Source organism: Nicotiana tabacum, chromosome 19 (assembly GCF_000715075.1).
Source record: "Nicotiana tabacum cultivar K326 chromosome 19, ASM71507v2, whole genome shotgun sequence".
Classification (NCBI taxonomy): Eukaryota; Viridiplantae; Streptophyta; class Magnoliopsida; order Solanales; family Solanaceae; genus Nicotiana; species Nicotiana tabacum.
In genome coordinates this window covers 111477015-111549103 of record NC_134098.1, presented here as the reverse complement: position 1 = coordinate 111549103, position 72089 = coordinate 111477015, and the positions used below count along the sequence as shown (strand labels likewise).

The window sequence follows — 72089 nt, the reverse complement described above, 5'->3', positions numbered from 1 at the left end:
CTCTGTACGAGCACTGCCCGAGGTTCATCTGAAACCCTTGGGAACTCTGACGCACTGAGATTTTGGGGTTCTACTGTTCGTTCTGCTACTGACGTTCAAGATATTGCTGAATTTGTTCTTTGTTTATTCATTTGTCAATTAGTAACTGGTAATTACCTATGACCCTTGCAATTTCATTCTCTTTCATTTGAATTCCTGTTTTGCATGTCTATGTTTCTGAGATTCTTTTTATGAATCAACATACTATTGTATGCTCTGAAGTTCTTCTTGAGGCTATATACCTTCTAGTATTCGAATTTGCCTATTTGTTGCCTTAATTCTGTTTGCTTAGGATTGTTTGCTCTACTGTATGTGTTCGAATGCTTATTATTGTTGCTCATTCTGAGTTTAACTTCTTGCTTTGTTCTGTATCATGCCCATAACCTGTTCTAATTCCTGTTAAATCATTCATGTGCAATTTAATACTTTTCTAGAGCTAACCCCTGATCATGTTATTAGCCTAAACGTCATACTCATAAAATAATATGTGTTCCCCACCTTGTCATGTATCTCTGTGATAAATCAATGCATGTGTTTCAGACCTTGTTGAGTTATTCTTGTCCAACATGCTAAGTTTCTGAGGCTGTATTGATTAGCTAAGGCATGTTTCCATGCTATTTAAGTTCTAATGTATGTTTGATTTGTTGTCTTAGGCATTTCTTCTAGGGCAAATTTCTATGTTAGCTTCTTCTCTTATGTCTGGGTAATTGGTATGAGTTATTATGCTTACCTGTCCTATTCCTCTTACGTTGATATGCTTTCATGAGTCTTTTGGATTTTGGCACTGTTGTGGTCTGCTGTAGACCATGCTATTAGGTTGTTGTACTGATTGTGATCATGTTAGGCTCCCATGTTAGAAATCTTCATGTGAAATTGCTATCCCTATGACTATAACTACTATGATTAAGGCTCATATGTCTAGAGTCTTTTTCGACTAATTCTGGTGAATACCTTATGCTAAACTTGATTTATGAAAACTTAGCATGTGTGTGTGTGTGTGTGTGTTTAACCTGTTAACCCAATAGACCTACTTCTTAAGTCCTCCTAATGTGTGACTGTGTCCAACATACTATACCCTATCCTTTGTTGAATGATTGCTCAATATGGTGTTAGTTTTTCTATGTCAACTTGCTATGTTAAAGCTGGTTCTCGCTGGTCCACCTAGTTGTCATGTTCAAGCCCTCTTGTTTGATCAATCTTGTTCCCTTAGCTTCTAAAAAATAAGCGCCTATATGTTTATGTAATCGTGTCCCTATGAGGTAATATAGACTTCAGAGTTGTCAATTGGTTGCCATGTATAGTTCCTCCATCTAAGCCTGGTATGAGCTCATGTGTGGCTTCGAGTTGTGCAATTGATACACTCTCCTGTTTGAGGTGTGCTTGGATCTAGGTTTACTATTCGCGTGAAAAGTAAGCTTGCTGAAGGCCCAGGCAGTACTGGGTTATTTCTCTTTGGGGCCTGCTCTGTTTATTGGGCATGTAGTCCTTCAATATGTAATATTTGCACTTGTATTCATTGTTTTGGGCCTATAATAATTTATAAACAGAACATATGGGAAATTAGTTAAAAAGGGGGATATGGCACTTTAATTCTTACATGAACGGGTAGAAAGCATTCCTATAGGGTTTAATTGCTTTACTTGTTATTTTGTTTGACATTCCCTATTTTCTATACACTGATAGAAAGTATGCCTATAAGAACTTAAATGTGTTACCTGCTAACATCAGAAACATGTCTAAAATATAAGTATTTCCCTTGTTCGCATGCTTTATTTCTATACAATATTAGATAGCATGCCTATAGAATTCAAATATCATGGATTATTTCCCCAGCTTGTGCTATTGTTATGTGATTGTTAGATAACATGCATGTAGGATCGTGTGAAATAATTAAGATCGACTTCCATCGATATTCATCTAGATACCATGTCTATAGGGCCTTAATTGTCTAATCAAATTGTTATTTTGTTGTTCTTGTCATACTGCCCACCTAGACAACATGCATATAGGAATAAGCATGATGAGTATGTGTTCGAATATCAACTACTAGAGAGAATGCCTATAGGATATTGCTACTCGCTTAGAAAACATACCAATAGGATCAAAATGAGTAATTCTCAGTTTTTTTCCAATGTCTTCATTGCGCATGCGCGTACCACCTAAAGATCATGTCTATAGACTTTAATAACACTTATAATTTGTAATTTCGATAATCTGAGTAGTAGCACTGCCCATGAGATTTTATTAAGCCATGTGATCACATAGAAGCCATGCCTATTGGTTTAAACGACTTTCATACATCTTAATTCTAAAATTGCTCACGACTCTTCACTGCATAATCTGAAATCTGTTTGCGTGCCTTTGTTGCTATGTGTGGAGGTTAACATGAGCCACTCGTTGCTATTATGTGCAGTCCTACTTGTTTTGAATGTGCGACTAGTTTTATCATTTTGAGCAACTTAAGTAAAGTCTAGAACCACCTAAATAGTAGGTCCAAATCCTCCTGGACCATAGGCATGGGACGGGTAGTGCACACATAGGGCACGACTTAGAATTGAATTAGAGTGCTTTTAAGTAAACAATTTCAACATAGTAATTGGGTAGCAGGAGATGATAGTTTGTGCCCGCTGAATAATTTGAGCAACTCCTACTTAAAGGGAGTTGCGAAGTATTATTTATGTTGCACGGGGTGATCCTTTAGGCTAAAAAATTTAGAACCCCCCACCTTGTCTCCCCTTCCTTACATGCTTGCTAAAGGATTGAGTCATTAAATATAGATCGACACTTTTGTAATCCTTAGTGATCCTTATATTTGTACCAATTATTCATATAGTTTATTTTTCCTTACGCTGGTTTATGCTATAATAGGACCTTCAACTTTGATATCTTTCTTTATGTGCTCGCCTAGTTTAATCATATAATCCACATATTTTGAAATTCGGTCGGGACCTACAGTTGTGGACCTCGAAGCTAACACCTTCTCTTTGAGGTAACTTGAGCCCTTACCCGATCTTTGGTGGCGTTGACTAGTTAAAACAAAGTTATTTGCAAATAGGTGCCCTAATGTACCTTAAACCGTTAGGTGGCGACTTTTATCTTTTAATACCCATTTAAAAGAGTTGTCACACATCGAAACCCGCTTTTGCGAGAAAACGGGGCGCGACAGGGAATGCCAAGTTCTTTCACAGTGTGAATTGGCAAGATGTTCACTAAGGATCCTCCATCAACCAAAATTCGATTTACCCTTTCATTGCGCATATAGCCAACCAGGTATAATGGGCGGTTATGAGGAGTGTCACCTAGTAGAAGATCGTCATTTGTGAACGTAACGTTTTCCTGACAAGCATTAACTTCTTGGGGAGTGGACTCGATGAGCTTTTACGAAGATTGTGTCGATGGTAGGTCATCACACTTTTCTTCCCTTTGTCATCATGGAAACAAAAGGCACCAATACACTCATGGGAAATCTTCGTGCGGAACCAACTTGGTAAGAACTCCTCCAAGGTCACTGGATGTCATGGCTTTTGAGGATGGTGCACCTCCATTTTTGCTTTCTTCAAATGCTTAACTGGATTCCATCTCCTTGGTATTTTCACCGTCATTTTCCTTGTTGGTTGTTCTATTGATTATTTTCGTGGGCTCCTTTTGTGGCGCCTACGGCGAGTCACCAACGTCCAACCTCCATCATCATCATGGTGGTCTACTTCGACTTTGTTATTCTTCAGTAATTCTTCATCTTTGATTTCATTTAAACTGCATAGCTCATCTAGACTGAATGAGCCAAAGGTGATAGAGACTTGGTTCGCACTTGCCTTCTCATCTTCAAGCACGATCATCTTTTCACGGGCCAAGTCCATAACTTTGTCCTTGAAAACAAAGCACTTCTCTAGAGGGTGGCTTACAAGTCAGTGATATTTGTAGTAACTTGGGTTATTCATTTTCCCAGCTTCATTTGATCGCTTCATCTCCGGAAGCTCAATAAGATTTAACTCGAGGAGTTCTTCAAAAATGGTTGGCACATCAGAATCCAGAAATGGTTACTCCTTCTCTTGCATTTCTTTTAGAGACAACTTTTCAATTGGCTTATCTTGAAAAGAAGTGGATTTTGTACTCTGGTTCTTGCTCACCTTCGTTGTGAACTTCACAGGTGATGTGTTTGTTGATACGCAATTTTGCTCACATATTTTCCAAAATACATATACACTTTCAAAATAGCATATTTGCATCAATATTTAGTTTACAAACCTATACAAGCATATTTTATAAATTTCCATAATTCTTTAGAGCTTTAAATTATTTTTCTTGCATTTAAATTATATAAATATTTAGTAATTATCCCTTTTAATTATTTTGTGATGACTTAGTTACCTAAAATTATTATTTTTCCACATATAATATATGTTTCAAATATTTTATTTCATTTCATATAATTACATTACCATTTTTAGATTATTTATCTAATTTTGTAATAATGGCCTATAATCATACATAAAGGCTCTTTATTCTATATTATTTATGTCAAAATAGCAAATTTATAATTTTATAATAAAAAGTTATTATTTTAATAATTTCAGTGCATAAATAATATTTGCATTCATTTATTAAGCATTTTCCATAAATTATTTTGATAAATTTTGGGATATTTAATTAATAGCCCAATTTCTTACCTATTTTTCGGACCCAATACTACCCAGACCTTAGCCCAATCTACCCAAACCTTAGCCCAATTACCCTAAGCCCAAAACTAAAATACCCAGTAACCCACTACCCATACCCGTTTAAATAACCCGCCCAACCCCATTCTCTCATCTTGGTCGTTGATCTCACATGATCAACGACCCCTAATAAACCAACCCCTTTTAATTAACCCCAACCCAAAAATCCTAACCCTATTTCCCTTAAGACGCTGCCCCTATTCTCTTTGCCTATCTCATCTCTTTTCTTCTCTGATTAAACCCTAGCCGTCGTAACCCTTAATCCTCTCCGATTCCGACTCAAACATGGAATCAATCCATGATCTTCTTACCTATTTTGTGATACTCTATCATTATACGCGTGTTTATGGTGTTACTTAGTTCTTGCCCTATTTTTGGCAAGAAATACTTCTCAAGAACAGACCGATTTACTTTGATTCTGTGAAGATCTAGACGATATTTCGTCTATATACATGTTATATTGAACGATTCTTGCATTATTAGTTCGATTCAAGTCGTCAGTCCCAACTAGGGTTTGAGACTTTTTTTTTTCCTTTACTGATTTTCGACTGATACACTTTCCTTTTCGTGTTTGACCGATATTTTCCTTATTCTCTGTTCAATCTATTGTATTCCCTTATTTTAAGTGTTATTTGCATGTTATTTTTCCTTATTCTCCGTTTAATTTACTGAACTTCCTATTCTATGTATTATTTGCCCTAAATTGACTCTAATTGATTCTAGCATGCCATATTTTTCTTATTCTGTGTTTAATTTACCGTGTTTCTCTATTTTATGTGATAAATTTGCTACTATATAAAGCCCTCCCCTAAAACCCCTTGGAGAGACCGGGGGGAATCACCTAATCACTGCTATTATTCTCATTTTTCTCCTCTTTCACTTACTCATTCACTCTGTTGCACTTGAATATTTTGTGAAACTGTTGAATTCTGGGCCGGCTGAAAACCAAGGCCATTAAACGACCTCCTCCGGTGCAAGCACTGCTATGAGCCCTTCTAGAGGCTCTTGTGAACTCTGAAGCATCGGAGATCTTGGGTTCTTGCTATTAACTCTTTACTATTCTTTTGCTCTTATAATTTTGCTACTGGTTAGTGCTTTTAACCTTTGCAATGTTAATTTTCTTTCTTTCCATCTGCGTGCCTATATGTGTTTGCACTATATGAATATGATTTAGTTGTGAATCCCTGATATTGCACAGTTATGATAATGCCCAATACACTTTTGTCATCCTATGATAGTTGAATGCATGAGATAGTTTACTGCTTTGTCCTTAGTTTGTGTTAGGCTGGTATGTGTTCTTCACTATGGTCTGCACTTCTATGTTGGTTCTTTGTTTTCTTGTGGAATCAGTTCTGTACCTCTAGCATCCGAATATGTTTCAGTTTTGAGTTTCAATGCATGCCTATTTTGATCTGAATCTAACTGTTGTGACTATATGTTGTTAGTTATAGAATTTCTTCATACCTTGATTTGGATACTACTACAACTATATGGAAACCTCCCTTTACTTTGAATGAATCATTTAGTGCTGAGTCTTATGTCTGATTGACTGTTCTTTGTGTACTAGCCACAACTATATGGAACACTGCTTTGAGGTTTACTCTAAACATGTTTTCCTTGCTATCCAGATCCCTAGCATCACTTAGGATTTTAAGATAAACATTCCATTTTTCCTCAACTATGATCTTGCTTCCATGCTAATATGTTTTCCAGTCTGTTTTTATTCATTTGATATCTTGCCTCTTCCAGTGTTTATCACAATGTCTAAATACTGATTAGTATGACCCTAAGATGTATGCTTAGCTTAATCCAAACCTTTTAGGTCTCGATTGGTTGAATGATAATCTATGTATATCTTGCAAACCTGTTGCTTCCCCAATTTCTTTCAATATGAGACTATCTATGTGGTGCTTTGTTGTCTTGCTGAACCTACTGGCGTGCTTAGTTGCTCTGTATGCTTAACTTGGTGTAGTACTTATAAATTTCTGCCCCTCTACCACTATCCACTCTCCTTATTTGCTACTCATGCTATTCTGAATTCTCATTCTTAGCCGGCTGAAAGCCAAGTCTATATAGGTTCTATTGTCGACCTCCCTAGTGTGAGCACTGCTCGGGGTCCAATTGAGGACCTTGTTAACTTTGACACATGAGGGCTTGGTCCTAGTCATTCTCTCAACCTCCAAAACTATCCCTAATACTCTATTTCCCTGTCATGTACTGTATATCTATATTGGTTATTCCAAGTGGTGCAACACTTAGTGTTATGGCTCATTGAAAGGGGTCTGAACTCCCCTACGGACCTGTGATCGTGTGGTTCTTTGTTGAAGGCCTAAGTCTGCTATGCCAGAAGTTTTGAAAGCCCAGTAAGGCTGGGTATTTAGTTATTCTATTTGGGCCTGCTATAGGTCTGTCTATTGCCATGTAATATTACTACTTTATTATTAATTTGGGTCTGTAATAATAATCTTTGTATAAACAATTGGGGTGTTAGTAAAAGGGAATGGGAAATATTCTGATACTAACATGCAAAATGGGTAGATAACATGCCTATAGGACTTGGTAATATGTTTGCTATATGTGTTGTTCGATTATATGAGCACTGTTGGGATCATGACATTAGGGGGAGCACACACACACATTACTTGTTTACTATTAAACATGAGTTCAAATGCTATGTCTACTGCTACGTGTTTATAGACAGCATGCCTATAGGAAGTGAGCACTCTTTCAATTTGCATGACTGCCTTCAACCGCATTAGAAACCTGCCTATAGGAACAAATGAATTTTCCTGCAATTTACTTCAGTTATTCACTAGAAATCATGCTTATAGGATTTTAAGCACTTCATTTGCTATTGTACCACATTGATCATTAGAAATCTTGTTTATAGGACTAAGTATAAATAAAACAAGCTCTGAATTACTATGCATTAGAGATCCTTCCTATAGGAAATAACAGCTCGTTATAATTGGTTAATGCTAGACCATTCAAACACTGCTTCATGCACGTCGTACGAATAATTCTGGGACTCTTTCCCTAGCAGATTCTGTTATACCCAATTGCGTAGATTACTTAGGCATATATCCTGCATTCGAAATTACTTGCATACTTTGATCGCCTAGAAAGCATGTCTATAGGATTCTGCAGATTCCTGATTGGCATATGTGTTTGCGTGCATTTACTGCTTAAGTGCAGAGGCAAACTTGAGCCCCCTTTATTGCCATATTTGAAGTCCAATGTGTTTTGTATGTCGCCTAATTTTATCATTTTGAGAAGCCTAAGTTTAAGTCTAGAACCACCCTAAATAGAGGTCGAATTCCCTCTTATACCATAGATATAGTACGGGTAGTGCACGCATAAGGTACGACTTATAATTGAATTAGTGCGCTTTAGGTAATAACTTTAACATAGTAATCGGGTAGCAGGAGATGATAGTCTGTGCCCGCTGAATAATATGAGTAACACCACATCTTGAGGGAGTTACGAAGTATTATTTATGTTACACAGGGTGATCCTTTAGGCTAAAAAACTTAGGGACTCCCCCCCTTCTTTATATGTTATTAGATCTAAATAGTTGTATCCATATACACGCACTAAGATCTTATGTTGTAATAAAGTTCTTTAACTTCTGAATTTTCTTTGTTTATTTGATCACCTAGCTTAATCGTAATCCACATAATCTTAAGTTCGGCCGGGACCTACAGTTGTAGACCTCGAGTAGTGCCTAACACCTTCTCTTTGAGGTAACTTGAGCCCTTACCCAATCTTTGGTGACACGGACTAGTTAAAACAGAGTTATCTGCATAATAGGTGCCCTAACACACCTTAAAAATCGTTAGGTGGTGACTCTCCTCTTTTAATTACCTTCCTTTAAAAGAGTTGTCACACGTCGAGGCCCGCTCTCTCGCGAGGAAAATGGGGCGCGACAGCATGGCGACTCTACTGGGGATTTACACTTAGGCTCTTACCATAATGAACTTGGCTTATGTGGATTAATTTTCTTTGTTATAAAACGCATATTCCTTTTTCATCTTTATTTGTTAGATTTGCTATTACATGCACATCCCTTTCCCGTTCACCTTTGCTTGTTTAAAATCATTATAACATGCACGTCCCTTCCTTTCTCCGCTTTTATTTGCTTAAATTTGTTATAACATGCACATCCCTTTCCCTATTCGCCCTTAGTTGCTCTAACTGCTATTTATTAGCTATATCATGTCTCTCCCACCCCTACTCCCCTGCTTACTTTATTATATTCCCTATGTTCCACGAACTAACTTCTTTTTTTGTCTTTCTTTTTACGTCCTTTATGATTTATCTTAATACTGCATTTATTGCTTTCACATATTTATCATGCAAATACTTGACAACGTGTTATTATTGCTGCATAAAGAATGCTCCACATCATATTCCACTCGTGCCCAACTAATACCATAGCGGCACTTGATGAGTGTCCGCGCTCTTCCAAAATTACCCTTTAAATTGAAAAGGCTTATTTGCGGTAATGTAGTCGATCAGCGATGCAGTCGACGGTTCAGTGCCTTTCCCTCTCAAGTTGTCCACTTGAGGGTACCGGTCTAGACCCTTCTAGAAACCTCACTCCAATATCAACTGTGCATGCATCATGTCAAACCTAGTATGGGTTAGAACGTTGTCCACATGATAATCCACTAAGATAAGCCTTGTCCAAAGTCCGACGGGATTTGCATAATCTCAATGGAAACCATCACATTATGTGAACTACTTGGAGAAAACATGCCGATATGTTGACCATTAATGTGTAAATAGTCAGACCCGGAGGGGGAAAGGGCAAACTCTATTTGTTTTGCAGAAAATGAGGCACGAAGTTCCCAGGTTCGGCATGGTTCAAAACATCCCATCTTTGCTGCTTGATTGGTAGAACAACATCTTACCTAGTGACAAGAATCATGTGAAAAGGGTCCTCGGAAATTTACCTTCCCTATTGGACATTCGGCCAAATAACGCATTGATTGAGTCTGCCACTATGTTTTGGGATGAGAAAAGAGTTGTCTTCCGCTTTGGTGATATAGAAATGACCCCTCCCTTAGAGGAAATAGGAGGCTTTGCTAGGCTTCCATGGGATAGTCCAGGTTTATTAGTACAAGAAAATCGCACTCCCCGCGGTTTTTTGAAAATGATGGGTTTCAAGAAAAATGATGAATTACTCTGTCTAAAGGAGTCCTACATCCCATTTGAATTCTTTTATGAACGTTATGGGCATATCAAGTCATATAGCCTTCACCGTGATGAACTTGCCATTACTTCTTTGGGTTGGACACACCACCCAGTATTTGTGGTCATTATCTATTTCTTGGGTTGCTGATATTTCCAATGAAAGGGGGGAGGTTCCACACTCGTTTAGCCATGGTCACTAGGACTCTAATTGAAGGAATTGAAGGGTAAACTCACACTATCATCCCCATGATCTTTGGCCGAAATGTATCGCGCTTTAGATCGATGCAAGCAGGGGTATGGACACTTCGAGGGCTATAATCTGTTGCTGCAGGTTTGGTTATTAGAATATTTCCAGAGAGGTGAATATCGCCAAGAGCCATTGAATGACTACATAGCTTACCATCATCCAAAGAGAATGACATTTATCCCAAATAGGTTTGCGCAACCTGGAAGTGTTGTGAGTTGGGTGTGTTTCTTCAGCAATCTAACTGACGAAAAGGTACATTGGATGTTTGAATGGTTCCCTGGCAGTGAGTTCATCATCAGATCAAGAGAAACTACTTATCTAGTGTTGATCGGGTTAAGAGGGATCTATCTTTATGCTCCTATAAGGGTAATGAGGCAAGCGGGAAGAAAATAGGTTATACCTCGGGTTTCCAACATGGTCCAATACAAAGCAGATTTTGAAAGGAACATCAATCCGTTCAAGTTCGAGGTAGAGCATATGTGGAATCAAAAGGTCATTATGGAGAAAGATACCATAGAGCCAGACAGGTATCATGCCGGCCATTTGTACTTCTACCCATCATGGTTGGTAGACGATATAGCGGGGGATGTCAAGCCAGGAATTAATCTAAAAAATAGGGTTATAGATGACGCTGTTGAAGCACAAGTCAAGTATAGGATGTTGCGCAAGAGGGTTTTCGAGTCTGAAGCTAGGCATTTGGAACAACACAAAGTGGATATGGAAGCAATCAACGAATGGAGGGAAACCGCCACTAAATCAACAGAAAGATTAGAATATTTGGAGCAAGGGTTGATGGAGCTTGAGGGAAAGATGAGAAATAGGCTTTCAGATTGTCAGAACACGGATGGCAACGAAGAGGGGCATCTAGCAAAGGCTTATCTATTGTTGGATATGCGCGACCTGAGGAATCTGATTGATGGAGTCAAGATAGCCAAGCACGGGGAAGGTCCTTCTGGGACCAAGTAGATTAGGAAATGATGTTATTTACTACTTTTTAGCTTAGTTTTAGATTTCGAATAAGGCAAATGCCATTAGTAACCACCTTATTATTGTCGTTTTAGTAAGGATTTGATTTATTTTTGCATTAATGAAATGACACAATTATTGGCATCAATTTTCTCCAAGTCTATGTGTCGCTTAGGCCTACCTCGGGCACAATGAGGTCCCCCAAATTAGGACGCGATTCTGTTACACGATTTTGCAGAGCATGTTCAATATTGTAAGCATTCTTTCAATATCCCTTACTAACTTGGTTACCTTTTGTTTTTCTTTCTTTTGATTATTACCCTTCCCCAAGGTTGATTCGTGCATACTAGCATCATCCACATATCATACTAGATCCAGAGGTCCTCCCCCTCCTCCTCCACCAAGTGATCCTAAAGTCAAAGGCAAAGGGAAAGGAAAAATGGACAATTTAAGTGGTATCAAAAAAGACAACGCAGAGAACGTTGAAACTTCGGACGGTCAGAGTACTCCAGCACAGAATGAATTGGTCCTACGTCTAGAACAGAAAATATTAGAGCTACAAGGGGAACTTGAGCAGGTCCGAAACTTGACAAACCTTTCCCTCACCCTAAACGTTCCTGACATCAACCAACAAAACACAAACGCCCTAAACCCGACACCTCCCCAAAACACGCAGAATCAAAACCCACCACCAAATCCTCCCGCACCGCATTAATATGCCACACCTCCTCAGAACCACAACCCTCCACCGGTACCTATTCCTCAATAACACTATCACCACCCAACTCAATACCCACAAACAACCATATACCACACCCCTCAGAATGCACCATAGCCTACTCCTGACCCGCAAAACTCAACCAATGACCACCATTAGGCCCAGATTCCTAGAGTCTACCAAAATAATCCCATATATGTGGAAACTTTACCCCACACTCCACAACAGACCCTATACATACCCGAATCCGCCGAAAAGAACCTGCTCATCAAGAACTTGGCAGAAGAACTCAAGAAACTTACTGGCAGAGTTCAAAGTGTAGAAGGGGCAAATGCATTGAGGGTTTGAATTATGAAGATTTGTGTATTCAACCTGATGTAGAACTGCCAGAAGTTTACAAACCTCCTAAGTTCGAAATGTTCGACGAGACTAGTGATCTGAAGGTGCACTTGAGAACGTATTGTGACAAGCTTGTAGGAGTTGGCAAGGATGAAAGAATCCACATGAAGTTGTTCATGATGAGCCTCACTAGAGACGCTCTGTCTTGGTACATCAGTCCGAATCCAAATAAATGGGTTAATTGGGTGAGCATGGCATCAGATTTCATGGATCAGTTCAGGTTTAACACAGAAAATGCACCAGACGTTTTCTACATTTAGAATCTCAAGAAGAAGCCAACGTAAACTTTCTGCGAGTATGCTACTTGGTGGAGGTCTGAAGGTGCAAAAGTAAGGCCAGCACTGGAAGAAGAACAGATGAATAAGTTCTTCATCAGAGCTCAGGATCCGCAATACTACGAAAAACTAATGGTTATTGAAAACCATAAATTTTCTGACATCATCAAATTGGGAGAAAGAATAGAAGAAGGGATCAAAAGCGGAATGGTGACAAACTTTGAAGCACTCCAAGCCACAAATAAAGCCTTACAGTCGGGAAGTATCTCCAAGAAGAAAGAAGTAGGTGCGGTGATGGTAGCCCGAGGTCCAAAGTCCCCTCTTACATAACAAACACCCCCCACCCATATATCAGCCTTCACCTCCTAGATACCAATAACTTGCCGCCACTTACCATGCTTAAACACCCAACCAGCATACTACCACTCACCACCAGCCCGCCAAAACTACCAAAAACCTAGATCAAATTTTGACCGCAGACCACCCAGACAATACACCCCAATTGCTGAACCCATAGACCAAATATATGAGAGATTGAAAGCCGTTGGTTGTATCACTCCCATTCCCGTTGTTGCTATGGAAAACTCCTCATAGTGGATTAACCCAAATAAGACATGTGTCTATCACTCAGGCATGAAAGGTCATACTATTGATGAGTGTCGTACTTTGAAGGATAAGATTCAGACATTAATTGACACCAAAGTCATACAGGCAAAGGAGGTTGCACTCAATATCCGTAACAATCCTCTCCCGGATTACAAGGGTGGAGGGGTAAACATGATAGAGACCGATGAAGAATGGGACTCAGAGGGATCAATCAGACTCATTCGAGAAGGGGATAATCCTGAAACATCTCCAGTCACTCTCACACCTATCATAGTACACACTCAGGCACCAATTGAAGTTGAGATAGTTGCACCAACTCTGTTTAAGCTTGAAGAAACAACGCCCTTCACCGTGATGGTAGCACCCACGCCACATTATAAGTCCAATGCTATACCATGGGATTATGTTGCGAAAGCAAGAAGGAAAGAAAATGAAAAAATGGATAAAACAGGCACAGCGCAAGGCATGACCAGAACTAGTAGGATTTATACACTCGAGCATTTGGGAGGAACGAGCAAAGAAACGACATCTAAATCGCCTGTCATTGAGACTAGCCCAGGCGACCTTTGGAGAAAGGTGCATACAAGAGAATATTCTGTGGTCGATCATCTGAACAAAACCCCTGTTCAAATATCCATTTTATCACTACTGCAAAACTCCGAGGCACATAGGAGTGCCTTGATGAAGGTGTTAAATGAAGCTTATGTACCAAATAACATCACCAGTGGAGAGATGGCCAACATGGTAGGGCAAGTGTTAGAAAGCCACAAGATCACTTTTCATAAAGACGAGCTGCCACCGGAAGGACTAAGTCATAACAGGGCACTACATATCACCGTGTAGTTTGAGGACAAATTCATTGCTAGGGTCCTGATAGATGGGGGTCCGAGTCTCAACATATGTCCACTAACTACTTTGAAAAGGTTGGGTAAAGGTCTGCACAAGATACGAGCATAGAGTATGAATGTGAAAGCATTTGATGGCTCTCAAAGGGCCACAATTGAGGAGACCAACCTTAGCTTACAGATGGGCCCAACCTGGTCTGATGTTGAGTTTTAAGTATTGGATATATCTGCTACATATAATTTGTTGTTGGGACGACCGTGGATACATGTCGCTGGGGCCGTGGCTTCTACACTACATCAGGTCATAAAGTTTGAGTGGAACCATCAGGAAGTGATCATCCATGGGGACGGAAGTAATCCCATTTACACCAATCAAAACATTCCGGTCGTCGAGAATAGAAGGAAGTTGGGTGGAGAAACATTCCATCGCATCGAGTGCGTCAACGCAATTGAAAAGGACAAATGGTGGAGCAATAAGATAAAAGGCATATTAGCATGGACAGGTTATGAACCTGGCAAGGGTCTCGGTACGAATCTCCAGGGGATCACCAAACTAATACATCTAAAGCGTCACGACATAACTTTTGGGCTTGGGTATGAATACACCTGGCACGAGTATCAGAATTGGTCACCACCGCAGCGTGGTCCTTATTACCCTTTAGAACAACCGGTAGCACATTTGCACCAACCATTTCATCAAGCTGACATGAAGTGGGGGTCCGAAGAAGATGAAGTTTTGGTTGGCATAAGGAATTTGTTTCTGGATGATGAAGACATGGATTGCAGTGCGATAGTTGAGGAGGAGGAGGAGGAGGAGGAGAAGGAGGAAGGCCTTATTATTCAGACAATAGAGAAGGGAGCTGTTCTCAAGAATTGGACTGATGCGCCATCAAGGGCCCGTCGAGTTCCTGGGTAGCCTGGCAATTAGCATCATTTATTTTGAAAGCAATTTTATGAGCATCTAAGACATTTTCAATATTTTGTGTCAAGCATATTTTGTTTTGAAATAATTGCTCGAGTCATCGAGCCATACTTGTTTGATGTTTTCAAGATTTATCTAATGCATTGTTATTTTTAGTATTTATTATTACTCTTCACATTTTTTCTCTACAGCATTATTATTATCTATCTCGATGAACCTACGACTGTGACATGTAATGAGACAATGCAACATAAGGATAATGATTCAGAGGATCTGGAAGAGGATATAATACTCGAGAAAATTGTCAAAGAAGTGGAAAACTTTGAAAACAAGCCTAAGTCCAATTTGGATTAGACTGAAACCACTAATTTGGGAGACTCTGAAACATTCAAGGAAACTCGTGTAAGCATTCACCTATCGTCGTCAGAGAAGGAAAAGTACGTTCGGTTCTTGAAGTAGTATGAGGATATTTTGAATTTTCCTATGATGATATGACCGGTTTGAGCACGTCCATAGTGGCTCATAAACTAGTTATCAACCCTATGTGTTCGCCTGTAAAGCAGAAGCTCAGAAAGTTCAAACCATATATGAGTCTAAAAATAAAGGAGGAAGTCACCAAGAAGATCAAAGCCAAGGTTCTCAGAGTGGTTAAATATCTGACCTGGTTGGATAACATTGTGCCGGTTCCAAAGAAAGATGGGAAGGTCAGAGTGTGTGTCGACTATCGGGATTTAAACAGAGCGAGTCCCAAAGATGATTTCCCTTTGCCCAATATACACATACTGATTGACAACTGTGCCAAGCATGAACTTCAATCCTTTGTGGATTGCTTCGCAGGATATCATCAGATCTGGATGGATGAAGAGGATGCCGAAAAGACAGCCTTTATTACACCATGGGGAGTATATTGTTACAAGATGATGTCGTTTGGCCTAAAGAATACTGGAGTCACCTATATGAGGGCCATAACAACCATTTTTCATGACATGATACACAAGGAGATAGAGGTGTACGTGGATGACATCATCATCAAATCCAAGAGAAGCACAGATCATATAGCAGATTTGAGGAAATTTTTTGATCGACTTAGAAGGTACAACTTTAAACTGAATCCCGTAAAATTTGCCTTCGGAGTCCCTACTAGAAAGTTGTTAGGGTTCATCGTCAGCCGCCGAGGAATTGAGCTAGACCCGTCAAAGGTCAAGGCTATCCAAGATTTTTCACCTCCGAAGAACAAGAAAGATGTGATGAGTTTCTTGGGGCATCTCAATTACATCAGTCGTTTCATAGCACAATCAACTGTGATTTGTGAACCGATTTTCAAAATGTTGAAGAAAGACGCTGCAACAAATTGGACTAAAGAATGCCAGAAAGCCTTTGACAAGATCAAGGAATATTTATCCAAACCATCTGTTCTGGTCCCACCAGAACCTGAGAGTCCTCTGCTACTCTATTTATCTATACTTTATGGGGCTTTTGGTCGTGTCTTGGGACAACACGATGAGACAGGAAGAAAAGAACAGGCCATATACTATCTGAGTAAGAAGTTCACACCCTACGAAGCACGGTATTCTTTGCTAGAACGGACCTGTTGCGCTTTGACGTGGATAGCTCAAACGTTGAGGCACTACTTCTGTGCCTACACCACATATCTCATATCAAGAATGGATCCCCTAAAATACATCTTCCAGAAACTCATGCCTACGAGAAAGTTAGGCAAAATGGCAGATACTACTGAGTGAGTTCGACATTATCTATGTAACTCAGAAAGTGGTCAAGGGACAAACGTTGGCGAATCATTTGGCAGAAAATCCTGTGGATGGAGAATACAAACCACTGAAAACGTATTTTCCCATTGAAGAGGTACCATTCGTATGAGAAGATATCACTGAAACCTACGACGGTTGGAGAATGTTCTTCGTTGGAGCTGCAAACTTCAAAGGAGTAGGTATTGGAGCAGTTTTGGTATCAGAGATTGGTCAACACTATTCGGTATCCATAAAACTTAGATTTCCGTATACCAATAATATGGCAGAATACGAGGCTTGCATCTTGGGGCTCAAGTTGGCCATTGACATGAACATTCAGGAATTACTGGTAATTGGTGACTCGGACCTTTTGGTACATCAGGTCCTAAGAGAATGGGCTACAAAGAATACCAAAATACTGTCGTATTTGTACTATGTACAAGAATTAATGAAGAGATTCACAAAGATAGAGTTCAAACATGTTCCGAGAATCCAGAATGAGTTCGTAGATGCATTGACCACTCTATCTTCCATGATACAACACCTAGACAAGAATTTCATCGACCCTATCCCGACAGGGATTCATAATCAGCTAGCTTATTATGCTCATGTTGAAGAAGAAGTTGATGGAAATCCGTGGTTTCATGACATCAAAGAATACTTGGAAAAAGGAGAATACCCGGAGCACGCAAATCATACTCAGAAACGCACACTCCGAAGATTATCTAACCATTTCTTCCAAAGTAGAGGAATTCTGTACAGAAGGACTCTAGATCTGGGGTTATTACGGTGTGTCGACGCTAAGGAATCATCCAAATTGCTTGAAGAGATACATGCTGGAACTTGCGGACCACACATGAATGGCTTCGTCTTAGCTAAGAAGATATTAAGAGCAGGATATTTTTGGATGACTATGGAAACAGACTGCATCAGGTATGTCCAAAAGTGTCATCAATGCCAAGTACATGCTGATATGATACGAGTGCCACCCAATGAACTTAATGGAACAAGTGCACCTTGGCCTTTCTCCGCTTGGGGGATGGATGTCATCGGTCCAATCGAACCCGCCTCTTTAAATGGGCACCAGTTCATTCTAGTGGCCATAGATTATTTCACAAAATGGGTTGAAGCCGCATCTTACAAGGCTGTAACTAAGAAGGTCGTAGCGGACTTCGTTAGGGATCGTATTGTTTGTCGATTTGGGGTACCAGAATCAATCATCACCGACAACGCCGCCAACCTTAACAGTGATTTGATGAAATCTATATGTGAAACCTTCAAGATCAAGCATAAGAATTCCATAGCATATAGGCCACAAATGAATGGAGCTGTGGAAGCCGCCAATAAGAACATCAAGAATATATTAAGGAAGATAGTAGATAATCACAAACAATGGCACGAGAATTTACCATTTGTCCTACTTGGATATCGTACCACGGTTCACACATCAACTGGAGCAACTCCTTATTTGCTGGTCTATGGCACTGAAGTCGTCATTCCCGCCGAAGTAGAAATTCCTTCTTTGAAAATCATACAAGAGGCTGAACTCATTGATGCATAATGGATACAAAGTCTCTATGAACAACTGGCTCTCATTGACGGGAAAAGAATGAATGTGGTATGTCACGGTCAACTTTACCAGAACAGAATGTCCAGAGCTTTCAACAAAAGGGTCAGGCCTAGATAACTCACGCCTGGGCAGCTAGTGCTGAAGCAGATCTTTCCGCATCAAGATGAAGCCAATGGAAAATTTTCACCCAGTTGGCAAGGGCCCTACATGGTTCACAGAGTACTAACAGGAGGAGCACTCATACTCGCAGAGATGGACGGAGAAGTTTGGCCAAAACCTATCAACTCAGACGCAATCAAGAGATACTATGTTTAAATTGTTTACATTTCTTCATCTGATATAACTGAACTATGCTTGACCTGATTCCCGTTTAAGAGGGGATCCGTAGGCAGCCCTGTGGTTTCGGTCACATCTCAATAAAATCTTCACTTTTGCCATGGTCAGAAACTGGGGCAGAATTTTGAGGAGAACCCTCAAAATTCTAAAGCAAATCCAGCCAATTTCATCATACGCAGAACAATCAAAGAATTGCTTTTAAACTGGGGCAGAATTTTGAGGAGGACCCTCAAAATTCTAAAGCAAGGAGGTCGCAATGTCTCTAAAATATGCCACGGTCATTGGTTCATCTAACTTAGTTGATATTGCATACTACTATATTTTAAATAACTACATTCATCAAATACACGCATATAAACAGCTAGATGTTACCCAGGGTGACTCAAACAGGATTTCAAGACAGGAACACAGGCTAAGCAGAAGACAAAAGTGCGAACCAACCTTCCCCTACAAAACTCACAATTTTTCTTTGGATGCAGGCATAGTAAGACAATAATATCTGCAGACACATCAAGTCACTACCTTCAAGATAGCAGATTATCTATCCCAAGCATCTCCAGCTAAGAAACATTTTACTATCACTCATCGTTTTCTTTGCATGGGGCTAAGCCATGCCTCCCTAATTAAATAAGGCTAAGCGCTACCTTTACTTACATCGAGACTAAGCATTGTCTCCTATTTTTCATGAGGCTAATCCCTGCCTCCCTAATTGAATAAGGCTAAGCACTACCTTTCCTTGCATGAGGCTAAGCCCTGCCTCCCTAATTGCATAAGTCTAAGCACTACCTTTCCTTGCATGAGGCTAAGCACTGCCTTCCTTTGCAAAAGACTAAGCATTGTCTCCTTTCTTTGCATCGAGACTAAGAATTGTCTCCTATTTGCATGAGGCTAAGCATTGTCTCCAATTTTGCATGAGGATAAGTCATGCCTCCCTAATTGCATAAGGCTAAGCGATGCCTTCCTTTGCATCGAGACTAAGCATTGTCTCATATCTGCATGAGACTAAGCATTGTCTCCTATTTTGCACGAGGCTAAGCCCTGCCTCCCTAATTGCATAAGGCTAAGCACTGTCTTTTCTTGCATAAGGCTAAGCACTGCCTTCCTTTGCAAAAAACTAAGCATTGTCTCCTATTTGCATGAGGCTAAGACTTGCCTCCCTTTTTTTTATAAGGCTAAGCACTGCCTTTTCCTCAAGACTAAAATGCTATCTTCATTACGCCATCTAAAACCTGGCATTATCCTCTACTCATCCAGGGCTAAGCACTGCCCTCACATTACCCAAGACTAAGCTTTGTCTTGTTGTATCTTCACATATGACCAAACATCATGTCTTTGCATTCCATGGGCTGAAACATTTCCATTTTATCCAAAGGCGTCATAATCCGAAGGCATCATCCTCATAGCCGGAAGACACCATTCCATGGCCTGAGGACCTCTTAATATTGCACATCATTATTACAAGGCGTCATGGTTCAGAGGCACCATTTTCATGGCCCCAGGACATCATTTCATGGCCTGTGAATCCCTTATCACATGATTCATGGCCCAGGACGTCATGGTCTAAGGACATCATCCTCACCGTCCAAAGACAACTTTCATGGTCCAAAGGGAATTTGCATCATGTTTAAATTCTCGCAATAATTCATATATACTTGCGTGCATCGTGTTTTAAGTTTTGCAGGTAATCCAGGAAGTAATCATTCTCCTAACGGGAGAAATATTCGCTCCGGTTTTTGTTCAACGTTCACATCCTGCAATTATTTCAAGCGTAACCAACCGCCATAAAATTACCCGCCTTTTACTCTACGACCGTTCAGATATTTGCTCAGTGATACATCCATAATGTTTCAAATTCGCATTCATGACTTCGTATAAATTCATCCGATACTATCCTACCCAAAGGAACCTTTCAAAATACACGACCATTCCTACAACGACTCCTTCGGTTCAGTTCACCGTTGGATCCAAAACTACACACTGCCTGACTCTCGTAACACCACGAATATGTAGGCAACTCAGGAACCAGGGTTCGGCCTCCATTTTTTAAATCAACTCATTCGTTCAAAATCGGTCATCATTTTCTTTACCCGACAACTCTTTCATCATTCCCGGGTAAAGAGGGGCAGCTGTTGATACCCAATTTTGCCCTCATATTTTCCAAAATACATATACACTTTAAAAATAGCATATTTGCATCAATATTTAGTTTACAAACCTATACAAGCATTTTCTATAATTTTTCATAATTCTTTAGAGCTTTAAATTAATTTTCTTGCATTTAAATTATATAAATATTTAGTAATTATCCCTTTAAATTATTTTGTGATGACTTAGTTACCTAAAATTATTATTTTGGCACATAAAATATATGTTTCAAATATTTTATTTCATTTCATATAATTACATTAGCATTTTTACACTATTTATCTAATTTTGCAATAATTGCCTATATTCATACATAAAGGCTCTTTATTCTATATTATTTATGTCAAAATAGCAAATTTATATTTTTATAATACAAAGTTATTATTTTAATCATTTCAGTGCATAAATAATATTTGCATTCATTTATTAAGCATTTTCCATAAATTATTTTGATAACTTTTGGGGTATTTAATTAATAGCCCAATTTCTTACCTATTTTTCGGACCCAATACTACCCAGACCTTAGCCCAATCTACCCAAACCTTAGCCCAATTACCCTAAGCCCAAAACTAAAATACCCCTTTTAAAATACCCAGCAACCCACTACCCATACCCGTTTAAATAACCCGCCCAACCCCATTCTCTCATCTTGTCCGTTGATCTCACATGATCAACGGCCCCTAATAAACCAACCCCTTTTAATTAACCCTAACGCAAAAACCCTAACCCCATTTCCCCTGAGACGTCGCCCCTATTCTCTCTGCCTCTCTCATCTCTCTTCTTCTCTGATTAAACCCTAGCCGTCGTAACCCTTAATCCTCTCTGATTCCGACTCAAACATGGAATCAATCCATGATCTACTTACCTATTTTGTGATACTCTATCATTATATGCGTGTTTATGGTGTTACTTAGTTCTTGCCCTATTTTTGGCAAGAACTACTTCTCAAGAACGGACCGATTTACTTTGATTCTGTGAAGATCTGGACGATTTTTCGTCTATATACATGTTATATTGAACGATTCTTGCATTATTGATTCGATTCAAGTCGTCGGTCCCAACTAGGGTTTGAGACTTTCTTTTTTTTCCTTTACTGATTTTCGACTGATACTCTTCCCTTTCTCGTGTGTGACCAACATTTTCCTTATTCTCTGTTCAATCTATTGCATTCCCTTATTTTAAGTGTTATTCGCATGTTATTTTTCCTTATTCTCCGTTAATTTACTGAACTTCCTATTCTATGTATTATTTGCCCTAAATTGACTCTAATTGATCTAGCATGCCATATTTTCCTTATTCTATGTTTAATTTATCGTGTTCCCTATTTTATGTGTTAAATCTGCTATTATATAAACCCCTCCCCTAAAACCCCTTGGAGAGACCGGGGGGAATCACCTAATCACTGCTATTATTCTCATTTTTCTCCTCTTTCACTTACTCATTCACTCTGTTACACTTGAATATTTTGTGAAACTGTTGAATTCTGGGCCGGCTGAAAACCAAGGCCATTAAACGACCTCCTCCGGTGCAAGCACTGCTATGAGCCCTTCTCGAGGCTCTTGTGAACTCTGAAGCATCGGAGATCTGGGGTTCTTGCTATTAAACTCTTTACTATTCTTTTGCTCGTATAATTTTGCTACTGGTTAGTGTTTTTAACCCTTGCAATGTTAATTTTCTTTCTTTCCTTTTGCGTGCCTATATGTGTTTGCACTATATAAGTATGACTTAGTTGTGAATCCCTGATATTGCACTGTTATGATAATGTCCAATACTCTTTTGTCATCCTATGATAGTTGAATACATAAGATAGTTTACTGCTTTGTCCTTAGTTTGTGTTAGGCTGGTATGTGTTCTTCACTATGGTCTGCACTTCTATGTTGGTTCTTTGTTTTCTTGTGGAATCAGTTCTGTACCTCTAGCATCCGAATATGTTTCAGTTTTGAGTTTCAATGCATGCGTATTTTGATCTGAATCTTACTGTTGTGACTATATGTTGTTAGTTATAGAATTTCTTCATACCTTGCTTTGGATACTACTACAACTCTATGGAAACCTCCATTTACTTTGAATGAATCATTTAGTACTGAGTCTTGTGTCTGATTGACTGTTCTTTGTGTACTAGCCGCAACTATATGGAACACTGCTTTGAGGTTTACTCTAAACATGTTTTCCTTGCTATCCTGATCCCTAGCATCACTTGGGATTTTAAGATAAACATTCCATTTTGCCTCAACTATGATCTTGCTTCCATGTTAATATGTTTTCTAGTCTGTTTTTATTCATTTGATATCTTGCCTCTTCCAGTGTTTATCACAATGTCTAAATACTGATTAGTATGACCCTAAGATGCATGCTTAGCTTAATCCAAACCTTTTTGGTCTCGATTGGTTGAATGATAATCTATGTATATCTTGCAAACCTATTGCTTCCCAAATTTTTTTCAATATGAGACTATCTATGTGGTGCTTTGTTGTCTTGCTGAACCTATTGGCCTGCTTAGTTGCTCTGTATGCTTAACTTGGTGTAGTACTTATAAATTTCTGCCCCTCTATCACTATCCACTCTCCTTATTTGCTACTCATGCTATTCTGAATTCTCATTCTTAGCCGGTTGAAAGCCAAGTCTATATAGGTTCTATTGTCGACCTCCCTAGTGTGAGCACTGCTTGGGGTCCAATTGAGGACCTTGTGAACTCTGACACACTAGGGCTTGGTCCTAGTCATTCTCTCAACCTCCAAAACTATCCCTAATACTCTATTTCCCTGTCATGTACTGTATATCTATATTGGTTGTTCCAAGTGGTGCAACACTTAGTGTTATGGCTCATTGAAAGGGGTCTGAACTCCCCTACGGACCTGTGATCGTGTGGTTCTTTGTTGAAGGCCTAAGTATGCTATGCCAGAAGTTTTGAAAGCCCAGTAAGGCTGGGCATTTAGTTATTCTATTTGGGCCTGCTATAGGCCTGTCTATTTTCATGTAATATTACTACATTATTATTAATTTGGGTCTATAATAATAATATTTGTATAAACGATTGGGGTGTTACTGAAAGGGAATGGGGTAGATTCTAATACTAACATGCAAAATGGGTAGATAACATGCCTATAGGACTTGGTAATATGTTTGCTATATGTGTTGTTCGATTACATGAGCACTGTAGAGATCATGACATTAGGGGGAGCACACACACACATTACTTGTTTACTATTAGACATGAGTTCAAATGCTATGTCTACTGCTACGTGTTTATAGACAGCATGCCTATAGGAAGTGAGCACTCTTTCAATTTGCATGACTTCCTTCAACCGCATTAGAAACCTGCCTATAGGAACAAATGAATTTTCCTACAATTCACTTCAGTTATTCACTAGAAATCATGCCTATAGGATTTTGACCACTTCATTTGCTATTGTACCACATTCATCATTAGAAATCTTGTTTATAGGACTAAGTATAAATAAAATAAGCTTTGAAGTACTATGCATTAGAGATCCTGCCGATAGGAAATAACTGCTCGTTATAATTGGTTAATGCTAGACCATTCAAACACTGCTTCATGCACGTTGTACGAATAATTTTGGGACTCTTTCCCTAGCAGAATCTTTTATACCCAATAGCATAGATCACTTAGGCATCGCACATATAGGATTGGTAACTTAAAACTCTCAACAATTAACTTATGATACCCACATGATTCTGTCTATAAGCTATATCCTGCATCCGAAATTACTTGCATACTTTGATCGCCTAGAAAGCATGTCTATAGGATTCTGCAGATTCCTGATTGGCATATGTGTTTGCGTACATTTACTGCTTAAATGCAGAGGCAAATTTGAGCCCCCTTTATTGCCATATTTGAAGTCCAAAATATTTTGTATGTCGCCTAGTTTTATCATTTTGAGCAGCCTAAGTTTAAGTGTAGAACCACCCTAAATAGAGGTCAAATTCCCTCCTAAACCATAGGTATGGTACGGGTAGTGCACGCATAGGGTACGACCTATAATTGAATTAGAACGCTTTTAGGTAACAACTTTAACATAGTAATCGGGTAGCAGGAGATGATAGTTTGTGCCCGCTGAATAATATGAGTAACACCCCATCTTGAGGGAGTTACGAAGTATTATTTATGTTACACGGGGTGATCCTTTAGGCTAAAAAACTTAGGACCCCCCCCCCTCCTCTTTATATGTTATTAGATCTAAATTAGTGTATCCCTATAATCGCACTAAGATTTGATGTTGTAATAAAGTTCTTTGACTTCTTAATTTCCTTTGTTTATTTGATCACCTATCTTAATCTTAATCCACATAATCTTAAGTTTCGGCCGGGACCTACAGTTGTAGACCTCGAGTAGTGCCTAACACCTTCTCTTTGAGGTAACTTGAGCCCTTACCCGATCTTTGGTGACGCGAACTAGTTAAAACAGAGTTATCTGCATAATAGGTGCCCTAACGCACCTTAAAAATTGTTAGGTGGCGACTCTCCTCTTTTAATTACCTTCCTTTAAAAGAGTTGTCACATGTCGAAGCCCGCTATCTCGCGGGGAAAACGGGGCGCGATAGTGTTGACGTTCATAGCTTCTTTGTTTTTAGATTTGGGTACAAACTTTCTCCATTTCCTGACTTCTTGCTTGTCGTTCCCTTTGCGAGGCTCATAGATGGGCAACCTTTCATTTCCAGCGGAGGCCATTCTGAACTCCATGTCATGGGCACGCGTCGCAAGTTTTTCAAATGTGATTGGCTTGATACCTTGCAAGATATAGCGTAGTCCCCAATGCATGCCTTGGATGCACATCTCTATGCCCGAAGTTTCACTAAGCTTGTCTTTGCAATTGAGGCTTGCATTCCTCCAACGATTGATAAAGTCGATAACTTGTTCACCCTTTCATTGACGAGTATTTGTAAGTTTCATACTCACAGTACATCCCGTTCTATAAAAGCGATTGAGGAATTCTTGCTCTAGTTGATCCCAGCTATTAGCAGATTCAGCCTCGAGGTTTGTGTACCAATCAAAAGCATTTTCTTTTAATGAGCGGACAAACTTCTTGATGAGGTAATCCCCATAAGACCCAGCATTGTTGCATGTCTCAACGAAGTGCTCCACATGTTGCTTTGGATTGCCTTTGCCATCAAACTGTTGAAATTTTGGAGGTTGATAGCCAGCAGGCATCTTCAACATATCGATCCTTGAAGTGTACGGCTTTGCGTAGGTAAAGGAAGGCTTAGAAGCAACTTCATATTTGTTTTTTATAGTCCCTTCAATGAACTCCTTTAGTTTATTGATTGGAATCATCCCTTCCGTTGAGACTAGAATTTTCTTAGTAGATGCAACTTGTCGTGGGGGAAGATCAATCTCTTGAACTTCTGGGAGTTTGCCAGGTGCATGGGTGGATTCTTTTTCCATCAAGATTCCCACCCTGTCTGTTAGCTTGTCAATTCTAGCATCTTGATTTTGCATGCGCTGGGTCAAGCCAGCGATTACTTCCGTTAAGTTTTCCAACTGCTCTTCTACAGATGAAGTGTTTGTCACTATGGCTTGCATGATTGTTGTAGATGATGGGGAATAGCATGGATTGTCACACAAATTGATTCTCGAATGGCTCACGTTATGCCGTGTAAGTGGGGAAGACCCATCACTTCACATATCATCATCTTCCTTCACAACAGAGTTCTTCGATCTGGAGAGGTCAAGAAGAGCTAGAGTTATCTTGATCTTTTCAACAATATCGCTTCCTCATTTGGGTACGTTCGTAGAGGATCTTGCTCCTTTTGAGGATGAAGATCTGAAAACAGGGGTTGATGCAGATGACACTTGAGTGCTTGTTGTCCTAAACAGCTTGCTTTTCTCCTCGTAACTGGTCCAAAGCTTCCAAAGGTAACATCGAGGATGCTTTCCACATTAGCATAAAACTTGGAGTTAGCAGCCTTGGTGGATGTTGATCTTGAGTTTATTTTCTTTGAAGCCATTTCGACGTTCTTGAACTTTGGTGATTGAAAAGTTGAGATGAGAGGTAGAGATTATCCCACTGGGCGTGCCAGAATTTGTAGACAATAAATTTGCGCCGATAAAATAAAATCAAGACTGAAAATATTGCAACAATCGCAGTATTTGATTTCAAATAATATGAGTGTACAATCTCTATGAATTCTCTCATTCTTCTTTCCAATAGTAAATAAATCCAAGGGTCTTTGAGCTTGATCTTAAATATGTAGTTGTTGCCACGAACGATGATCTTGAATTCAACTAGTACGAACTTTGATTTGAACTCGTACTCCTTGAATCTTGATTTATTTTTCGTTATTGAGCTTGAACTTAATTTCTTGAACTTGAACATGATTGCTTGAAGCTTGAAACTTGTAGAGAAATTTGCGGCGTTTGATCCACGAGCTCTCTCTTGCTTCTTGTTATAACATCTGGTGTCTTTTCTGGGTTATGAAGACCCCTATTTATAGTTGTAGGAGGAAAAAGTTATGATAAGAACAAACTCTTTCCGACCAATCAAATCGAAGCGTGACAAGGCCGCATTTGATTGGTCATAACATGTCACTTGCACACGTGGCGCGATTTCATTAGCCTTTTAATGTGACTTGACATGCCTTGTCATTTTGACATGTGGCACGATCCTATTGGCTCTTCCGCTTGACTTGGCGTGCTACGTCATTTGACACGTGGCACCAAACTGGGCCTCTAGGAAGATGTCATCTTGGGCTTAGCCCATCTAAATGGGCTAGCCCAATGGATTAAGACTTATTTATTTAATCCATATATATTTGGACTTATATAATTAATCTAATTATATTAGTTCATAATACTTAGTTGGACTAACATATCTAATATATAGTCCAAATTATTTTATTGAATTTAAATCCAATAAATTTTGTATGCATACACCTGCTCTTTGCCAAAATGCACCAAATACTAGGAGTCTTTAAATGTAAACAATACTGCTTTCTGCTCATTTCTAATATTAGAGTCCAACATTACCAAGTATACATAATTCCCCTAATGCTGTTGTTGCTCTAGGGTAGCTGGCAAATGAAGTAACAAATTATACTCTGAAGCACATCTTCATCAATATGTTCATCAAACTACAAGTTAGTACCTGGAACACTCTACAAATAAAATGCTTCTCTCACTAGATTATGGATCAAACATTACTGATGCCAATATTAGTACAAACTGCAGCAAATATTAACGATCAAAGAGATAACAGATCCCATCCTGAGGTCACCCATCTCATGCCAATGCTTCTCCACCTCCTCTCCTACTATTTACAGTCCCGATAAGTCTGCTCTTCTTCACTGGCTTACTCAGTTGAAATACAGGATGCCTGTATAGCTTTTGCATTCCCTTCCTTAAATTAAGTCTAATCATTGTGTTCTCACCCTCCTCAGTGTCAAATCCCTCTCTAAACCTACTCTCTAGTGTTTGTCTTCTGCGAGCAACTGGAGAGGTCCTCACAACAGAATCACATTCCTCTCCAGCATCACTTGTACTCTTACAGTTCCAGAATTGCTCCCCCGACTCACATTCTGTTCTGTCTAACGTGGCACTTCTTGAGAGTTTACCAGCATTTTGTTTTTCACAAGAATAGCCATCCACATAATCTACCATGCAACTGGAAATATTAGCACATGACGACTGTATTTGGCATGTCACATGTGATTCTTCTCTTTCACGAAGGGTCTTCATAATGAGTGTCTTAAGGAGGTTCATGACTTGGACTGCATGAATCAGTGCAGTCAATGGATCAGCCATCTGCAAGATTTACTATCCCATTATTAGTATATGAAACACAATTTACCGAAGGACAACCATATCATTCCCAATTTAGACATTTGGGTAAAACTAACCCTCTGATCTCAGTTCCCATCAAACATGCATTTGCGAAGGAAAACATAATAAGTAAAAGCTACACTATTGAAAAGTTCTCAAGTACCTGAGTCATGTTTGGAGCAAAAACCATGGCAATATTCCTTGCATTCATCTTGTTATAATGTTCATTATGCACAACGTCTGCCATTAAATTGATTGCCCAGTCAAGCAGTGCAGCTTCAGTTGGAGGAAGTAAGTTCACAAGTTGGGTGCAGTCTTCTTCAGTGTTGCAGTGCATCACCTGCTCCGGGGTTAGAGAATCTAGTACACCTGTAGGCAGCTCCCTAAACCATGCCTGGAGACATATGGAAAGTGTTTGCTCATCAATTTTCTAAGAGTGATAAAGACTATTTCTGGGCCAAGTAGATTGTCATTGAATTAGGGTTTACATTGTCATTTAAGGGGTCTATCTGAAAACAAAATTTAAGTAGCCACAAAACACTATTTCGGTGTACTTTTCCAGCCCCTGAGATAATTATATTATACGAGGGCTACTTTTCTCAAGAAATAAAGGCAGTTCAGATCTAGCTTAGTGGTATTATAACCAAAAGATTAACACAATAACCACGAATGGATTTACCAACCAGAGCACAGAATGACAAGCCATATATGATACTAAGAAACCTGTGTAAGACAGAAGTTTAATAAGCTTTTCATCAAGGAACAGTCTTGACGAGCATAAATTTATATAGGATCTTGACACAGTAGCAATAAGTAGTGCATTTACCTCATGTACAGAAAGAGTTCATTGGAAAAGAGAAACTAAGACCTACGATATGCTCCTCTGGACAATAATCCTATAGAAAGCACCTAGAACACTCATCTTTGTTTTCCTTTGTGTTCAAGATGTATCTTTTTTAATTGACCAATGTCATGATTTGTTCACTTCCAAAAATTCCCCGGAATACATGAGTATGTTGTTATTGTTGTTCACTTCCAAAAATTGCACAAGAATGATGTAGTAAACAAAAGGGTAAATGCATGTAAGTTTTATAACATCTTTTTGATTTCTCATTCTTGCCCAGACCCAGTAACTTTTATGCCAAATCTTTGATCTGCCTATTGTTTTCCTTAATCTATCTTGTAATGGACTCCAAAGGTCAAACTTGTTTTTTTCCATACACTATTTAGCATATTAACATATATGCGAGAATAGACTGGGAAAGTACTTAAACAGGCTAAGCATAGCAAAGGTGGAGATTTAAATTTGCCTTTTAGTTTACTTCAGAGCTTCAGGATCTTGCTAGCATCTATGCTAGTTGTTAGTTTCAACTTAAAGAATGCAGCAACAAATAAAGATGGATGAAGGATGCATATGTTAAAGCTTACCTTAATCAATCCGGCCAAACAATGAACATCAATTCCATATGGAACAATGCCTCTATTCAGCTGGCTCCTCACAGTTTCTTCTTGACTATTCTCAGCATTTATCCGGAATATTCCTTCTGCCTTCAACCAAAATGCCGAAAAGAATGCAAGTTTCAGCACATCTAATTTTAATACGACATTTTAGATTATTCAAGTACAAAGAAAGAGGAATACTTGCAGGCCTCCTTCAGTATACAGATGACTTTGCAGTTTAAGAAGAATTGTTGGCACACTGTTTCCTCTAAGGTCATATGAACATTGCATTGACTGGACAGAAACCCCAAATACACTTACACTGCAAGTACAATTAAAATGTGAGAACTACAAGCTTTCAGCATAAGGAATCTGCACAAGAAATGAGCAAGACCAAAAGCTCCGGCAATAGTCAGGTGAACATGTGCAACCACTAGTAGAGACAGAAAAAAATAATCTGAATAGCAAATTTTAATGTGCAGCCTTGATGACAGTAGAACAAAATATATCTATAATATCATGAAACTCTGTCCTTATGATGAAAGGGAGCGCAACGATAAAAGTTGCCGCCGTGTGACCATGAGGTCACGGGTTCAAGCCGCAGAAACATCCTCTTGTAGAAATGCAAGGTAACGCTATGTACATAAGAATCAATGTGATCCGGCCCTTCTCTGAACCCGGCCCGCGCATAGTGGGAGCTAGTGCACCCGGCTGCCCTTTTTAATTGTTTTCTTTACGATGGAAAGTATCAATTGAGCAATTCTCTCTACTGAGGTACTAATAGATAAGAAGGAATACTACACGCAGCTGGTTATTTATGTATATCAACTTTAACAGCAAGATAAAGCATGTAAGACAGATTCAGCAAAGTTATTGTGGCCCTGCATTAGATCTAGTATATCAATCACTCAATCAAATATACTCAGTCTTAAACTGATTCGGATCAACTATATGGAATGCGTAATACAGATTCCACTCTGTTCGGTCCTATTTCATTTAAAAACTGATAAAATGATTTTCCCTCAGGTTCTACTTCCATATCGTTTACTCACACTCAATTTGTTGTTCATCGGCTGTAAGTTAGATAAATTAATGAAAATGTAGTTTCCAGATCTAGGTAAACCCTGTACCACTACCCCATCTTACCGCAAGATAAACTCACCTCCTTGGTCATTAAAATTAAATGGAAAATAAATTATAATACTAGGAATGGAATGAGGCATATTGGGATAAGAAATAGAAGAGGGAAATTTAAGGGGGGAACCTTGCGCTGGGGACTTTACGGGGGACTTCAGGCTGGAGCTCAATAGGGAGGCCAAGGAAGCCATCGAAGCGATCGAAGGTGACATGAGAAACGTGGCAGACATCGGTGGGCCATCCAATGTCCATGTTAGCCACGTCATCTCTATCCACACTGCAAGTCACCAGCGACTTCCGGAGCGCCGCCACAACTACCGCCAGAATTGGAGAGGGGTTGTTATGATTGCTCTGACGTCCACCAGCAGCCCGAACCCGACTCCGTTGCCTCTGTTCCGGACTTAAAAACCCATCTTCCCCTTCTTCCTCATCACCTACTTCTTCGTAGTCATAGAGAGAGGAGCAGCGAGGGGACAAGTCTAGAACAGAGGAGTTGGAAGCAGAGACACGGCCAAATGTATACGACTTGGATCGCAACAGACGAGTCATTGAGAATTAACTAATTCCAAGCAGCAGAATAGTATAAGAACTGAATTTAATTTGCTCAATTATATGAACAAAGGAACGAAGATGGGGGAGAGGTTACGAAAAAGTGTAAATAGGATAATATACATGCATTATTAATACGAAGAATTAGTAATGATGGAACTGACAAGGGGTAAGAGGGGTTGCTTTGCTTGTGAAGGAGATGAAGGATAGAGGGGACAATTATTATGGACATGAGAGTGAGTGAATAGGAATAGTTGGAATGAGAGCGATAGATGGATTGGGTATAGGGGTAAGGGAAGGGGGGACACCAACGCATTATTATATTGCTCTGTCTTTTTGGATTTTTGTATCATCAGCTCGTGACCTACCTGGAAATGGCAGGGACATATATACAAACTCCTTTTGTGTTTGAGTTTGACCGGCCGGTGACTGTGAGGGGGCCACCGTGTGAAAGCTGCCGGAGAAGGTAGACGCCACCACTGGTACATATTTTTTCTTTTTTCTGCAGTAGTTATATTTTCATTATCTTTGGAATTTACAATATTAGATTCATGTAATTTTGACCCAATTCTTTCAAAATTAGAGAATAGTAAATAAATAGTACTACTACTCACCGGGATTGAATAAATAATAGTAATAGTTGTTATAAATATATTATATTATTAATCTTCATTTAGTACTCCGTTGTAAATAAACTTCCTGAAGAAACTTATCCATATGAGACTCCGCCGTAAATATGTTTATCTATTTAGTACTCTATTGGAAATAAGCCTCGTGAAGAAACTTATCTTTTCGGTACTCCGTTATGGATAAATATTACCTATGGTAGAAAATTATCTATATCTGGCACAACAGCTTAGAGTAGCAGCTTGCAGTAGCAGCTTACACAACAGCTTCCTTTCTTATATAAATAGAGGAGAATTCAGTTCATTATGTACAGAAGTTTGAAGTTTGAATAATATATCAATTTCTCTCTATATTTATATTTATTTTACTGTCTTTATTTTATAACAATAATAATACTATTCGATGTTCTTCTTTTCTCCCCTTATTTCCCTTTATTTCCTCACTCAGCTAAAAGCATTAATTAACATGTTTCACCAGAAAAAGGGGTTAAAGCATACGAAAAATATATTTGGCCATACTAAGAATGGCCCAAATGTCCAAAATGGGGATATTATGATAATTTCGCATGGCCTTTGAGGGCATAACGGATATTTGTGCATATTCGATTTCCATATATACCCTTTTGCAAATTATTTTTTTAATTTAATTTTTTTCAAACAATTCTCTCTCACTAGTTTAATTGTCTTACCTTCCCAAGATGCATGCTACATCATTTTCCATAAAGCACACATACATATACTATACTAATTAAACACTAAAATATACATATACTATACCAATTAAACGAAATACACTAAAATATACACATAATATACTAGATAAAATACATATAAAAATTAATTAAACTACTGGTATTTATCTTGCATTGGTCACTTTCTAACCCTAAACACTTAATATATAGTGCTTCACCTAAGAAGCTTTTCCAGCCCCCATTTTTCTATCTTTGTTTTCTCCTTCTTCATCTCTTATCTTTCTTAGGGTTAGATTAAGGAATGGGGAACGGGAAGAGGAACAAAGTTTCGAAAGTCTATGTTGTATTTCATGGTAAGAGGCCTAGATTATACAACTCTTGGCATCAGTGTGCTCCTATGGTTACTGGTATCAAGGGTAGCTTCTTTAAGGCCTTCAAATCGTATGATGAAGCCATAGCAGCGTTCAATGAGTTTAGAAATGGATCTCAAGCTGATAATATATCGGCATCGAAGGTGTATGTGGTATTTCGTGGTAAAAGGCCCGAATTATACAACTCTTGGTGTGAGTGTGCTCCTATGGTTATAGGTTTCAAAGGAAGCATCTTCAAGTCTTACAAATCTTATGATGAAGCCATAGCAGCATTCAATGAATTCCAAGAAGAAAATGTTGACAGTGAAGAACCATCTTCAAGTTCGTTTGTAGATGAAAGTGGTGTAGGGTTGAAGATGATAATGGAGCAAGTGTTATATCATCTGTGTTGTTAGCTAGAATGTTTGTAGGAGTGAAGATATCAGAAAATTGTTCAGTTTGATTATTAATAAGAGTATTTTTCCCCTTATGAAATGTTTTGTCTATATTGTTGGATCTTAATTGAAAAGTTTAGTTCTAAGTGTCGAAGTGTTATCATCTACTGACTAGATGTTAAGTAGTTATAAGCGTTAGATTTATTTTGCACCTGTTTTAATCCTTACTACATTGTTTCATGATATTCATCAGATTTTGGACATTGTCTGGAATGTTAGATGAACTTTTCACATTTGTTTGATTCTTGAAAATTGTAGTAATGTCAGGTTTTGGACACTATTTGTTTCATCTCTAAAAAAACTACTTTTTTTTGACAAGAACTTGGGAAGTTTGCTTCATATGTTTTGTCTATATTCATAAATTTCTTGACAATATATTTTCCTACTGTCCAAGGTTGGTGTAAAAATAAAAAAGATTCAAACGATCCTTGGTTGGTGTAAAAACCTATTGTCCAAGGTTGATTCAAACAATCCCTAATTCCTACTGTCCAAGGTTGGTATAAAAAACTTTTTCCTTTAAAAGATTCAACTATCTTCAAGTTCAATGTACTATATTAATTTGGCAGAAAATTGATCACCTTTAAGGGACTTGATTAATCTTTATAAATGTTACTCTTAGTACTTTGATTACATTAGGCATCAAACGAACAGTTGCAATGTTGAAGACAATAGGACTGTTTTGTTAACTTGAATCAAACGATCATAAAACAAAAAGATTCAAAGACATAATAATAATAATAATAATAATAATAATAATAATAATAATAATAATAATAATAATAATAATAATAATAATAATAATAATAATAATAATAATAATAGTTTCATTAATATGAACCTTCATAACATCACCAAAACATAATAAGATCAATAAAAATATCACCATAAGGGGTAGACAACTTCATAGACTAAAAAACATCACCATAAGCAAAAAAGACAACTTAAGATAAAACTTCATAATGCATGGACTATTCAATATTCTGGGTCACAGAAAGAGACTTGATGGTCTTGGAGGCGGATTCGGTATCACTAGTGATAACAATGATAGAATTTCTCTTAGCTCAATTCTGGAGGGATGGTGTGGGCATATCGTCAAGCATAGTATAGAGTGAAGTTAGAAGATGCTCCTCCAACATCACACTTTTTAGATAATCAATGCTTGAGTCACGAACCACCCTCTCAAGCAATCCATTAACCTCACGCTTCAGCTTAGTAAAGTCACGCTTAAGATCTTGGTACAAAATATTATAACTAACGGGCGAACCATGGAGTGGTTGTTCAACAGCTTTCTTGGTCGGAGTCCTATCCATCGTTATGCTTAGATGTAGTAGTAATTTCAGTTTTTTTGTTTTATGTAGGGTTAGCATATTTTTCGAAAAATATATAGGTAGAGTGATAATAACTATTTCACTTCCCAATAGGACTTAAAGTCTCTTTGTAGAGACCCTATGCAACTATTACACTTTCCAGTAGTCATATCCGCTCCTCCATGCGGACATTACACATCCCAGCAGCCACCTCCACTCCTCCATGCATCCATTACACTTCCCAGTAGCCCCTTCCACTCCTCCATGCAACCACTACATTTTTCAGTAGTCAATTTCACTCCTCTATGCACAATTACATTCCTCCATGCTACCATTACTCTCCTCTATGAATACAATTAATTATAGAAGCTCGTCTTTATCTATCCGCCTATACAGATTTTGGATTTTTTTTTTAAAAACTTTTGCCATATAGTGGCAGTGCACTTCATAGGTTTTATCTCATAGTCTTAACCTTACAAGACTTGAGTGATTATGATCCTTGTTTAGGTTTAGGTTTAGGTTTAGGTTCTCTTTTGGTTTAGGTTCGTTTAGGTTTAGGTTTAGGTTTATGTTTTAGTGGTTAAATTCTAACTAATAACAGATTGGTCTCCAAAATTTTGTATTGGTAAATACAATTTTTGATTTTTCGTGTTGATTTTTCCACTTCTCTATGAGCAAATTAATGTCGATTTTTAAACTTTTTTTTTAAAAAAAAAATCTTCCTAGTCTTGTTCTTGGTTGTAAAATGATAGAAAAGAAAAGGGGGACTTCTGCACTAAACATATATTAAATAATTTCTAATTTTAATTGGCTATTTTTTAAACCGGTAGTCTTCTTAAAATAAATAAATATAACAATAATAAATAGAAATAACACAAACAATATTATAAGGAATATTCATATTAATCCATAAACATGTTTACTTTGATACATTTGAAGTCAGTACATATAACTAAAGAGAAGCACATATCAAGCTAAGCATTAGGTTATCCTAGCACTTCAACAGAGAAGATCACAGCCCCTGATTTAGCCTCAACTAATTCAAAGAGAAGAACACTCCCTTTCTTCAGATTATTGTCGACAACAAATTGTTTTCACCTATTAATGAGTCTTCTCCGAACACCACTTGTGAGAGTCACATCCCACTCCTTCCCATTACATTGAAGCATTGTTTTAACCGAAATAGGAGGAAGATAGACACAGATACTCTTTGGAAGAAGCGCACTGATCTACTATGAAGCGCAACAATCTAATTACCATAGGTTATATGACTACAACCTTATTAGTCAATGGACTTATATGGTTGCTATAGGTCGATACGTATGACCTTAATATAAACGGCTATTATATAAACAGTCAATATTACTATGAATCACAACGATATAATTAGCATAGGTTCAATCTTATTAGTCAATGGACTTATATGGTTGTTATAGGTCGATACACATGACCTTAATATAAACGGCTATTATATAAACGGTCAATATTACAATGAATCACAACGATATAATTAGCATAGGTTCAATCTTATTAGTCAATGGATTTATATGGTTGCTATAGGCAGATACGTATGACCTTAATATAAACGGTTATTATATATACTGTCAATATTACTATGAATCACAACAATATAATTAGCATAGACCATATTACTATAACCATATTAGTCAATGGTTAATTTAAATATTTTATAATTAAATTGCTAATTAGTTCCCAATTCTAACAATTGATGTCCAAATTAACATTACAAGGGGACTAAATATGCAAAATACACATTTTAATTAGGTTCCAAATATGTATTTTACTAAAGTTTATGGTCAAATATGCCTTTTCGAACGGTTGGCAGTGTATATATACACATTGATCCAAATAACCCTAAAGACATAAACACACACACACTCTATTACACAAACCCTAGAAAACCAACTATGGAACCCTCTCCCAGTTCTGCCAAATGATCCATATCTTACTCATCTTCCGATGATAACAAGGAAGAGTATAATTCAATATTTGAAGTGATTATGAAAGATTCATACATCAATCGCGACTATCTGGTAAATTAATTTTTTTTTATTATAAATTATTAAACCATTAACCTCCGGCAGTGGCTTGGATATAATAAAATAGAAAGATAGAGATAGAAAGATAGAATAGGGAGAGAGTACTAAGAAAGAGAGGAGGAACAGATATGGGCTCTTGTATGTCGGGACAAGATATTGTACAGTTTGTTTGAGGAGCGTTAAAGGTAGGGGTTAAAGATAGGGTTAAGTTTGCTAGTCCTCTAAATTTAGCTGTTAAGTTTGCTGCTAAATGGTGTATAAACCAAAGGATTCCCAATTTTATATTTTAGATGGACTCCTTAATTATCTGTACCATGATCAGGCAAAGAGGAACTCAAAACAACAAATTGAGACGAGAGCTTGAAGATATCATTTGCTACACCGATAATGAACATATCATAATTAGTCACTGCCTAAGAGAAGCAAACCAAGTGGCGGACTGATTGGCCAAAGCTGCTTCTAATCTAACTGAGGGACTAACTTGAAACTGAAGGACTCAATTGATGCATTGAGGCAGAATATTCTCCAGCTAAATTGCACTGTTTCTCATTGTTTTAGAGAAGCGAACTAGACTACTGATAGTTTGGCGAAGTTTGCAGCTAGATTAATTGATCCTTGTATGTATTTTGACTGGCTTTATTGCCTAGAACTGTAGTAGGATCTTACCAGCTAGATATAATGCAGCTACCTAGCATTAGGCTAAGGTATGACAAGGCAAACTTTTCTGTAAGCTAAGGTAATTTACGTTTACAGTATGCAATGCATTGTGATTGGAGGTTAGGCCAAGCCCCCCTCCAAATATGGCTTTTGTCAGAAGTTGAATATATCCCATCCCAGGTATTGATGGGTAGTTTAAAAAAAAGTCCAAGTCCTCTAAATTAAAAGCAAGTAACAATAAAATGAAGTATTTAAATATGACAATTATAATACCACACGTTTAAACTTATTACAAAACAAATTCAATAAATTCAAAAAAACATCTATCTCAAATCAAATTAAATAAGTTTAAAACTTAAATCATCTCAAACTAAACGATCAAGTCTTCTACTTCCCAGTTTGCTTCATCGTTTAGATCAGGCAAGCTACTCTGTGGTGGTACTGTTACATCATCTTGCTGTAATTAGAGTAAATAAGACTAATAAGCAATGTATTTACCTAAAAAATAAAATAATTAATCAAATTTGTTATACTTTACCTCAATTCCTTCAATGGAGTAGAGACGAGGTACAATCAAGATACTCACTAGTCTAATAACATGTGCAATATAATATACAAAATAATAAAAAATAAATAATAATAAGGGCAGGATAAAACAACCAGTGATACGCACTACAAACAACAAGAATACCATTACTATCACTCAACAATTAATAAACACAATTATACCCAATTAAATCAAGCCCTTCAAATAAATGTATTTCACATAGTTCTTCCAGATAACTCTCTTTCAAATATAATTTTCTCAAATAATTATTTTTCAAATATAATTCTTTCAATAAATCTTTCCAAATACAATTTCCTCAAATAAATATCTTTCAAAATACAATTCTTTTATATAATACTTTCTAAGTAAAAATCCTCTCAAATAAATATTTTGAATATAATTCTTTCAATTAAAAAGTCACCATGTGACACCTCATTTCAAAATCATCAAAATACGGGTCTGAGCCCATTTTTATATTTTTCATAAATACGGGTCTCAGCCCATTTTCATATTTTCACGGCACCTTGTGTCCAAAATTAAATCATCATATTTGCCCGGAACCCCGTGCCCTCATTTCATATCACAACTGCACGGACAATTCACGTGCTAATATTCCCATTTCATATCACAATTCACGGCACCCCGTGCCCACATTTTATTTTATAAACCGCCTAGCAATAGCCATAGGCTCCCAATTTCAACATAAATCAGATTATTATCAATTTACTAACAACAAGACAAGTTGCACAAGGTATAAAAATAAACACAAGAAAATCACAACATCACATGAAAATTGTCAACACCACAACCCCACATCATCACATATCGTCCCTGATAATAGCCATATTTATCGCTCCTATAGCCACCATTATCGCTCCGCCCAGACAATATCAATAGCCACCCTTATCGCTCCTATTGCCACCCTTATCGCTTCTATAGCCACCCTTATCGCTCCGCCCAGACAATATCAATAGCGAACAAACACAACAGTGAAATGCCACCCTTATAACCACATAATATCAATGGTGAAATGCCACCCTTATCTCCCCAAAATAACAATTGACACAACACAACAATTTACACGGGAAATTATCACAACAACATAACAAAATCAATTCATATTACAATTTGCCCAATGGTCACAACCAAATTTCAAAGCTACAACCAAGTAAATTAATTTCACAGCAAATAACCAAATGCTCCACACAATGTGTACAACACCCAAAAACAATCAATAGAGATAGAAATTACTCAACATAAAGCAAAGTCTTCATAAAAGATCAAATTTTCAATAATTATATAAATACCTCTTCTTAAGCTCATTTAATTAATTATTTGCAGAGGGAAAAATCCAAAATAAAATTAAATTCCAATAATTATCAAGCCAGCAAATTCACAAAATTTCATAAATAATCAAATAACAATCATATAACATTGTCATATAACAACAGAGTCAACAATAAAAGTTTAGGCACGACAAGTAGATGATTAAATATATGCCAATAATTATCCAATTTACTACACAATATGCTCAAGACATTAACTCAATAAAATTTACACATATAAACAAAGTACGTACTCGTCACCTCGTGTACATGGTTTTCAATTACCCAAGTTGCACATAAGACTCAATTCCTAAGGGGAATTTTTCCCACTCGAGGTTAAGCAAGACACTTACCTTTCGAAGTTAGGCCGATATTCCAAAATAGCCTTCTTGCTTGAATTGACCTCCGGGCCGTTCAAATCTATCCAAATTAATTGTATAACTTCATTAAAATTCATCAAAAATAATTCCGGATAATAATACGTCGACTTAAAAATTTATTCCAAAAAGTCAACAAAAGTCAACGTGTGACTCGCCTCTCGGAACCCGACATAATTTTCATGAAATCCGAACACTCATTCCGATACGAGTTCAACCATACCAATTTTATCGAATTCCAATAACAAATCGACCTCAAATCTTAAATTTTTGTTTTTGGAGGATTTTACAAAAATCTTGATTTTTCTTCCATTAAATCCGAATTAAATGATGGATTCAAAGACATAATCATGAAAATTAATCAAAACTGGATAAGAATCAATTACCCCAAACAGCCATGCAAGAATCTCTCCAAAAATCGCCTTTTACCGAGCTCCCAATTTGATTTTGAGTTATGAACTCAAACCCCAATTTTTTGGGACTTTTAATTCTGCCTAGATACACCTTCTTCGCGTTCGCGAAGGCCAAAATCCAGCTGCCTCCAATCCTTCTTCGCGTTCGCGTGACAAGCGTCACGTTCGCGAAGGCCAACTGCTTCTGCCCCATCATTTCCTCTTCGTGTTCGCGAAGTCCTCGTCGCGTTCGCGATGACCAGCTGACCAACTCCTTCGCGTTCGCGTTCCAAGCTTCGCATTCGCGAAGGCCAAACGTCCCCAGGCCCCTATCTTCCTTTTCTTCTTCGCGTTCGCATTGCTTGGGTCGCATTCGCGAAGGCTTGCCCTGCTCCTTCTTCGCGTTCGCGTTCACAGCTTCGCGTTCGCGAAGGACAAATCATCAGCCCCTCAAACTCCTCTTCGCGAACGCGGGACTCCCTTTGCGTTCGCGAAGAAGGAAATCAGACTTCAGCAACAGCAGTCCAAACAGCTCCAATTTTGTCTGAAACCACTCCGAAACATACCCGAGCCCCTCGGGACCCCGCCCAATCATGCTAACCAGTCCCATAACATAACACGAACTCGCTCGAGGTTTCAAATGACATCAAATTATGCCGAAAATATAAATCGCACCAAAAATCGAACTTATGAACTTCAAAAACTTCCAACTTCTAAAACTCTTGCCGAAACCTATCAAACCAACCCGGAATGACGTCAAATTTTGCAAGCAAGTCCCAAATAACATAACGGAGCTGTTCCAACTCTCGGAATCGCATTCCGACCCCGATATCAAAAAGTCAACCCCCCGATCAAACTTTTTAAAATTTTGAGTTTTGCCATTTCAAGCTTAGTTCTACTATGGACCTCCAAATAATTTTTCGGACACGCTCCTAAGTCCAAAATCATTATACGGAGCTAATGGAACCGACATAACTCCATTCCGGAGTCATCTTCATACAGTTCCGACTACGATCAAAATCCTAAGACTTAAGCTCCCTTTTTAGGAACTAAGTATCCCAAATCACTCCGAATCATCCGTAATTCAAACTCGACCACACACGTGGGTCATAATACATATTGCGAGGCTAATGGAAACCTTAAGTCACTGAACGGGGCATAAATTCTTAAAACGACAAGTCAGGTCGTTACATTCTCCACCTCTTAAACAAACGTTCGTCCTCGAACGTGCTAAGAATCTTTTTGAGGACTTTAAATTACTGAGTATATTCTTGCACACATACTTGTGAGTGATTTTATATTCTCGCAATTTAACATAGGTCCGGCAACACCATCTCAATTGAGATTATTTCTTTTCTCCATTCTTATAAGCTTTAAAGCAAAATTCCTAACTCTCTAATCATTTCCAAAAATGCCTGAATTCTCACAACAACGCACAGTATTAGTCTCAACTGGCTATAGCAACTCGTGCCTATGCACATATAAATTTTCTCAATAGTGTTGAAGTAATTCAAAACTTTCTTTGGGGTGATACATTATTCCCCGCTTAGGATCATTCGCCCTCAAACACATAACATAATTTATCTCTTCCTTTGCAAATCTCAATCCCCCAAATTTTACTAACTTTTAAATTTTTCAGAAATTTCGACAGAGTCTCCCCTGTAATTGGGCCTATCCACCTGCTAGAGTAACACCCAAACAACTCCTAACAACATATTCACAACCCAACAAAATACCACAGGGTATATATCAATAACATTAATCTCAGCATTGCCTGATCATAATGATATCAAGACATGAAGCACATCATATGTATGCTCATCACTGTATCTCTGGCCTTAAAAGCTGTTCATAATTAATTCTAACATCATCAATTAATCTCATATTAACCATCACCTCATTTCGAATTTTCACAATACTGACAACATAACGTGAGGCATGAAGACCTCATGATTACTTACTCGAATTAATGAGTCACATTTAACGCCACCTGGGCACTCACCTCATAGGCTAAAATTCAATATTTACAGCACAAAAATGGATGAATATGAACAGAAAATATACAAGCATTATCAAATAAGCCTAACAGGCATGACTCACTATTAATATTATTGCACAAATTAAATTTCACAAGGGAGAATTTTAAACTCATAAATATTTCACCACAAGGACCTCGTCCTTATATAACTTCCATCGCGGCTTGCAGCCCGATTTAAATATTTCACAACATGTAAAAATGCGAGGATCTCGTCCTCAAATCCGAATCACCAGTATTTTGCACATTGTGCACACTGAAATTTCAACTTTCTTTTCTTTCTTCTTTTCAATATATTTCATAAACAATCTTCACAACATATAATGAACCCTCATACCGGTAGGGCGCATAATTCATAAAAATTAGAATCAATTATTCCGAAACACATTAAACTCACTGTATTGAATAATAATTTTTTTTTGTTTTTATTTTTGGACTTATAGCCCTCAATGATGCACAAAAATAAAGTGACAGATACATGCTCACATCTTTAAATCTCCCAACAGGGATACACATATAAGTGGGTCATAAATTTACGAAGCTCACTCATAAGTGGAGCATAATAGGAGGATTCACCTCAATATTCAGAACCGAATCAAATTAAGAAAAATATCCTTCTATAATAAAAATCAGGATCATACCTGTAATGACACCATCTGGTGTATTGGCCTCAGCCAAATCATAGGGATTAAATCAACGGGTCGGGCCTCCACCTCTTAGGCGCCCACTACCCGCCTGTCCTCCACCTCTAGCTGATTGTGCATGTGGAGTATCAACTGGAATAAAGCTTGTAGCTGGAGTGTTCTGATGAAATCCACCCCTCCTAAGTCTGGGACAATCTCTCATGATATGCCTAGTATTACCACACTCATAACAACCCCTCTGAGGCCGCAGCTGCTCGTACTGAGTCTGTGCCGGATAACTGAAATAACCACTGTAAGAATCTCGTGTCGGTGGTGCACTGTAAACTGGAGCACTCCGAGTATTCTGATGTGCGGACTGAGCTGACCGACTGCTCGAACCTCCGCTATAATAGCTTCTAGCTGAAGAGTAAAATCCACTGAACCCTCCAGATTTTCGAGACCTTTTGGCCTCCTTAGACCCCCTTTTCCTTGCCTAAAACACCCTCAATCTTCCTTGCAATCTCCACTACTTGCTGAAATTAAGCATCAGTTTGCAATTCTCGAGCCATGCATATTTTGATATCATAATCGAGCCCCTCAATGAATCTACGGACCCGTTCTCTGATTGTAGGAACCAAGATAGGTGCATGACGGGCTAAATCACTGAACCTGATAGCATATTCTGACACTGTCATAGTGCCCTGACGCAACCATTCAAACTCTATGCGCCACACATCTATGAGAGTCTGGGTAACAAACTCTTTCAAGAATATTTTCGAAAATTGAGCCCAAATTGGTGGTGTGGCATCGGCTGGCCTACCTTCTTCATAGATGTGCCACTACCGGTATGCTGCGCCTCACAGTTGAAATATAGTAAAGTAAACTCCGCTCACTTCCACAATACCCATGGTGCGGAGAATACGGTGATAATTTTTCGAAAATCTTTGGGCATCCTCTGTAGCTGTGCCACTGAAAGTTGGTGGATCATATTTCTTAAACCTTTCAAATCTCTTTTGTTCTTCTTCTGATGCCTCGGGCCTGACCTCAGGCCGAACCGGAATAACAGGTTATACCGGTACTACACCCGAAACCTGACCAACGTGAATCTGCTGCTCTAGAGTTGTGATAGGAGTCTGAGCTACTCCCCCAATCTTTGGAATATTTGGTGCAACAGAGATCAATTCCGCCTGAGTTAATGTACCAAGCATACTTAGAAACTGTGCTAAAGTCCCCTGAAGTCCTGGGGTAACAACAGGTGCTTCTGGTACCTGTCCCCCAACTGGAGCTACTAGTGGCTCCCCAACTATTGTTCTGACAGGTGCTCTAGTCGCAGCACATGCCCTCCCTCGACCTCTACCTCGGCCTCTATCTCGGCCCCAGCTTCTTGCAGCCCTAGCAGTATGTGCGGATGCTTGCTCAGCTAACCCAGCCCTCCCAATTTGATTTTGAGTTATGAACTCAAACCCCCATTTTTTGGGACTTTTAATTCTTCCTAGATACATCTTCTTCGCATTTGCGACCATTCCTTTGCGTTCGCGAAGGCCAAAATTCAGCTGCCTCCAATCCTTCTTCGCGTTCGCGTGACAAGCGTCGCATTCGCGAAGGCCAACTGCTTCTACCCCATCATTTCATCTTCGCGTTCGCGAAGTCTTTGTCGCGTTCGCGATGACCAGCTGACCAACTCCTTCGCGTTCGCGTTCCAAGCTTCGCGTTCGCGAAGGCCAAACGACCCCAGGCCCCTATCTTCATTTTCTTCTTCGCGTTCGCGTTTTTTGGGCCGCATTCGCGAAGGCTTGCCCTGCTCCTTCTTCGCGTTCGCGTTCACAGCTTCGCGTTCGCGAAGGACAAATCATCAGCCCCTCAAACTCCTCTTCGCGAACGCGGGACTCCCTTCGCGTTCGCGAAGAAGGAAATCAGACTTCAGCAACAGCAGTCCAAACAGCTCCAATTTTGTCTGAAACCACTCCGAAACATACCCGAGCCCCTCGGGACCCCGCCCAATCATGCTAACCAGTCCCATAACATAACACGAACTCGCTCGAGGTTTCAAATGACATCAAATTATGCCGAAAATACAAATCGCACCAAAAATCGAACTTATGAACTTCAAAAACTTCCAACTTCTAAAACTCTTGCCGAAACCTATCAAACCAACCCGGAATGACGTCAAATTTTGCAAGCAAGTCCCAAATAACATAACGGAGCTGTTCCAACTCTCGGAATCGCATTCCGACCCCGATATCAAAAAGTCAACCCCCCGATCAAACTTTTTAAAATTTTGAGTTTTGCCATTTCAAGCTTAGTTCTACTATGGACCTCCAAATAATTTTTCGGACACGCTCCTAAGTCCAAAATCATTATACGGAGCTAATGGAACCGACATAACTCCATTCCGGAGTCATCTTCATACAGTTCCGACTACGATCAAAATCCTAAGACTTAAGCTCCCTTTTTAGCAATTAAGTATCCCAAATCACTCCGAATCATCCGTAATTCAAACTCGACCACACACGTGGGTCATAGTACATATTGCGAGGTTGCTCGAAACCTTAAGTCACTGAACGGGGCATAAATTCTTAAAACGACAAGTTGGGTCGTTACAACCTCTACCACCTCTTCTAGCACGGCCTCTACCACTGCCTCTACCACCACCTCTACCACCATTTCTACCACCACCTCTACCCCCTCTTATTACCTCTAACTCCACTTCCACCACCCATTTGTGAACTTCTAAAGAATGAATCAATTCGCCCTCTATATCTATTAAACCTTGGACGTCCACGAGAAGCTACGTATCTAGGATCTCTTATATTTCTTCCTTCACCCTCACCCTCACCCTCATCCCCACCCCCACCCCTACCCATACCGTCATTTGTATCTTCCAAATCCTAATTTGGAACTATCATATCACCATCTCAATTCAAAAGGTCATGTTCTAATCTGTTCAAATCATACTTAATATATTGCCTCATCACTTCAGTGTCCAATGCAATATCACAAACCCATTCAAAATGCTTTAATAGTTCCCTGTACAATATATATTCAGAAGTCATACGTGGGTAACCTTCTAGAAAGAAACGTTTCAAGTGCAGACGAACAATATCTTTTCTCCACCTTTTCAATATATACCTCATTAATATTTTTAATCCTCTTATGAGACAACACCTTAAGTATATGGCAGCATAGAATACCTCTTGTTTCAAACTATTTGTAGTTGCAACTTAGATATTCGCCAATAGGTGTATATTCAACCGTGAATACAAATGGATCTCTAGTGTTAAAACTCCTGAGCGAAGAATCTGTTATAATGTATTTCTTCACTCCAGGGTTTGCTTGATGATCTTCAGGGGTGCGGATTTCACAATGGAACAGTTTTCTTAACTGTACTTGAAAAAATTCAAACACTTCATGAGTATAACATGCTTGAAGTTTTTACTCGCATGCGAATTCAGACAAACATTTTGGTTCAAAGCACCTTGATCTATATTCAGCTTTCAATTCTTTCTCGTACTTAGCTCTTATAGTTAACTCATATTGTTGAATAAATAGCTTCAAAGTGCTTTGGCGGGTGATAAATCCATCAAAGAAAGCATGCATTCCCTCACTTCTTTGTGTGGACAACATCCCGGCCCAAAAGTGGTCATTTAGGTATACATGAACCCATTTTTTCTTCTCCAAATAAAGCTTATAAAATCAATCCCTTCCATCTAAATTATATTTTGCAATATAATCAGTCCATCTTCTCTCAAACTCAGCAACGCTAATGCTATCAAGGACTAAAACCTTAAATTCTGCCTTTGCAATCTTACCATCAAGAACTCCGCTTAACTTCGTAGGCAACTTTGCGAATATGTGCCATATGCAATATCTATGTACCGTATTTGGCATCGACGCATTGATGGCAGCCTTAATACTATCACATTGGTCAGTCATGATAGCTAATGGACGAACATTATTTAGAGCCCCAAGCCATGTAGAGAGTACTATTTTGTAACTTGTTATATCCTCACTAGACATAAGAGCACATCCCAAAAGTATGGACTGCCTATGCTGATTGACACCAACAAATAAAGCAAATGGCATATTGTATCGATTCACAAGGTATGTAGTATCAAGGCATATTACATCATAGAACTCCTCATATGCAACCTTGGAGTGTGAATGAACCCATACGATATTACGAAGTCGACCAAAACTATCCACATCTACGGAGTAGTAAAATTCCCTATCTTTTTGTTGTATGTCACTGAAAAACTTGAGTAATGATTGTGTGTCCCATTCTTGCAATTGAAGGTTTCTACTCTTCAAAATATAATTTCTACAGTCCTTTGGTGTACAACCCAGATTTTCAAGGCCACCAGCAAGTACTTCAACGACTCTTATATTTTTTGAGGGTCTTAAGCCACAATATCTTTGTCTACAAGAGTTCTCTTAAGAAACTTACTAAGCGATCTGTGTCCAGCCATCAATCGCGATAGTGCTGGTTCCAATTGGTGATTATGTTTTTAACCACCTTTGAAACACGCCACGAACCATTCTCCTCCAAAATTCTATTTATTCTAGCACGACAGTTCCTCCTATTGGTAACATGCTTATTCCTTGGTTTCCTAGACCTATCACAACCATATTGCACATACCTAACAATATCACCACCTTTTTTGTTTGATGTTCTTTTGACAATGCAAAACCCTGATAATCTTGCATGTTCTTTGTAAAAATCAAACATAACATCCTTATTACTGAACCGCATCCCAGTAATTGAACCAATTAATAGATCTTCTTCATTGAACTCATTAGACATTTCTCTGTCCTTTCCACCTTCTCCCTCTTCCTCTAAATAATGGTCGTCATCGTCATCATCATCATCATCATCAGCAGCAGCAGCAACATCGTCAACATGATCTTCTCCATCATTGAAGTTGCCGTCTGAATCAATGTTGACCGACTCATCTTCATTCATCAAACTGTCGTCCGAATTCAACCCCAATGATATGTGTAATGCATTCCTTAGTTACTCCGACCTAGTTTCTAGGTTGTTATTCGGGTTTAATGGCTCCAAACTAGTTTCTAAGTTAGCATTCATATTTAGGTTAGGGGAAGGATGGTGAATTATGTGTTTAATGAAAGCTCTCTTAACATAAGTGTATGGTATAACAAGGTATACCATATAAATGAAAAAATAATATTATGTATACATACTAGACTTTTGATCTTCCCATCCGTATAAATTGTATTTAAAAAAAACGTAATAGTATAGGTATACATATACGAAGGCATTTGATCTTCCCATGCATGAGAGAATGATGATTTATGGGATCATTGTTTTGGGATAATCAATAGTTATTAACTAATTTTGGAGGGAAAAAATGGCTATTAAGCCAAATATAAAATAAGGGCTTCAATGGTATTTCACCAGTGTGGCCATCGTTGGGCCATGGTGAGTTTGGCCAAATAGCAGCATTCTAAAGCATAAACCACCTTGGGTATCTTGAATATCTAAGTAGGGGGAACGCCATTAATAAGAATTGAGCAGTAAACAATAGAGTGAGATCGAATTTAAGTATCTAACTGACCGTGATGTTTTTACATAAATGAATTACTAACAATAAGACAGAGAGCCTAGCTAGCTAAAGGAAGGAGAGTGTATGTAGGCGCGGCGCGCTAGTGAGTACTTGTCGATGGAATGGCAGCATTAATCTCACCTTCCCACAATTAATATATACGAGGTGCTATCATTTACTCATCAAGATCTGATAGTAGTATATACTTCCTTGTACTTTTGTTTATTTTTCTACTCTAACATGGAGTACACTTTATTTTAGGTACTATTTCGTTTTGGCCAAGGCCAACCTGTGATTTTTAAGATTTAAGCAAGAAGAAATCATCTAGTATAATTTTTGTTTATATTTAAATTTAAATCCTAGTTTATTGACCATTAGATTACAGTAGAAACACAATTTTAGCTTTCTTTCATTTCTTTTCTTTTTGTTCTTCCCGTGAAGGTGAGAAATAGGTGAATTTGCGAGGAATTACTATAGCAGCACCAGTATTGGAAGATGAGGGATTAAGCTGCAATCACCAGGATTAATTCCTAAGCGGTGAATAATATAAATACAAAGTAGGAAAAGAGATGATTCTTAATTATCGACTTACTAGCTAGTAATGCCTATCGTTTGCGAAGCGAATCTACCCTTCATATAGCAGTACTCATAAGCAGCCTGTTTTACTCAAAGTTTCTTTTTTGTCTTCTATAAGCACTCCCACCCAAAATCTTAAACGCACAAGCCAATAACCCAGCTATTTTTGTTTATAAATGTATTTTAATATCCTTGTCGTTGGATTTCTGCTAAAGCTAGGTATAAGAGACGTTAATTTGATTTGTGACTTGTTCTATTACTAATTCAATCCCAGAGCGATAAATTTGCCAAAACAGAACATGTGGAATATTATTATTATTATTAGAAAGAAGGGGCAGAATGTCCAATTTTTTTTTAAAAAAAAAACAAAATTGGGGCTTAATTTTGTCAATGAATTAGTTTTTAGTACTAATATATAGTTTTAACTTTGGCAGGGTGGCTCTAACCCAGATATATACTTCACAAAATAGGGTCACATGAGGGCACGTGGGATGTCTTTATGGGGGGACCTGTTTTTACTCTCCGTTGACTACCCTTTTGGTTATAGATTTTGTCAAAATAAACTTGAATTTTATTTGGCAAACACATATTTGGCCATAGATTTTGCTTACATTTTGGTCAAATCTTGGGCCAAAATATCACTATTATATTTTTTTTAAATTGTCCCAAATTTTTATATTTTATAAAAGAGCCCACAATTTATTATTTTGTAACGATGTTGCTTCGTCTTCTAGGTCATCTGATAGTGTATCATGTAGTTCATTATAAAAATGATAATTTTGTATCAAATTTATTTATGTTCAGGACTATGGTTTGCGACAATATAATGAATGTTATTGATAATGATATTATTGGGTATTTGTGATAGTTTTTAGAACTTGTGGGTATAAGTCGTGTTTCATATTTTTTCAAACCAAACTTCACCCAAAACAAATTTTTCAAAATAAATTTAAGAATCTACGATGAAACGCTAGTTAAACCGTCCTCTTTAATTTGGGGCTCTTCTTGATTTAGAACTATTATTACTATCCTCATAAATTGAATGCTTTCTGAACTTGTACATCTAGATCTAGTTATGTTTAAATGCACATAATTACAATGGGGTCTTTTCACCAATCTGTCACTGCAATTTTTCCTTCCGCTCTCTCATTGCTTCGCTAATATTTACTTACAACAATGTCTATGGCAATCAATACTTCATGCACGTGGTGAGCTCTTTTGAGCCCTTTATGACTATCAAACTTTAATTATAAGCTACAGGGGCGAGGTAAATTAATATAGTATATGGGTTCGATAGAACTTGGTAGTTTTATGGCTACGCTATGTATATGTAGAGTGTTAGTTGCCTTGCAGATCCGGCTAAATCTAATAGCTCTGGTTCAAATCTAGTATTTGTCTTGAAAAATTTATTGAATATATATAATTTATTAATGTAAAACTCAATAACTTAAAATGATTAGAATTTCAAAATCACAAGCTTAAAAATCTTGACCGCCTCTGTATATGTGTTAAGAAAATTTACTAAATTTATACATAAATTAATATTTAAAATTATTATCCTAAAATTTAAAAATCATAAAATACAAATTCTAACTCCGCTGTCATAAGCTAGATACGTGACTTAAGAAGTTTTCTTTTTTTCTCTTACACCAATCATTCTCCTGTCTCCAAAAGCAAGAGGAAAAATAAATACATGAAGGTATTATTACACAATCCATGTCAAGACCTCATCAAAGTATTTTTGTTTTTCCATGACTCATCAAAAGTATTTGTAGTGATGATATCCAAAAATCGAGGGCCTTGTTCTGGACTTCATTATTGTCTAAAATACGTGTCTGAACAAGACTCCCCAACAACACTAGTAGAGCATGAGATCCATTTTTCCAATACACTTACGTTAGAAACGTTTTATACTCACTCCGTTCACTTTTACTTGTCTACTATGAACTTTGCACACCCCTTAAGAAATAATAAATGAAATATATAATTTATCATGATACACATATTAATTGATGCATATTTTTAATGGATTTGAGAAAATGATTTGAAATGAGTAATTAATATTGTAAGTATATCAAGAAAAAAAAATTATTTTCTCTTGATATGTTAAAAATGATAAATAAAAGTAAATATTTATTATTGGAATACTGGAGAAGTAAAAGTGAAGGGAGGAATCCTGACAAGACTGTTCAAATATCAAAGTGGCTTGTATGTAATCGGTAATCCCTCCCATAATCGTGCATAGGCAGTTATCTGTTTCTTGGACTTTTAACCCAAAATATATTAGTCCTGAGATCAATTAAGCAAATGTTAATTCTTTCATGAAATTCATGTCATGCTGGAAGATTAGAGGTTGGAATCTAATGCAGTGTAGAAGCTACTCGATTGAGACACATATGACATTGAAATCGATTGCGGCTTCTTAGACCATTAACGCACGCCTCGATTAATCCATCGAAGACTTATGCTTTGTACTACTACTACATATATTAGGTCATTCTATTCAACAAAACTTAGACAAACGAAAAATTATTACTTTACAATTTAAGTGTTTACAGTTACGCGGAGGCATTTGGCCATAAGTTTTGAAAGTTTTTTTTTATAATAAATAAATAAATAAAAATAAATATATATATATATATATATATATATGTGTGTGTGTGTGTTTATAGAATTAATTTAGTTTTGGAAAGATTTTGAAAACCAAAACTCCAAATCCCAAATATAACTTAAGACCTCTTTTTGAGTCAAATCATGATCATTTGGGATTTTTTAGCCGAAAAAAGAAAAAAATAATTTTTTTAGCATGTCAAAACTTACTCCAAAATTTAAGTCCAAACACATTTTTAATTTCAAATAAAACTTCACCTAAATCAATTTTTTCAAAAAATATTTGATAATCTATGTCACACGTCCTTAGACTCTAGTCTCCAACAATTCGTTCTAACCTCATTTATTGATAAGTCACACCCTTATATGGCGTCATATCTCACCCATCACTTCTAGCAACACGTTCGCATTTCATGCATGCTTGCGTCCATAACGTCACAAATAAGTCGTGCGCTTTTTTTTTGAAGGTCTAGAAAAGAATGAGAGGACACTTGGAAAGAAGTCCCTTTGAAGCTACTCTAAGCACTATATATATATATCGTCAATGAATCTAAAAAATGAAATGATAAAAGTAGAAAATTGGAGGGGTTGGGGGAGTAGGTATGATTATCACGTAATCGCCAACTAAATTACCAAGAATAGTGGGCTTGTCAACCAAATCCTTGTTTTAAGAAATCGTTATTTTTGCGTCAGCTTTATCCAATATATGATCTTTCTCTTTGGGTTCTTCTACTTTCGGCGGTAGAGATTAAGAGCGTAAACAGACAATTTACTTTTCTTTGATAGCTTTGGAACTACGTGAACACTTTAAGAAATTAACTCCTTTTCCATTTGTTCATTGAAGTCACATAATGATGCCATTTGTATAAAGCTCGAAGAAGACTTGTTTTACGAGCTGATGGACTAATGAAGTACGTTGTCCACAAATCCTGAAATCAAATGAAAAGAATATGCTTAGTGTGCTTGTAAACCCCTCTCTAATTTTCCAAAAATTATTGGAAGAAATCTTTTGTCAACGTTTAATGTTATTTCAGTATGCCAATGTTGAGATAGAGGTGTTACATGAAGTTGGCTTAGAATTAGATAGTTAAGGGTAGATTAATCTCTTTATCCTAAGTCGGTTAGGAGGTTGTTAGAGAAGTTAGTTAGCTGGTTAATCACTACAAGAAAATCACGTATTGCATGGGAATTTTCCTGGGGAATATATAGAAAAATTCGCTGGAATTTAAGTTTCCTGTGGATTTTCCTTCCGAAAAAAATCCGATGAAAAAACCTTCGTGGGTAACTATTACTTGCGAATTTTATAAATCCCCAAGTAACGTATCTGGGGATTTGTTATCCGTGAGTAAATTACCTGGGATTTTAAATTTGCATGTAAATTACTTGCGGATTTTTTCGTAAGAAATTCTAATAATTCACATGAAATTTTTGGTAAAAATTTATGAAAGTTAGGAGTTTTCTTTAAGAAATTTTTGTCATTTTAACTATATTTACCTACACAATCGACAAATATATAATAGATAAGGTCAATACTTAAGGATATGTTTTACATATCAAGTTTTTGTAGCTTTCAGAAAATATAATTTCAAAATTAACAAATTATATATTTTTTTAAATTTCAAATAATATTTTTTAAGTATTTAAAGTAATTCAAACTTAAATATGTATCCATAAAATCCCCAAGTAAACTCTCAAATGTTAGATATCCAATTAAATAATAAAATTTCTATCTAAATCCCGAGAACAAAAATGATGTTGTGTCAACAAGGATGTTGTGTTCAGGGAAGACATATTTCCTTTTAAACATTTAAGTCCAAGCATGTTCCTGTCTTTGCTCAACAGTTAGAACCAGCCTATATCTATGCACCTGCCACAGAAACTATAGCTCATATGGATCATACTTCTCACAATGATTATTCTGTCACTAAAGGAGAGATCAATACATTTGCAAAAGATATGCACAACACTGATGCTAGTGAAGAGGTTCAAGGAGTAATTTAACAGGAAGAAGGACCATAAGAAACACAACAGACAATCTCACCACATACAGTGCAGATCCAACACCAAGTTCCTGAAGTGGTTCACCCTATTGGTGTAGTACATCCTACTGATGCACCTATCACAACTAGTGAAATCGGGAGATCCTCCAAAGATAAATGTCCACCTATATAGATGAAGGATTTTGTGTCTCTAAATGTTCATGCCTCTGTACCCTATGCCATAGAAAATTATGTGTCATATAGTGGGCTATCACAAAAGTAACAGACATACTTGGTTGCTTTCTGATAGTAGGCAATATTTATACAATTTAGACACTATTTACACTCTAATTTAGCCGCACTTTATTGTTATTTGAATGCTAAAAGATAACAAAATGCTCTAATTAAGAATTTGATGCTTTGTAGGAGCTACTCCGGGCTAGGAGGGAGCTAACGAGTGTTTTGGAGTCAACATAGAGTGTGAAAGGCCAATCAAAGGTTAGCTTGGTCGAAAAGGAGCGAGAAAAGCAAGCGGGACGACCCCTCCAGGTGCGCGGCCGCAAAGTGGGCCGCGAATTAGCTCGCAAACTCAAGGCAGTGAGGCAGTGGAAATCCGCGGTCGCATCTGCGGCCGCGGACGGGCGGATAAAAGCCAAACACGCAGGGTTAATTATGTAATTTCTTAGGCAACTAACCTAAACCTATATGAAGCCTAAACTTGCCCAGAAGTCAGATATAGCTGGTTTTAGAAGATTTTAGAGGCAAGAACAAGGGAGAGAAGACGGATAATTTTCTAAGAGTTTTTATTTTCTTCTTCATACTTCTATTTGTTGATTATGAATTATTTTAGTAATTTGTTTTCCATTAGTATGAGTAGCTAAATCTATTATCTAGAGTTGATGGAACCAATTGTTGGATGAAGTCGTGACTCTATTTTGTTATAATTGAGTCGTGTTTGTTCTATGATTGTTTAACTACGTATTATATTGTGGTTAATTAAAATGGCCCTTGATTAATCATGTCTAGTTACCTTGTATTGCTTGAGCAAGAACACTTGGTTAGATTGTTATTGAACAACACCACTTTTGGGTAAGTTAAGAGATTAATTACTTGAATTTAAAAGTGGGGTTAGAAATAACGAAACTATGGTGGGATAATTCTGAGTTGCATAAATTGTTAACTAGAGTAGTTCGAGAGAATGCTTCTAGTAAATTATCGTAATTGATCGAGAGATAATTACGGTAGCCCGGAACTCATAATCCTCATAGAGCACTACAACGAGATTATAGCTAAAGAGTTAAGAATTAATCTGGCAATTGGGAAAATCAATAGCCCTAGATCCTTTTACCCTTGAATTCAATTTTAGTCTTGATTATTACTAATTTTATTGTCATTTTTCCTTAGCTAAATAAATTTAACTGATTATTCATAAACTCTTGCATCCGAAAGTTGTCTGAGCTTATCATTAGCATTATTTAAAGTTGTAGTAAATAGGTTAGTTCCCTGCGGGATTCGACTCCGGACTTGAACCGGGTTATATTTGCAGCGATCGCTTAATCCTTTTTACAAGGCATAGTTGGGCGTGATCAAATTTTGGCGTCGTTGCCGGGGAACTAACGATGTTATTTATTACAACTTAGAAGAATTGCTAGGATTCTTAGTTTAGATCAATTTCTTACGGTGTTTAAATTTTTCCATTGAAATTCTCACGTTTGAATTCTCCTGTGACTTATGTGTATGCCTAGAAGCTATTCGAGGACTGGTGAACTTTTTGAAGGACTCCGAGACCCCGAGAAAGCATTCAGGGCATTAGATCGAGCCAATAAGAAGAACAAACAGTTACCACAAAAAAAAACACTCGAAATTGAAATGGACAACGTGGACGATGTTGACGGAAACAATCGGAATAATCGGGTTGACCCAAACAATGGAGTGGTGGCACCTATTGTGTCAGAAGCTGCTCTTTATGATTGGGCACAACGAACTGTTGATAACTTGGCCACCGCCATTATTGTACCTCAGATACAAGCGGAGACATTCCAGATCACCAACAACATGCTGCATCTGTTGTAAAATAAGGAACTATTCTCCGGGTCATATATTGAAGACCCACAACAACATCTGAAAAATTTTCTATCAATATGTGTGACCCAAAGACAGCCGAATGTGACTCCTGAAGCCATCAAGCTATTACTGTTTCCATTCTCTGTGACTGGAGAGGCTCAAACTTGGCTGAATTCGCTCCCAATAAACTCCATTGCCACTTGGGAAGAATTAGTCAAACAATTCTTAAACAAGTTTTATCCTCCCAACAAGACTGCAAGGCAGATTGATGAGATATTGCAGTTCAGGCAGAAACCAACTGAGACCTTGCAAGAAACCTGGGAGAGGTTCAAGGGTATGTTAGTGAAGTGTCCACGCCATGGCATTCCAGATCAGATGCTGGGACAGAGATTCTATATGGGTTTAGCAGACAGTTTGAAGGCCAATGTAGATGCTTCAGCTGGGGGTGCATTTTTGAGCAAGACATTCACAGAGTGCAAGATTCTTCTTGACAAGATGGCTCAAAATTCAGGCTGGATGGCTAGAGGTACGACACTTACACCAATAGTGCATTCTGTTGATCTTGACCCAAACAATTCTCATGCAGAGAACATAGCCACTTTCATGACTCAGATGAGCATACTGACAAAGAAAATTGATGAGATGGGTACAAAGCAAGTGCACATTGTTGATACAACAAATAGAGGATTGTGCACTCTTTGCATATACCAGCCATATGTATGCTCGTGGAGTGGAGAGAATGACAACCAGGACTTCCGAGAAGACATGAATTATGTTTCTAATTTTGGAGGTCAGAGGCAAGGTGGGAAACAATAGGGACCAGTACCAAACCAGCAGTACAGACCCAACCTGCCACAACACAACCCCAATTCTGGAGGCGCACGACCACAAGGTCAAGTTGTGCCTTATCAAAGGCAGCAGGGCTATAATCAACATCACCAGCAACAATTGGCCTACCAACCACCTCATCAACAACAGGACAACAACATGGTATAAATCAGGGGTATGATGCAACAACTCATTAGAACAAATGGTAAGATGCAAGAAAAGTTAGCAGCACATGATTCAGCAATCAAAGGCATTGAAACTCAACTGGGACAACTGTCTATGGCCTTAAACAATCGCCCCATGGAACATAGCCTGCAGATACAAATATTAACCCAAAGGAGCAAAACCCAAATCAGCTAATGGCAGTGAGCCTTAAGAATGGAAGAGATTTAGACAGAGAGCAAGCAGTTGTTCAATCTAGGAGAGAGACTACGCCAACTACTCCAGTTACATTAGAGGCATATGGGTCAGCTGAGCTCACCGAAGTGGTAGTTGAACAAGCACATGTCGACAAGGGTAAGGCGAAAGAAGGTGAACAAGTCTCAGAACAGGTGGCACCTCTTGTGCCAGAAGCTTTCAACAAAGAAAAGACATCAAGTAGTGGACAGAGGTTGACTCTTGCACCATTCCCTCAGAGATTGGCAAAACAAAAGAAAGATGATCAATACAGGAAATCCATGGAAATGCTTCGACAGATTCAATTGAATATTCCACTGATGGTTGCTTTGAGGGAAATTCCAGGGTATGCAAAACTGATGAAGGACCTGATGTAGCAGAAATTTGACTTCCAGGACCTGTCCACTGTAACTCTGACACAGACCTGCAGTGCGGTAGTGACAAGACATATGGCCCAAAAGGTGTCTGATCGAGGTAGCTTCACTATCCCATGCACTATTGGGAGTTATGCTTTTGCTAAAGCATTGTGTGACTTGGGATCCAGCATAAACTTGATGCCCTTGGCAATCTATACAAAACTGGGCATTGGTATAGCTAGACCGACCTCAATGTTGCTACAACTGGCTGATCGCATAGTCAAAAGACCGATAGGAATTCTTGATGATGTGCTTGTGCAAGTGGGGAAATTTGTATTTTCTATAGACTTTGTTATTCTTGACTGTCAGGTGGATAAAGAGATACACATCATTCTGGGAAGGCCATTCTTAGCCACTGGGAGAGCATTAATTGATTGTGAGACTGGAGAGTTGAACAATGAGGTTGAACAATGAAGAAATAATATTCAACGTTCAACAATCTATAAGGAGACCCAGTAAATTTGCAAACTGCTCACTAGTGGAGGCCGTGGATGTGATACTGCAAGAAGAGGATGAGACCCTTAATATCAAGGATCCACTAGAAGCTTGCTTGATGAATTTGGAAGAGATGGACGGTGAAGGGTTGGCAGAGTAGGTCATGGCTCTCGAAGGTCAAGGATTCTGGAAAAGGGAACCTCAGTTCGAGCCCCTACGCTTAGAAGAGAGAGCAACACCACCTGCAAAACCATCAATAGAGGAGCCACCACAGTTGTACTTGAAACCGCTTCCAGCCCACCTCAGGTACGCTTTCTTGGGGCCTAATTCTGATTTGCCTGTTATTATATCATCTGGTTTGCTAGCTGTGCAGGTAGAGCAACTATTGCAGGTATTGCAAGAATGTAAGACTACCATTGGTTGGACCATGGCAGACATAAAAGGTATCAGCCCAGCCTTTTGCATGCACAAGATTCTTCTGGAAGAGGGGCACAAACCTTCCAGGGAGCATCAACGACGGATGAACCCGAATATGAAGGAATTAGTAAAGAAGGAAGTGATTAAATGTCTGGATGCGGGTATCATCTTCCCTATCTCTGACAGCAATTGGGTCAGTCATGTCCAATGTGTGCCGAAAAAGGGAGGAATGACGGTCGTACAAAATGAGAATAACGAGTTGATCTCGACTCGTACAGTCACGGGGTGGCGGATTTGTATGGACTATCGGAAACTGAACATAGCCACTCGAAATGACCATTTCCCATTGCCTTTCATTAACCAGATGTTGGACAGGTTAGCTGGGCGGTCCCACTTCTGTTTCTTGGATGGATACTCGGGGTATAACCAGATCTCAATATCCCCGAAAGACAGAGAGAAAACATCCTTCACTTGTCTATATGGCATCTTTGCTTTTCGCAGAATGCCCTTTGGACTTTGCAATGCACCAGCTACATTCCAGTGGTGCATGTTAGCCATTTTCACTGACATGGTGGAGGATATTATGGAGGTGTTTATGGATGATTTCTCCATGGTGGGGGATTCATTTGAAGATTGTATTCACAACTTAAGAAGATTTCTCAAAAGATGTGTGGAGACAAATCTGGTGCTGAATTGGGAAAAGTGCCATTTTATGGTACACAAAGAAATAGTGTTGGGGCATCGAGTGTCCAGCAAGGGCATTGAAGTCGACCATGCCAAGGTTGATGTGATTGAGAAGCTGCCACCGCCTACTTCAGTAAAGGCAGTGAGAAGTTTCCTTGGGCATGCTGGGTTCTATAGGCGATTCATTAAAGATTTTTCCAAAATTGCTAACCCCTTATGTAAGCTGCTTGAAAAGGATCATCCCTTTGTGTTTTCTAATGATTGCACGTTGGTTTTGAGGAGCTGAAGAAGATATTGGTGACTGCACCCATCATAGTTGTACCTAATTAGGAGCAACCATTCGAACTCATGTGCGACGCAAGTGATTATGCTATAGGAGCAGTCTTGGGGCAACACAAAGACAAGATGATGCACCCAATTTACTATGCAAGCAGGATGCTCAGCGGTGTACAGCTCTATTACATTGTAACGGAAAAGGATATGCTGGTTGTAGTGTTTTCCTTCGACAAATTTAGGTCGTACTTAATTGGTTCAAAAGTTATTATTTATACTGACCATGCAGCAATTAGGTACTTGATAACAAAGAAGGAGTCAAAGCCACGCTTGATTTGCTGGGTTCTTTTGCTATAAGAATTCGATCTGGAAATCCGTGATAGAAAGGGGACGGAGAATCAAGTGGCAGACCACCTCTCAAGATTGGAAGGAGCTGAAAAGAGAATGGAGGTTGAAGACATAACAGAGACATTCCCGGATGAACAGTTACTTGTTGTGATAATGGAGGAGACGCCATGGTATGCTGATATTGCTAACTATTTAGCAAGCGGTATTGTACCTTATGAACTCTCCTCAATTCAAAAAAAAAGGTTCTTCCGCGATTGTCGAGCCTATTATTGGGATGAACCTCTATTATTTAAAATATGTGTAAATAACATGATCCGAAGGTGTATCCCTGAGAAAGATCAACCTTTTATTTTACAGGCTTGCCATGCTTCACCATATGGTGGACACTTTGGAGGAATCCGGACAGCAGAAAAAGTGTTGGAATTGGGATTGTATTGACCTACCCTATTCAAGGATGCCCATGCTTGGGTCAAAAGTTGCGATGAATGCCAAAGGACAGGCTACATATCTCGCAGTCACGAGATGTCGATGACCACAATTCAAGAGGTGGAGGTTTTTGACATGTGAGGAATTGACTTTATGGGGCCATTCTTCAGCTCGTATGGTAATAAATATATATTGGCAGCGGTTGACTATGTCTCCAAGTGGGTCGAAGCGGTGTCTCTCCCAACCAATGATGCAAAAGGGGTAACAAGTTTCCTAAAGAAAAACATCTTCACACGTTTTGGCACCCCGAGATCTATAATCAGTGATGGTGGAACCCATTTTTGCAATAAAGCGTTTGCACGCCTGTTGGAAAATATGGAGTTCACCAAAAAGTAGCCACACCGTACCACCTACAGATGAGCGGGCAAGTTGAAGTGTCCAATAGAGAAATTAAAAGTGTCCTAACAAAGACAGTGAATGCAACAAGGATTGGGCGAAGAAGCTGGATGATGCATTATGGGTATACCGCACAACATTCAAAACTCCAATTGGTATGTCACCGTACAAGTTGGTGTTTGGAAAGGAATGCCACCTTCCGGTAGAGCTCGAACATAAAGCACTTTGGGCACTGCAGTAGTTGAATCTGGATATAGAGACCGCAGGCACCAGCAGAGTCACTGAGTTACATGAGCTCGAGGAATTCAGGTTCCATGCATTTGAGAATGCTAAATTATACAAAGAAAAGATGAAAATGATCCATGATAAGCACATCTTAGATCGGAACTTCAAGCCCGGAGATCTAGTATTGTTATACAACTCAAGATTGAGATTATTTCCGGGTAAGTTGAAGTCCCGATGGTTAGGACCCTTCAGAGTGGTGCAAGTGTTCTTAAGTGGAGCTGTACAGATTGAATCCGAAGATGGGATAAACAAGTTCACGGTAAATGGGCAAAGGTTGAAACATTACCTTGTAATGGTCGAAGAGAAAGGGGATAGAGTGGTGATAACTTTGGAAGAAACCCAGTACGCGAACGAGGAGTGATAATGAAAGCTTGTGTCGTGCTGCGACGTTAAATCAGGTGCTTCCTAGGAGGAAACTCATGGTTTGTTGTAAATCGTCGTGCCGCAACATTAACTTAAGCGCCTTTTGGGAGGCAACCCATTATTTTTCTTACTTTGGTTGTTGTAATTGATTTTGAACGACTTTGACCGATCTACTAGTGTGCAGGGAAAAAGTTATGCACATCGGAAGGATTCGGGAGTCAAAATTAACCCCGAGAATAGGTAAAAATGCGGCAAAGACAAAACATTAGGTGGAGACGGAGATTCGCGACCGCGAATTAGACCGCGGATATGGTCGCGGGTTTTGGCCTGTGTTTTTTCCCCCGTCCACGGCGGCGGATTGGACTGCAGATTGGGGTGTGGAGTTTTGGTCCCCCTCTGCCCAGAATCCGCGACCGCGAATTGGACCGCGGATCTGGGCGTGGATATGGAGCGTGTCCAGGTAAGTTTTTTTAAAAAATTAGTCAAATTGTTTTTTATTTTCCCTAACTTAAACACCCACCACCCCCACTTCCCTTCTCACTTCCCCCACTTCTCTTCTTTCCTTCCTAACTTCAAGTCCCAAAACCCTTCTCCTTCCCCCCACAACTAAAATGCCTCCCCTCCCTTCCCCCATATTTTCCTTTCAACACAAGACTGTTCTCCTTCCTTCTCTTCTCCACTCAACCAATCTCCAACCTCCGTTCTTCTCAAGATCTCCAAGTAAGTACATGATTTTATTCCTCTTTCTTAGTATTTTTCTTTTTTTCTTTTCAGTGATTGTTTTTTCAATCTTTTCCCTTGCTATTGTATGTATAGGGCAGTAAAATCATAGGTGCTTTTGTCTGGGATTTGGATTGTGATTTATATATAGTATATGGAGGCTATTTGAATTGGTTGATTTGGGGGAAGCCATTGTTGGGTTTGTGAGGAATGGTAGTCTAATTAGGTCTTTGGGTGACTTGGGGGGACATATGCACACTACTTGTTTGTTGATTTGCCTTAATGAGTGTTGAATATAAATTGTGACCAATTGTGCGAGTGAAGTCTGAGTAACCGCCATTGGGCCAAATATTCCGCTCTCCACTGATAGTAGTATTTATTGTATAGGTAACATGCAACCTTCAAGGAAGAGGCGCGCTACCGTAGCCTCATCAAGTGGTCATGGATGCTCATCTCGGGGAAGGGCACCGGCCAGTGCAGCTCAGTTTGATCGTACCAGGTTTGTCTCCAGAACTGCCCAAGACCGTTTCAGTTTGAAGTCCACTAAAAAACCTGTACCAGAAAGGGGTATTGACAGGGCATCCCTCCAGGATAAGTGCCCTAATATGTATCGGGAGTTGATCAGGCGCAGGTTGGACATCTTTTTTGAAGAGACGGAGGAGGGTAACTTGATGCTTGTCCAGGAGTTCTATGCTAACTGCCCCGAATATGAGGATAGAATATACACTGTGCGACATACAAGGATGGATGCCTCGATAGAAGCCATCAGGAGAGTATATCGATTGCCTGAATAAAATGGGGAGGAGGACTTCTGTGATACTTACAGGAGAGAACCCATCACATGGAACATGTTTTTCAGAACTATATGTGCACCAGACAAAGAGGTAGTGTGGGTTGTGCCGGGATCGAAGCTACACTCTGCCTCACTCACTTTTGAAGGAAAGTGCTGGTTGTACATCATCAACAGTCGCTTGCTGCTGTCCCACAACACCACAGAGGTAAATGGTCCGAGAGCTGCCTTGATCTGGTGCTTCATGAATGACCACGACTTTGATGTGGCCAAGGTTATTTAGTATGAGATATTCATCCGTTCACTACAGAAGAGGTATGGGTTATTTTTACCCTCTCTGATTACTAGATTGTGCCAGGCAGCAAGGGTGCCTGAGAACCCAAATGCGAATGGCATGGTAAAGAAAGAAGCAAAGTTTCAGGCACACAAAGTGACTATCGGGAAAGACCCGGTGGCACCAGGAGCAACTCATAGTGACGATTCTAATGCGTCGGAAGAGGGCGATAAAGGGCAGGAGGAGGTTGAACCTGCCTCACCCCCACAGGAACAAGCTGCAGCGGCTGAAGGACCATCCCAGGTTAGACGGAGTACACGGATGACAACCTTAGAACAAGACATTGCAGGACTGCACACTTCCGTCACGGAATTGGGGACTAGAGTTGATGCTTTGGCCACCCAAAATGTGAAGTCAGAAAAGAAAATCATGGGCTGGTTACGTGTGCTGGGGAGAGCATGTCATCTCGACCCTGGCACTGTCTCCGATCAAGATTGATCCACCAGGGAAGTTCCTTTATCTCACATTACTTTACTTTGTATGACAGGGGGACATGCCATCTTTTTAAGTGTGGGGTGGGGGATACTTTGTTGTATGTTGTATGTAGATAATTTCGTAGTTTATTTGTATAAATCAATTTTGACTTGTCCCGACGATGGATATCATTCAACGGGTTTCTTGAGGGACTAAAGTTGATCGGAAAAAAAAAGATTTTCTTTTATAGTAGTGTATTAATTCCCCCTTGGTTTTTCTTTAAACCACGGTTCTTTTCCAAGGGTTTTGTTTGAACCGGGTGTAGTTAGCTTTTTATTTTTAGTTAGGAATTTATGGGCTATGGGCAGAATTAGAATAGGATCCCTTAATTTCGTAATGCCTTGAATATAGCGGTTACTTTAGTGTGACGCTTAGGCTCATTTGTTGACTCTTGTAAGAATGCCTTAAAATGTATGTTCTTAATTTGGCTTAAGTACCCTGATCCGAGTGTTTGATGATCTAATCTAGAATGAGTTATGTACCATGTGTGTGTGAGGCTTGTTATATTCTGTGCACGATATTTAACGCCTAGAACTTGCCCCGTGTGTCTGCAAGGCGAAATGGTAGTCCTGTTTAGTCTGGGAAGTGATATAGACATTTTTTTATTGAACCATATATATACATACTCCATCCACCTATTTGCTATGTACCATAGTTAACCCCGTTGAGCCTGTAATCCTGTTTCCTTGGCAACCACATTACAAGCCCTATCCCTTGTTTGAATTAACCATCTTTTTGAACCCTTTACCTCTCGTAAGCACTTGAAATACTATGAATTTACAAAGGATAAAGTTTGGGGTAGTTGGTGGAGCTTTTGAGTGGAACTAGGGAAATAAAGAGAAAGATATATCTTGTTGGATAAGCCACTTGTGAAAAAAAGAAAAAAAAAAGAGAAGAACATTGTTAATAGTGTATCATGTTGATTGGTAATAATTCTTTGGTGGCTTTTAAGGTGATTGTGCTCAAAGAAGAAGTGTGGGGTGGTATATATGGTGTTAAAGATGAAAATATTGGTTTAACTTAGGTGTGGACGTGATTGTAAAATAAATGTATTAAAGTGCTTAGGGAGGTGTAGTCACTATTATATCTAAATATATCCTACCCAACCCGCAACCTACATTACATCCAAATAAAGTCCTACTTTATCCTAAACTGAGTAAGCTCAATTAGTAGAGTCGTACAATACGGGCAAGCCTATGGTGCATTTTCTGTGGCACAAGAATGTTATTTCTGAGGGTGAATAAATTATGTTCCTTTTAAAGTTCCTCAGTGTGTGTGAATTTTACTGATTGAGAAATGAGTCTCTTTTGTTGTGAGCAGGCACTTGATTCATGAAGGAGAGGTAAGTCTGGACCTATGAATTAGAGTAAGTAAGCCGATTAGGAACATTGTGTGGCTAGAGGGAGTCAACTCTTGAGGTGTAGATGTTGCACTAATGTCCTCAATTTATATGAAATATTCTTGGTGTGACGAGTAGGGAAGTCGCTCAGTGAAGTTAGGCCTCTTAGAGTGTAGTTTGATTGCTCGGGGACGAGCAATGGTTTAAGTGTGGGGTGTTGATAGTAGGCTATATTTATGCAATTTAGACACTATTTACACTCTAATTTAGCCTCACTTTATTGATATTTGAATGTTAAAAGATAACAAAATACTCTAATTAAGAATTTGATGCTTTGCAGGAGCTACTCCAAGCTAGGAGGGAGCTAACGAGTGTTTTGGAGTCAACATGGAGTGTGAAAGGCTAATCGAAGGTTAGCCCGGTCGAAAAGGAGCGAGAAAAGCAAGCGAGACGACCCCTCCAGGTGCGCGGCCGCGAAGTGGGCAGCGAATTGGCCCGCGAACTCAAGGCAGTGAGGCAGTGGAAATCCGCGATCGAATCCGCGATCGAATCCGCGGCCGCGGATGAGCGAACGAAAGCCAAACACGCAGGGTTAATTATGTAATTTCCTAGGCGACTAACCTAAACCTATATGAAGCCTAAACTCGCCCAGAAGTCAAATATAGCTGGTTTTAGAAGATTTTAGAGGCAAGAACAAGGGAGAGAAGACGGATAATTCCCTAAGAGTTTTCATCTTCTTCTTCATACTTCTATTTGTTGATTATGAATTATTTTATTGATTTGTTTTCCATTAGTATGAGTAGCTAAATCTATTATCTAGGGTTGATGGAACCAATTGTTGGATGAAGTCTTGACTCTATTTTGTTATAATTGAGTTATGTTTGTTCTATGATTGTTCAACTACGTATTGTATTGTGGTTAATTGAAAGGACCCTTGATTAATCGTGTCTAGTTACCTTATGTTGCTTGAGAAAGAACACTTGGTTAGATTGTTTTAGAACAACACCACTTTTAGGTAAGTTAAGAGATTAATTACTTGAATTTAAAAGTGGGGTTAGAAATAACGAAGGTTTGGTGGGATAATTCTGAGTTGCATAAATTGTTGACTAGAGTAATTCGAGAGAATGCTTCTAGTAAATTATCGTAATTGATCGAGAGATAATTACGGTAGCTCGGAATTCATAATCCTCATAGAGTACTACGATGAGATTATAGCTAAAAAGTTAAGAATTAATCCGGCAATTGGGAAAATCAATAGCCTTAGATCCTTTTACCCTTGAATTCAATTTTAGTCTTGATTATTGCTAGTTTTATTGTCATTTTTCCTTAGCTAAATAAATTTTACTGATTATTCATAAAACTCTTGCATCCGAAAGTTGTTTGAGCTTATCTTTAGCATTATTTAAAGTTGTAGTAAATAGGTTAGTTCCCTGAGGGATTCGACTGTGGACTTGAACCGGGTAATATTTGCAGCGACCACTTAATCCTTTTTACAAGGCATAGTTGGGCGTGATCACTTTCTCTACTGTGGTTGAACTTACTACAGTCACTGAAGCATGTCAAGATCCCAGGTGGATGGAAGCTATGAAGTCTGAGATTGAAGCATTTGAGTGTAATCATACCTGGGATATTATATCTCTTCCGGGAGGTAAAACTCCTATTGGTTGTAAGTGGGTATATATGGTGAAGTACAAGGCCTTTGAGGAAATAGAAAGGTTCAAGGCAAGACTAGCAGCCAAAGGTTACACCCAAAAGGAAGGTATTGACTATAAGGAAACTTTTTTCCCAGTCGTAAAGATGGTGACTGTAAGAACTATCATGTCCATCGCTACTACTCAACATTGGCACATCCATCAAATAGATATGTACATTGCTTTCTTGCAAGGAGATCTGTTTGATGATATTTACATGCAACTGCTTCCAGGATTCAAGAGTCAGGGGGAATCACAGCTAGTGTGTAGGCTCATTAAATACTTATATGGCCTTAAGCAGGCTCCCATGCAGTGGAATGAGAATCTCACTAAAGCTTTATGCACATTTGGCCTCATTCAAAGTCAGTATGACTATTCTTTGTTTGTGAAGAGAACTGCAGAAGGTACAACAATGGTATTGGTATATGTAGATGACATGTTGATTACTGGTTCTCATCTGAAGCTGATTAAAGATACTAAGACAACATTGCAAAGAGCTTTCAAAAATGAAGGACCTAGGAGAATTGAAGTATTTCTTGGGCATAGAGTTTGCAAGTTCTGAGAAAGACATCTTTATGCATCAGAGAAAATATACACTGGAACTTTATCTCTGAGCTTGGACTTAGTGCAGCCAAACCAGTTGCCATGCCTTTGGAGGTAAACACTAAGCTGACTACCAAGGAATATGATGGTTACCTTGGAACTACAAGTAGTGGACTAGATGACCTGCTACTAGACTCAGGGGCTTATGAGAGGTTGATAGGGAAGTTACTCTATCTAACCATGACAAGACCTGACCTAGCATTTAATGTACAAATACTGAGTCAATTCTTGCAACAACCTAAGAACTCTCATATGGAAGCTGCTATAAGTATTGTTAGATATGTCAAGAATCATCCTGGACAAGGACTTCTACTGTCCAGCAGCAACAAAGGAACTTTAAAAGCTTATTGTGATGCAGACTAGGCGTCATGCCAACATTCCAGGAAATCTATGACAGGATATCTGATCAAGCTAGGTGACTCACTGGTATCATGGAAGTCAAAGAAGCAAACAACTATCTCCAGAAGCTGAATATAGAAGCTTAACAACTATTGTTGCTGAGCTTGTATGGCTAGTTGGCTAAGTAGGTGTACATAGACCGGGTTAGTTCGGTTTTTATCAAAACCAAACCAACTATATTGGTTTGGTTTGGTTCGGATTTGGCGGGTTTTTCGGGTTTTTTGTTACTTAAATATTATTTCAATCTTACTTTGTTAAATTTTTAATAAATAAATATATGTTTAGTAAAAATTTAAAAAATTGACAAACATATTATCTATTAAATATTCTTATGGGTGAATTTACTTAGTAACACATAATAGTTAGTTTTTTAGTCGTCTGACAATAATTTTTATTGATATACACTTTCAAGGTTAACCGAATTTAGTAATTAAACATAAAAATTAATATGATACCTAAATAATAATAACCACTTCAAATTCAAAAAAGATATAAGAATTTAATAGATCTTGACATATGAATATGGAAAAACAAAGAGATTGACCTCTTTCATAACACTTGATAAGAAAGTGATCATACTAGTCATTATTTAAGGTTAATAAATATGGAGCACTTCATATTTTATTAAATATTATATCCCCTAAGAGAATCCCAAATATTTCTAGACACTTTTTAAAGAAAATTCTATATAAAATCTTAAAAGTATATATAAAAATTATATATTTATATGTCGGTTTGGTTCAGGTTTTTTACTCAATGCCAAACCAAATCAAACCAAACCTAGTTGAATTTTTTAATCGATTTGGTTTGACTTTTCGGTTTGGTATAATTTTCCGATTCGATTTGTATACCCCTGATAAATACATAGTTGTACATACAAATTGAATACAAAAAAAATTCTCTCCATTGTTGCCTTCTTCTCTCTCCATGTTCTCTCTTCTCATTTTCCCCATCTCCTATCCACAATTCTAGCATGGTATTAGAGCCATTAGGCTAAGGATATCTAATCTCGTTTGATCCAACAATTCCTCGAAGTTGATATAGAGTAATTGAGCTCAGTGATCAAGGAATCAATTCCTTCAAATATTGACACGATTGAAGCAAAGTAGCCATGGGAGACACACCTACTAGCACACTTATAAATTTCAATAGACGCCATTTGCTCACAGTTCAGCAACAGGTGGAGCTCGCGATGAATTTAGAGTTTATTTGCCTCACAATTATCCCTTATATCGCGGACCTGCAGATATGAGTGCAGCACAACTCATTTCCTTTCAATTGACCGGTACGGCAAAGTATACTCTGTGGAATCGCTCTATGAGAATTGCTCTGCGTGGGAGGAACAAGTTAGGGTTTGTAGAAGGAACATGAAAAAGGGAGAGGTTTCATGAAAATCTGTGGGAGTAATGGGAAATGTGCACTGCAATAATGCTTTCATGGATGATGAATGTTGTAACTCCACAACTGATTAGATGATTGGTGTATGGATCTGATGAACAAGCAGTCTGGGAAGATCTTTGTGAGAAGTTCAACAAGGTTGATGGCTCTTGATCATTCAACCTACATAAGAAAATTGCAACATTGTATCAAGATACATCTTCTGTTTCTGAGTATTACACAAAATTGAAAGACCTTTGGAATGAATTTGAGGCAATAGTTCCGGGTCCATGTAACTGTCAAAAGTCTAGAGACTATATGAATCATATGAAGAGGCAGAAATTATATCAATTTCTTATGGGATTAAATAAGTCCTATTTCCAGGCTGGGAGTCAAATTTTAATGATTTATCCCTTGATCTCACTCAATAAGGCATACTCTATGATCATGAGTGATGAGAGTCAAAAATCTGTAGCTGCTACAGTAGTGAATCTAGGTTTACAATCCATTATTTTACCCGAAAACTATGAGTCAACTGCATTACTTACTACAAGGTTTGGTAGTTTTCAACCAACCTTTCAACCAAACAACTTTATGTCCAATAATTTTCAACAGACTAGAAATTATCAGAAGCCAAGGAGAAACAACAATGAATTATGTAAGTACTGTAGAAAGAAAGGCCACATTAAAGAAAATTGTTGGAAACTCATTGGTTATCCACAAAGCCCTAAGCCTAAGAAGAAAGGGGTAGCATCTACATATAATATGTTGGCTAGTGACTCGAATCATAATAGCTTCTTGCAGCCTCAGACTTTTTCATAGATGCAAAATCTGCAGATACAGACTCAATCACAAACAATGATGTAGAGGCAATCTCCAAATTCTAGCAATAATGTACAACAGCTTGTAGCCTGCTCTTTCACCAAGGAGCTATATGAGCAAATGCTGCACAAGTTAAACAAAAGTTCAGTGACACCTGCTTCTGCAAACATGACAAGTGCAAAAGGTACTAGTAAAGCTTTCCTAGTAAACACTTCCAATAAACCTCCTCAAGTATGGATAATTGACACAGGGGCTTCAAACCATATGGTATCTGATCTTAGGACACTATCTACAATTGAGGAAGTTAAATCTAATAATCCTAGAAGGGTACATTTACCTATTGGAGATGTGAATTTAGTTACTCACATTGGTACTTGTCCAATCTCAGCAAGGAGCATAATTAGGAATATCCTACATGTTCCACAATTCAGATACAATCCGTCTCAGTGTCAAAGGTAGCTAGAGACTTGCAGTATTGTGTTGTATTTTATCCTGACTTTTGTCTATTTCAAGATCTATACAATGGGAATGTGAAGGAGATTGGTAAAGAGAAGGAAGGGCTATACATCTTAATACCACAGGCAGTTGAGAATCACACTGAGAGGGCTTTGGCAGTTAATAAATCTACAACTATAGATGCAGGAATGAAGAATAAAGAGGATAAAGAGAATGATAAGGGAGAAGTTAACATCAGCCTATGTCATAAAAGATTAGGAGATGTGACCCATGTAATTCTGGAGAAGCTATTCACAATAAGGCATGACAACTGTGTCAATATAGTGAACAAGTGTTATGTGTGTCCCTTAGCTAAGCATACTACATTTTCATTTCCTAGTAGCAATATTAAAAGTACTCAATGCTTTGATTTACTACATGCTGATGTATTCTGCCCTTATAGAGTATCAACTTTTGATGGAAATAAATATTTTCTAACCTTAGTGGATGATTTCTCCAGAATGACTTGGTTATTTTTGTTGAAACTGAAATCAGATATATGTGTTATACTAAAATACTTTCTACTCTATGTGAAAAATCAATTTGATAGCAGTGTTAAAGTAATTAGAACAGATAATAGCACAGAATTCACTAACTTCGTATGTGAAAGTTTATTTAAAGAGCTTGGAATGATTCATCAGACAACATGTGTCTACACCCCTCAGAAAAATGGAGTAGCTGAGAGGAAGCATATACATATTCTAGAAGTTGCCACAACTATGAGATTTCAGGCTCGTATCCCTCTAAAATATTGGGGTCACTATATGTTGAATGTTGTATATGTTATAAATAGAATGCCTACCCCAATTCTTAATGGATTGTCTCCCTTTGAGAAGTTATACAACAGAAGTCCCTCACTGCAGCACTTAAGAGTATTGAGATATCTATGCTATGCAAAGGATGTGCAAGAGAAGGACAAATTTATGAGTAGAGCAATACCATCACTGCTAATGGGCTATTCTGGCACACAGAAAGGATACATCCTTTTAAATATGGCTAACAATATTTTTTTTTGTCAACAAGGATGTTGTGTTCAGGGAAGACATCTTTCCTTTTAAACATTTAAGCCCAAGCAAGTTCCTGTCTTTGCTCAACAGTTAGAACCAACCTATATCTATGCACCTGCCACAGAAACCATAGCTCATATGGATCATACTTCTAACAATGATTATTCCATCACTGAAGGAGAGATCAATACATTTGCAAAAGATATGCACAACACTGATGCTAGTGAAGAGGTTCAAGGAGTAATTTAACAAGAAGAAGGACCATGAGAAATACAGAAGACAACCTTACCACATACAGTGCAGATCCAACACCAAGTTTCTGAAGTGATTCACCCTATTGGTGCAGTTAATCCTAGTGATGCACATATCACAACTAGTGAAATCAGGAGATCGTCCAGAGATAAATGTCCACCTGTATAGATTAAGGATTTTGTGTCTCTAAATGTTCATGCCTCTGTATCCTATGCCATAGAAAATTATGTGTCATATATTGGGCTATCACAAAAGTAACAGACATACTTGGCTGCTTTCTCTACTGTGGTTGAACCTACTATATTAACTGAAGCATGTCAAGATCCCAGGTGGATGAAAGCTATAAAGTCTAAGATTGAAGCATTGGAGAGTAATCATACCTGGATATTATATCTCTTCCAGGAGGTAAAACTCATATTGGCTATAAGTAGGTATATAGGGTGAAGTGCAAGGCCTTTGGGGAAATAGAAAGTTTCAAGGCAAGGCTAGTAGCCAAAGGTTACACCCAAAAAGAAGGTATTGACTATCGTAAAGATGGTGACTGTAAGAACTATCATGTACATCGCTGCTGCTCAACATTGGCACATCCATCAAACAGATGTGTACATTGCTTTCTTGCAAGGAGATCAGTTTGATGAGATTTACATGCAACTG

At 38.3% G+C, this 72089-nt stretch overlaps 4 protein-coding genes and 1 non-coding gene across 5 annotated transcripts; 2 read left to right on the top strand and 3 right to left on the bottom strand.

Moving 5' to 3' along the window:
- Positions 1-27660: 27660 nt before the first annotated feature.
- Positions 27661-32195, bottom strand: LOC107761664 (rho GTPase-activating protein 3). Its single transcript, XM_016579911.2, has 5 exons — positions 31208-32195; positions 30145-30265; positions 29932-30051; positions 28667-28897; positions 27661-28485 (listed from the first exon to the last, which is right to left on the bottom strand). The coding sequence occupies exons 1-5, from the start codon at positions 31627-31629 to the stop codon at positions 27964-27966; spliced, it is 1416 nt and encodes a 471-aa protein (XP_016435397.1). The 5' UTR covers positions 31630-32195; the 3' UTR covers positions 27661-27963.
- A 14573-nt stretch (positions 32196-46768) lies between these two features.
- LOC142173660 (protein FAR1-RELATED SEQUENCE 4-like) lies at positions 46769-48035 on the bottom strand. Its single transcript, XM_075239276.1, has 2 exons — positions 47713-48035; positions 46769-47492 (listed from the first exon to the last, which is right to left on the bottom strand). The coding sequence occupies exons 1-2, from the start codon at positions 48033-48035 to the stop codon at positions 46769-46771; spliced, it is 1047 nt and encodes a 348-aa protein (XP_075095377.1).
- Positions 48036-56123: 8088 nt separating this feature from the next.
- Positions 56124-56230, bottom strand: LOC142174004 (small nucleolar RNA R71). Its single transcript, XR_012703367.1, has one exon. It is a non-coding gene; the product is annotated as a small nucleolar RNA R71 (small nucleolar RNA).
- Positions 56231-57052: 822 nt separating this feature from the next.
- LOC142173659 (uncharacterized) lies at positions 57053-57919 on the top strand. The gene is made up of 2 exons (XM_075239275.1): positions 57053-57435; positions 57634-57919. The coding sequence occupies exons 1-2, from the start codon at positions 57053-57055 to the stop codon at positions 57917-57919; spliced, it is 669 nt and encodes a 222-aa protein (XP_075095376.1).
- Positions 57920-67125: 9206 nt separating this feature from the next.
- Positions 67126-67446, top strand: LOC107775517 (putative mitochondrial protein AtMg00240). Its single transcript, XM_016595255.1, has one exon. The coding sequence runs from the start codon at positions 67126-67128 to the stop codon at positions 67444-67446; it is 321 nt and encodes a 106-aa protein (XP_016450741.1).
- The last annotated feature ends 4643 nt before the right edge of the window (positions 67447-72089 follow it).

Coding starts and splice junctions, on each gene's coding strand:
- LOC107761664 (XM_016579911.2), bottom strand. CDS start 31,629: ATGACTCGTCTGTTGCGATCCAAGTCGTATACATTTGGCCGTGTCTCT. Junction 30,052..30,144: donor ATACTGAAGGAGGCCTGCAA/GTATTCCTCTTT, acceptor TTTTGGTTGAAG/GCAGAAGGAATATTCCGGAT. Junction 28,486..28,666: donor TTGCTCCAAACATGACTCAG/GTACTTGAGAAC, acceptor TAAATCTTGCAG/ATGGCTGATCCATTGACTGC.
- LOC142173660 (XM_075239276.1), bottom strand. CDS start 48,035: ATGAATGAAGATGAGTCGGTCAACATTGATTCAGACGGCAACTTCAAT. Junction 47,493..47,712: donor AAAGGTGGTGATATTGTTAG/GTATGTGCAATA, acceptor GAACTCTTGTAG/ACAAAGATATTGTGGCTTAA.
- LOC142173659 (XM_075239275.1), top strand. CDS start 57,053: ATGGCAGTGAGCCTTAAGAATGGAAGAGATTTAGACAGAGAGCAAGCA. Junction 57,436..57,633: donor GCTTTGAGGGAAATTCCAGG/GTATGCAAAACT, acceptor CTTGGGATCCAG/CATAAACTTGATGCCCTTGG.
- LOC107775517 (XM_016595255.1), top strand. CDS start 67,126: ATGCCTTTGGAGGTAAACACTAAGCTGACTACCAAGGAATATGATGGT.